Here is a 72,089-nt window from a genome sequence, read left to right as displayed (position 1 = left end):
GATGTGGAACCCTAGTATTTTATAAATTGATATCTAAAACTCTTTTCTTTTGTCATATCAGTTTTTAATTAAAATTCGTTTTTAATATTACCCAATTTCAAAATCTCTTTTCTCAATTTTTAATTCTAAGCATTTAATTAGGAATTGTTTCTACATGAATTATTAAAATAGTCCTTGAGGAGAACAACCTTGCATGAGCATCTATACTACAACATCCTTGTATTCTTGCAAGTATTTCATATGTTTTTATCCCTACTTTTGTAGGTGGTAAAAATCCTATCAGCCGCCGGAATGCCGAACTCTAAAATGTACTTGTGAATATCCATTCATAAAATAAAACTCGATTTTCAATGTGCCGAGCCTAGTAACTTGGTAACACCTCACTTCGCGCGAGAAGGCTGATGAGATGACCTCTACCAACAAGGACTCGGAAATCCTTGTTGACCGAGACATGGATAAATAACCAATTGGCCTCGAAGCAGTGTTGTTTATTCAAACTGAAGGTGCTCCTCGGTCGGCTAATTCTATGGCTCCAGTGCTGTATATCCAAACAGAAGATGTCGTCGGTTGCCTTCACAGTGCTGTCTATCCAAACTAAAGATGTGTTAGTGGCAAGAAAGGGGAAAAGGAAAAAATCTTAAGGTTGTTGAGAAGCTTTGCACAGGGCAATTTGTGTGTTAATTTAGAGGGGCCCTGAATGATGTACTCCCTTCTCTATTTATAGCAGTGAACCCCCCGTCGTGGCCAAACTAGAAATGTACTCAAATTAGAATTCCTCAACCCAATCTGATTAGGTTTCGGCCAATCTTAACCCCTATAGGACTTTGAACCAAGCTCCTTAACGAACCAGATTCATCCCCTAATTCTAAGCATCTTCAGCTTTATGACTCCTTGTTGCACTAGGGTTCAACTACCTCACCCTATCTAAACCAATCCTCCTAGCAACAGAATTCGCCCGACCTTGACTGGACAACCCATGACAGGATTCTAGATGAATGTTACGGGCCCAAACAGTCCCACAACTAATACTTATTTTTTGAAAATAATGAAGATCCCTTTTCTTAAAGGGCCTATATAAATCTTATCTGTGTGTGTAGAAATCTCTGATTTTAGAACCCTAAATGACACTTAGCCCACGGTAATGTTTGATAGCTATTTAGATTTTAAATGTGTTGGACATGATAAATTTTAAAAGAGAAAAACGGAAAGAAGAATACTAGTGAGAAAGAGAAAACAATAAAGAAGAATGTATAAAAAAAAAATCTTTTAATTTTACTCAAAAAAAAAAAAAACAATCATTAATATGAAAACAAAACAACTTAGCCCTAATTTGGTACTGAGGTAATTTTGAAAAAAGTAGCTATCAAAAAAAGTTGAGAACTTTTTTATGTTTGGTAAACATTCAGCTTCAGCTTTTTTTCGTAGTTTTGGGTGAAAAAAAAAGCCAAAAACATAAAGTTGCAAAACCCAACTTTGAAAAACTAGTTTTTTTTTTTTTTTTTTACATCTGTTTTACATAAAAATTTATCAAACACTATAATACTGTTTTTTTTTCAAAAGCACTTTTACAAAAAAGTTTATCAAACACTCTGCTGCTTTATTTCGCAACTGCTTATTCTCACAGCACAACAGAAGCAGTTTTTTTTCAAAGCACAGCAATACTAAACCAGCCCCTAATATATAATTTGCTTTCGATAAAGAAAAGTTTGAAATATATTTGGTTTTTCTTTTTCTGTCTGTGCACACTTCTACAATTTTCTACATCTTACCAAACATCTTTTATGTACTCCTCCATTTCACTTTTAACCATATTTTTTCCGAATATTATCAATTGGTTGCTCCATTCTATCTAGTCCTCTTATTTATCTACTTCTCTTTATTACTTCACTATATATAGTTTTTTTGTCAATTCGTAAAAATTCATATGAAAAACACTTCAAAATTTGGCTACTAACCTCATAATCTCTCATTTGATAATTGATAAATTGTGTGTCAGAATTTCATTTTATTTCTAAAATGAGAAACAATCCCACTAGAACCGATCCCTCTAGAATCGCACGCCTAATATGTGGTGGAAATTTCTCCCAACAAAACGGAGACGTCATTACTTTTCACTTCTCAGAGGTAAAGTAGAGTTGCCATCCCAGCCAATGAAATGAAGTTTGCAATATGTACGAAAACGACACTACGATTTTCGATTTGCTCAGCCAGTACGTCAGGGTACGACACTATGATTTTTGACTTGCTCAGCCAGTACGTCGGGCCAGCCCAATCGTCACCGTACCATCCTCACCGCTTCTCTCTATATATACACCTCCCTTCAATTGCCCCTCCCTCACCATCGCTCTAGTATTCTATTGTCTCATATATTCAGTGGATTCAGTTTTAGTTGGTTTTTGTTACTTCGAGAAAAATAAGATGGTGTTAACTCCAGAGCAAGAGCACCCAAATAAGGCATTTGGATGGGCTGCTAGAGATTCATCTGGCGTTCTCTCTCCTTTGAAATTCTCAAGAAGGTTATTCTTTATAGCTCTCCCATTTATTTTTTTTTCGTTTGATTTTATTTCTCTCAAATTTGTTTAAGTGTGCGTCTTAAACATCATAAACAAATTTTATTTCCCCTATTTTCTGATGTTGCACACCTTAATCTGGCGTCGCTCTTTTGATAGAATAAATCTTAAAAAAAAAAAAAAAAAAATCATAGTAAACAGGTTGTGCAAAAGGAGTATAACCACGTGGGGAAATGTTTGTTGGATTTATATATGAATCAATACCGTTCGATTAGGTTGTTTTTATCTTAGTAAACTTTGGCATTTAGGTTGTTTTTATCTTAGTAAACTTTGGCATTTAGGTTGTTTTTATCTTAGTTAACTTTGGCATTTAGGTTGTAAGTAAAATTTTGCTACTGTAACACCACGGAACGTGTCACATAAAAGATGAAAAGGCCACATATCCAATAAGTACCAAAGAAGTTAATAGTTATAATTTTTGGGTAGTATTACTTTTACGAGATCTGAGTTTTCATTTATGTCTAAATTGAACTAATTTCGTTGCAGGAAAACTGGAGAGAAAGATGTTCGTTTCAAAGTTCTGTACTGCGGAATATGTCATTCGGACCTGCACATGGTCAAGAACGAATGGGGTTCCTCTGTATATCCTCTGATTCCCGGGTACTTATTTCTTCTCAACTTTTTAATTCAGTGGCATGACTTTGAGTTTGATTAGTCAAATATATGTTTTCTTTTCTTCGGATATATCGGAGATAGAAAGAACTATTAGACAACCAACAAAAAATTGGAAGTGCTATTTAAAATTTCATACAATTAATTCGATAGGATATGTAATTAGTTTAGAGTGATGCTAGCATTTTCCATTTGTTTATGTTGGCGGAATTCATAGAAACAGAACCCATGAGTACGATGCATACAGCATGCTATAAAGATTTGTTTATATTATTTTTTGTTTAAGAAATAAACTAGGGTAGGGTTTAGACTCTGAAATTAATCCCTGTTACAACTGAAATCAATACCTTAAAATACAAGTATTTTTAGCAATGGAGGAAATAGCTCTAACCCATAAATAAAGACCATTGGTAAAATGACCTAAATCCATAATAACATTCGTAAAGAAGTTCGCCTCTCTATCGACATCTATTTAAAATGGTATTTTCATATAAATATTGAATACACACACACACACACACACACACACACATACACACTAGGCAATAGGCGTTCACACGCTCACATCCATCTTTATTGTTGATCACTTGATTTTTGAATTGAAAAACTTAAATAAAAACAAAGGATAAGATCAAATGAGAATGTTTATAAGGAAAGAAAAAAATGTGTTTATTTATCCTTTTAATGCCTTCGCCAATATAGTCCGCACTTTTAGTAAATATTATTGCTGAATACAGACGAAAGTGACTATAGACGCATACTGCACAGTGCTAAATTAACTATACAGTCATTGAGCCAAAGTAATTATTTGATGGCCATAAAAATCCATGTGGCAACCATTTAAGGTGGAACAACCATGATAAAGGATGGTAGACCAAGTGACATCAGGACTTTATTTGATTGCTAACAAGTGACAACAACTGATTTAAAAGCATCTTCAAAGAAGTTAGTGGAGGAAAAAGATGGTAGACCAATCTGAAAGTTTTTACTCATCATCCTTTTTTTTTTTTTTTTTTTTTTTTTTTTTTTTTTTTTGACGCAATGGGGTTTGGATAAAATAAAAATTACCCCTCGATTTAACTTGCTGGAATTATCAAAGTTTTACCATTAGTCCTAATGAGTTCTTCTAATAAGAAAATGATATCAGTTTAACTAAGTATGACCATAAATGGGAAATGCAGGCATGAAATAGTTGGTGTAGTGACAGAGGTGGGAAGCAAAGTACAAAAATTCAAAGTTGGAGACAAAGTGGGTGTTGGATGCATGGTGGGTTCTTGCCGCTCTTGCGACAGTTGTAACAACCACCTCGAGAATTACTGCCCCAAAATGATACTCACTTATGGTACTAGGAACCTTGACGGCACCATAACATATGGAGGTTACTCCGACATCATGGTGGCGGATGAGCATTTCATAGTCCGCATTCCAGACAACCTACCTCTGGATGGTGCTGCTCCTCTCCTGTGTGCTGGGATTACAACTTACAGTCCCTTGAGATATTTCGGACTTGACAAACCAGGCATGCATGTGGGCGTGGTGGGTCTAGGTGGTCTAGGGCACCTCGCGGTAAAATTTGCCAAGGCTATGGGGGTTAAGGTCACAGTGATCAGTACCTCCCCTAATAAGAAGGAAGAAGCTATTGAACATCTTCATGCTGATTCATTTTTGGTTAGCCGCGATCAAGATCAAATGCAGGTGATTATTTGAAGGATTTGCTTTTGTACTTTAAATTGATTACGTTTGCGTGTGTGTATAGAACAAGGTAATCTTATATGTCGTCATGTAAATCTTGTAGGCTGCGATGGGGACATTGGATGGTATCATTGATACGGTTTCTGCACTCCACCCTCTCGTGCCTTTGATTGGTTTGTTAAAGTCTCATGGAAAGCTTGTGATGGTTGGTGCACCCGAGAAACCACTTGAGCTTCCAGTTTTTCCTTTGATCATGGGTAAGCATATCACTGTTTTCATAGTTTATCTCTTAGTCACCTACGTCTAGTTGTACATTTTTACAACCGGTGATAGGTCATATTTTCTAAGTTTGCTTTCGATGTTAACCTTGTAATTGTGCATTATAACTGGTGTATTATGTTATTAACAAACGTTTATTTTCTAAATATAGGAAGGAAGATAGTGGGCGGTAGTTGCATTGGAGGTATGAAGGAGACACAAGAGATGATTGATTTTTCAGCCAAGCACAAAATAACCGCTGATATTGAGGTTATCCCAATTGATTACTTGAACACTGCCATGGAGCGCCTTGTCAAAGCGGATGTTAGATACCGATTTGTTATCGACATTGGAAACACGTTGATATCTAGCTCTTAAATTTTGCCTCATCTGTTGTTGGATATTGCGGCCGGGTTGAAGGAAGAAATTGGGTTTAATTAAGTTGTCTCAATTTTGTTGTCTAGTAAACTTCTCGTGTGAAAATTATACATTACGAAGCCAACTTGGTCCGGATGTTGGATTCTAAATAAAATGGCAAGTTTGCTTTTATTTGGAAATAATTTTTTTTTTTAATCTAATTACAAACAATAATACTACTATAAGGTTACACTAAAAGGAAGAATAAGGGTTTAAACCCGGGAAATTACGAGTTGGAACAAATTTTTTTAATCATCATGATAATCCCTCGCTTGTTATGGGAGAATGAGGTTAAAGATTTGTTTTTTGTTTTTGTTTTTTTTTTTTTTTTTGTTATCATTGTGTACACGTAAGTTTCATTATTTCAACAACAAAAAATTGCGATAATAGATGTTAGCAAACTCGACACAATTTTAATTGTGACAGGAACACAAGTGGTACATCATGTGTTTTAATAGGAAAAGTGGGAAATTTTATTTTTTAAGTTATTAACTTTTTAAGCAAACATATCTCATTATTTGTATAATGATACGTGATGTACCACTCCGTGTACCGATCACACTGAAAAATCTCTCCACCTTGTGACTGTGGTTGGTTTAGGTATGCCCATGTAGATGTAAATTAGTTTGCGAACGTGGGGCATAAGATCACAGTAAAAATTGTGACAATACATCTTCATTTCCCTTTGTTTCCCTCTATGTTTTTTTTTTTGTTTTTTTTTTGGGTGTGTGGAAAGCAACGACATATTCGTTGAAAAAGGCCACAACAGTACATCCAATACAACAAGCAGGGTTGAGGCAATGAATAGCTCACTCAACCGTTACATTTCTTCACCAAAAGGTCAACAATAAGATCAAGAGGTTTTTCAAACCAAGAACGAAAACCATCAACCTGAAGGGCATGGTGAGCTAAACGATGGACAATTCCCTTAGCATGTACGTGAGTGTGGGCAAGAACAACTCCAGTGACTCTGGACAACAGCACTTTCGCATCCTCCACAATGTGTCCAATGAGAGACACATTGGTGAGAGGCTACTATAATGTTGTGATCTGGAGAGAATCACACTCTTAATTTTTTATAACCTCTTTCTGCAAACAACGCACCCCTTCTCTCTATGTTAATAATCAGGATTTGATTGATTTGAACAAGTTACCATGTTTAATTTAGGTGCTTTTCTTTCTACGACCTAATTACTGACGTTTGTTGACCCGTTTGGAACTGCTTAACTAGAAAGGTCCTTATACTACTCTAAGCCCTTTTATTAAAAGCCGTCGATTTAATTTTTTTTTTTTTTTTGTTTTGAATTTAAGAGGTGTCCTGATAGGAGCATATTTATGCGCCTTGGTTAGCTAGTTCTTATGCATTTTTGTTATGTTTTATTCGTTAAAGTAGTCTTTTAAGCTACTTTCATGTGTTTTCAGGTTTAAAGGACATATTACATGAAATGATGCAATTGGGAGCTTTTGGAGCAAAACTGAGCTGGAATGTGGTGTATGCAAATGGAGCACGAGGAATGAACGAGGTTGAAGGTCAAAGGAGCTTAAGAAATGAAGAAATGAAAGTGAAGAGCAAGGAAGTCGGAATTGGTAACCAAAGTTTCTAAAGTTGGAAGTTTCTATTTTTGGAGGTTTCCATTGTCGTGAGTTTCTATTCTTGGCTTTGGGCTTTTAGATGACCTAAACCCTAACTCTTTGTGGACCCTAAGCCTATGCCGCACCTAAACCCTAACCTTAGCCCATTTTAGAGCCATTGCCGTGGGCTTTAGCCCAAGTCCTTTCCCTTGCCATGCAAGGGGGGGCATTTTAGGCCCAAATCCATGCATTAAGCCCTTCACCCTAATTGGCCCAAATCCATGCATTAAGCCCTTCACCCTAATTCTTCCTCCTAATTAGTGCATCCCACCATTCCATTCCATAATTTCCATTAGTGCATCCCACCATTCCATTCACACTTAAATGCCCATTATCCCATTTTTTTTTAGCTTTTAATTCCACACCATCCCATTATCCTTTACATCCACTAAACCATGCATCCACATTCACCTAAATAAACCCTAAATTACATCCACTAAACCATCCATCCACCATAATTCCCACCATCCACACATTTTCCCATCCACCAAATACCTTAAACAAACATCCATTAACACCCATTCTCTTCCTATATATACCCATTCATTCCATTCACCAAATCATCTCATTTTCCATTGTAATACACAAACACTTCCCCTTCTCCATCTTCTCCATTTCCACTCCATTCCACACTTCCATCCCCCCAACCAACCTATCCTTAAACCTTGTGCTACAACAACGAGGAAGAGAAGAGTGCCTAAACGTTCATACAATTCAAGTTTGAGTTGTTGGAATGTTTAGGTGTTTCTTTGATTTCAAAGTTTCATTTTAATTCTCTTTGTTTTGTACGTATAAGGAATGGAAGAGAAGAGTGCTTAAACGTTCATACAATTCAAGTTTTGAGTTGTTGGAATGTTTAGGTGTTTCTTTGATTTCAAAGGTATGAGGAACTAATCCCCCTTTAGCTAGGAGGTGATTCGAAACTATGTTTATATTTGCAATATGAATTGATTAACTTTCGTTGGAATTTCATAAGTTGTGGATTCAATTTGTTTAACCGTTTGATTGATAACTTATTTATGAATGTTTATTAAGAATGCGCGCTTAATTTTCATGCATAAATATGACGCTAGAATATAAGTGATTTTCACCTAATCGTTATGAACTTATATTCACAAGTAGTGGAGGTTGCTTATAAACAATCGCGTTAAATGAATTCTTGGCACGAGTTTCATGCTCATCATAGTAACGAATGCCTCGTCAACACTTATAGTTTTCATAATACTTAATGATCTTTGATTGTATCTTTATTGTGCTGTTCACGTAAAGGACTTTTGGAGAATGTTGTGAATTGCGTTGCGCAAACTCATCCAATTCATTAACTTAAGGAAAACTTGACGGTTAATTTAAGCGGACCTAATTAATCCGGAGTGTTGAGTTTCATAATTTATCGAAAGACCAACTGAGAATCAATCTTGTATGCAAGTATAACATGTGTGGAGAAGAACCCCTTTGCTAGCCTTCATTCCATTCATTCCATCACAAATTCATATTTACATTCCGCTTAGTTTATTAACTTGTTTTGTTATTTCAATTTTTGTCAAATCAAAACTTTCCCCCCCCCCTTTACTTTCTTGTTCTTTAGTGCTTAGAATCTGTTTAGTTTATGTTTTAAAGTATTTTGAATCAAGCCATAATCTTAAATTCGTCCAAAATTAGTTTTCAGTCTTTTGGTTTGTCTTAATGTTTTAAATTTTAGTTTTGCATTCTTTGAGTCTAGTTTAGTGTTTTATATTGTTTTTACGTTCTTAAGTCAATTTAGAAGGTTTTAGCAAACCCTCCTAATCCCCGGTCTAGAACGATCCCTCACTTATCCATTCTACTACAATTGTCAAACGAGGGTTTAATTTGAGTGTCAAGTAATTATCGCATCATGTCCCACCACACGTAATGAAAGACTAATCATCCATTGATGTAGCTCTGATACTACACGAGGGAACATAATACTTTTGATATTCGAGTCAAACAATATGCCAAAACAATCACCACAAAACTAGCATTTTTTTATTATACAAAAATTAGTTCTTAAATTCTAAAGGACATATAAATGCTCTTTTGATCCATCAAGTAATCAACCAAAAAATTAGGGAACATTATAATCAAACACCACTCTACTTTCGCGGGAAAGATGTCTGGTCAGCCAAAAAAATTTCATTTCCAACTAAAGAGAAGCCAAGAAAGTTGATTATGTGAAAGGATGCTTGACTTTCCAACAGAAAAACCTCCCTTAAGACTAGCACTACGTCATTGGTAGCTAGTTCTCTCTCTCTCTCTCTCTCTCTCTCTCTCTCTCTCTCTCAATTCTATATATTATACTACGTTACATATTCATATTTTAGAAGTTGTTTGTATAACTTTTTTATACTTACGAGATAGAAAATGGGGAAATCTCCAGAACAAGAACACCCGAAGAAGGCCTTTGGATGGGCGGCTAGAGATTCGTCTGGTGTTCTCTCTCCCTTCAAGTTCTCAAGAAGGTATCCGTCAAATTCTTAATTGACTATTTGCGGTCTTAAATCTTAGTTTTGTCTTTTGTTGGTTCTAAAATCAAATCGAATTGCTTTTGATATCAGGGAAACTGGCGAGAAGGACGTGACATTCAAAGTATTGTACTGTGGTATATGCCATTCGGACCTTCACACAATCAAGAGTGAGTGGGGGATTACTACCTATCCTCTAGTTCCCGGGTACGTCTTCACAAATCAACGTGCATCAACTCTTTTTCATGTAGCCTAGAGTCGTAAGCTCCATCATTTGAATATTATCAGACTGTATGCTTCCTAACTACGTCATATTCCATTATTCTTCCTTGAATTTGGTGATGCAGGCATGAGATTGTTGGTACGGTGACAGAAGTGGGAAACAAAGTACAAAAATTTAAAGTTGGAGATAAAGTAGGTGTTGGATGCTTGGTGGGTTCTTGCCAATCTTGTGATAATTGTTCCAAAAATTTGGAGAACTACTGCCCCAAAATGATACAAACCTATGGTTCCAAGTACCACGACGGAACCATGACACATGGGGGTTATTCTGACATCATGGTGGCTGATGAAAACTTCATTGTCCGTATTCCTGACAAACTACCTCTTGATGGTGCTGCTCCTCTCCTTTGCGCTGGGATCACAACTTACAGCCCCTTGAGACTTCATGGCCTTGACAAACCCGGTATGCATATTGGTGTGGTTGGTCTAGGTGGTCTAGGACATGCAGCCGTGAAGTTTGCCAAGGCTTTTGGGGTTAAGGTCACAGTGATTAGTACCTCCCCCAACAAGAAGGAAGAAGCGATTAATCGTCTCAAAGCTGATTCATTTTTGGTTAGCCGTGAACAAGATCAAATGCAGGTAAATATTTAAACATTAATTTGCATTTGGATGAATTGAACAAGGTTTTGGTCACTGTGTTTATAGATAATTAAGGTGACCTAACTATATTGTCATTTCACTTTTGTAGGCTGCCATGGGCACAATGGATGGTATTATTGACACGGTTTCTGCAGTCCACGCTCTCTTGCCTTTACTTGGTTTGTTGAAGTCTAATGGGAAACTTGTAATGGTTGGTTTACCAGAAAAGCCTTTTGAGCTTCCAATTTTTCCACTGGTCGCGGGTAATTTTATGACGTGACATATATTGTAATCGACTTGAATATAGGAAAACTAATATTGTTTATTAAAAGAAGTATTGCTTGAAAAGTTGCTTGTACATACTTTCTGGATGAAAACTAAAGTGGATAATTGTTTTAATAACAACCCTTTCTTCTGCAATTACAGGAGGGAAGATAGTAGCTGGTAGTTGCATTGGAGGTTTAAAGGAAACGCAAGAGATGATTGATTTTGCAGGCAAGCACAACATAACAGCTGACATCGAAGTTATTCCAATTGATTATTTGAATACAGCGATGGAGCGTCTTGCCAAAGCCGATGTTAGATACCGATTTGTCATCGACATTGGAAACACATTGAAGTCTGCCGCTTAAAATTTTCACATTCTAAACTCAAACAGTGGTGAGAGGAAAATAGATTGTGTTTTATTTGGTGGTCTACGTTGTTATTGTATACTTTCTTTTATAAACGTCTCTTCTAATGACGACCCATAGTACAATGTGATAGGCTATGTGGGTGTTTACTTATTAATTAAGGAATGAATGGATTCATTTTAATTACATTTTACTGAAAAATATGTCTTCTGGCCATGCATGGAACAACAATGGGGTTTATACTGCAAAGAGTGAATATCATTGGATTTTCCAACACAGAAAAACCACGGTGACCACCACCGCTTCCTCCCATTTTATTACGAAAAATATCTGGAAGATTTTATGGGGAATCAAAGCTTATTCCGAAGTCTTGAATTTTATTTGGCGTGCTATTAACAATGCTCTTCCTAGCAGTCTTAATCTTTTTCTTAGAGACCTAATTGCAAGCACTACTACATTGAACAGTTCTCACGACAAAGAAACGTTTGTCGCAATGACGTTTTTGTCCCTTAAACATTAATGCAATGAAAACTTTGTCGCAAAGATGTCATCGCGCAAAGCTTGTGAAAAAATTGTTTGCCCGACGAACAAAATATAGTTCGTCATGCAAAACTGCTTGTGCGACAAAGGACATATTCATCGCATAAAATATTGGGGAATCGAAACATGTCATCACACAAACTTACGGCAACAATATTACATCATTAGGTAATATTACGCGTGACAATGGCCTTTGTGAGTAAACGTTTTCCAACAAAAGTCAATTAATTTTAATATTATTTAGTTGTGAACATTTTGTAGTTTAGGAATCTACTAGAGATTTATGCCCGCACGTTGCACGGGATTGGAAATTGTATCAAATGGTCTAGATTAAAACAATCAATTCAATCAAGATCCATATTCTCAACAAACTGAAACGGAGAACATGATCAAGGATTTGATCACAATGCACAACAGAATCAACAACTAATACTCAACACTACACAATCTAAAACAGTAATGATATTAAGTTATTTTTTTAAATCTGATTGTACTAAGCGATTCTTTCAATAATATGATAAATTAAATAAAAGATCACTACCAATAGTTTAGATTAAAACAATCAATTCAATCAAGATTCATACTCCAACAGTTAGACAACTAAAAGCAAAGAGTTGAGAGAAGAAACAATACAAATGACTGGTTCCCCGAAAACCATTTAAGTAGAGTTAAAAAAAGGGAGTTTTAATGAAAAGGGCCTAGCACTATTCATTCTTAATCAAAATAACATTTTGTGTATGAAAAGCTCATAATGGGTCAAGTCCTTTTATTTATTTACTCTTATGCCATTAAAAGTGGTCCACAATGATGTTGACATTTCTGTCTGGAAATACATTATTTTACGTGATGTTATTCAACTTATGCTAATTTGTTGTCAGTTCTTCATGCTTCCATCATATTGTCAATGTTATGTAGCTCTTCTTTTGTCAAATTATTCCAGTACTGTTCATCGTCTTCTACTAGCTCTACATCTCTTTCTCTATCTTCTTTCACCTTATAATACATATCTTCTATTTCTCCTTTGAAATTTTGAGGCTTCCAGTATGGCTGATGATGAGCTTTTGACTTGCTGTAAATATGCATTTCTTTTTCTTCAGCTACCAATATCATATCATACCTAAAATCTTCAAATTCATCTAAGGCAAACATTTGGATCCCTCAAAATTTTAGAATATTATTGTATGAAGGAGTCCACCTATGTGAAGAGATAGGGGATGGTCTAAAGGACTCTTCATTAATCATGGTTGTATGCCTGCCTTTCTCCTTATGCATATGTACATACAAATCTGGAGAACTACTAATAAAACTTATGCAAATTTCGTTCCACTTTTTCTGATAATCTTCTACTACTTTCATAAGTTTTTCAAGAAATGATTATAGTTGGGAAATATGATTAATGAATATTTTATCAAGATAGTCAAACTCTAATAGTAAGGCAGGGGTAACTTCTACCAAATTATGCCTTTTTTGATGCTCATAACTAAAATGTCATGGTCTAAAATCTCTCATGTTAATTCTAGCCACAGCTATGCTAACCTCTAGTTTACAAATACAATTCTTTGTACTATCACAAAGACATAGTGGATACATTTTTGTAATAATATTCATCCCTAGTTTTGGATCAAAGATTGACTGATACAAAGCACATTGTAATTGTAATTGTAATTGTAATTTTTTTATGGACTGTGATGCACTACTCAGGATTTCATTCTGCATGTTTGGTGACATTATTCTTAATTTTGCTTTTGAAATTTCTTCTAATAAAATATCATCTAATATTAAATCTAAAGGCAAATTCCTAAGAAAATTTTCATATTTTTCTTGTTTTTCGTTGTCACTCAGATGTTGATGCTGTTCATTATTTTGATGATGCTCCATTTCAATATCTTCTTCTAAAAGTTCAATCTTAATTTCTTTCATGGGCTCATTAGCCTCTTGTCTTATGGGTTCAATAACCTCTTTTTCTTTATTCTTATGTTGATCAGTTGTTTCCAAACCTATTTTCAATTCTCTTTTTAGGGCGTCACTTACCTTTTGCTGCATTATAAGAGATTGGAGTTCTTGGTTCATTTTGGTAAACTTACTAAGTAATGACTCATGGTCTCTAGAAATGACCTAAAGGTTGTGCTCAAGGGAATGAATATGATGCTAGTTTTGACGGAAATTGAAATTAAAACTATCAAACTCCTGTTCTAAGGCTCTAATTAGTTTTTCATGACCTAACCTCATGCTTGACTGTTTGATTTGGATGTTCCAAAAATTATCTAAGAGAATATGTTGCTTATCAGAGAGTTTTGATACCCTTGTCCTATACCTCAGAGTTGGATTTTTTATTCCTTCAATAATATTGCCATTAAAATTGAAAGTGGATACTGGTGGGGATGTTGGTTTACTTATGCTATTTTGGAATCCATTTAATGGTGGAGGTCCATGGTGCATCATTATGCTATTGAAAGGTGCTCTTCTGCTTTGTGATCTTGTGCTATTTGAGGATGATGATCCACGATATTCCATTCCTGTTCAAAGAATTAATCTTGATAAGATATCAGCTAATGTATTGTCATTACCTTTTATATGTTCAAAAATTGATTTAAAACCATTTCCTGTAATTGAATCAACAAAATTAACCCATCTTCGGGCTGCCTGTTTATTACCATGTATTTTGTTATAATGAGAAACTATATTTTGACAATCTGTTCTAATTGTAAATACTTCATTATGTAAAAATAAAGAGAATGCTTCAAATGAGTTAATTATTCCTAAAATTTCTAAGTCTGTTGATGGTAATATTGACTGTACATCACTAAATTTTCCTGATGAATACCTACAAATTTGTTCGTCAGACTTTAGTGAATCCTTATGCTTTTTCTGGTATAGTATACTTGCTCATCCTAATGATGAAGCATTTGTTTCAACTATTTTGTAACTATCATCTAACGGTAATATTAATGGCTTGAGTTGACTAATTTTTTTCTTTATAATTTGAACTAATTTAATATCTTCACTATTAAAATATTTTTGTTCTGTTTTGCTAGTTTTACTATGTAATACTGCTATTTTTCTTCCTAAATTAGGAATAAAATTTCTTGCATAATTTAACAATCCTAAAAATGCTTGGAACTGTTTTTTATCTTCTAATTTATCTGGAAATTCTAAGACCTTTTTAGCTATATGATCTTGTAATTGTATTATACCTGACTTGATATACATTCCTAGAAATTCTATATCTTGCTTTTCTAATGCTATTTTATTTTTGCTAATCACAATTCCATTATTGATAAATTCTTGTAAAACTATCTCTAAGTGCTTCCTATATTCATTTCTATTTTTACTGTGTACCAAAATATCATCTACATAAACACTACAAAATTTATCATATTTCTTGAAAATTTGGTCCATCTTTTTTTGAAAGATTGATGGAGCATTTTTAAGTCCAAATGGCATAACAAGCCGCTCAAAATGTCCTTCTGGACAAGTAAAAGTTTTCCGCTCAATTGATTCTTCTGCTAATCATATTTGCCAAAACTCTGATTTACAATCAAATTTACTAAAATATTTACTCTTTTGAATTTTATTTATGAGTTCATCCTTATTTGATAACTTATAACTATCTTCATATGTATTATCGTTTAATTTCTTATAATTATAAACTATTCTAGCATTATCTCTCTTTAATTCTGAATGTTTTCTCACAATAAATGTTGCTGATCTATGTCTAGACTTGGAAGGTCTAATTACTTTTAAATTTAACAACTCTTTTATTTGCTGCTCAAACTCTTGTTTATCTAATAAGGTACAAGGCATATCAGCTGTTTTAATGGTTAAATCTGGATTGGTTATATCTAATTTTGCTAATATTTTATTTTTATTCCAATGCAACTGAGGGTCTTCTTCTATAATTCTAGTTTGTTCTGCTAATTGTAATAATTCTTTTAAACTCTTTGGCCTATCTAACTGTAATATTTCTATACGGGTTTTTTCTTCTAAAATCGGATATTCATGTTCAAATATTTCTTCATCAAACTCTTCTATATTATTATGCTCATCCATCTTCTTATGAGTTTTCTAAATAATAACCATCTTGACTATTAGATTCTTCTATACTTATGATTTTATATGCTTCTACAATATTACTTTGGTCAGTTATTGTAATACCTCTTTTGAAAAATGTTATGCTAGGATTAATAAAAATGTTATTAATACAATGTGTTAAGTAAACTGGTCTCTCATCAAATTGTGTTATTCTCACTGGTTTTGCTAATTTATGTCTATATTTTTCTAGTACTAATTCTTCTCTTATGAAACTTTTTGTACTCCTTGTATCTATCATAGTTGTTGTTTATAGCTTATGTTCTTTTGCTAATTCTATTTCACAATTTATGGTAATTAAGGAACTATTTTTTGGCTATTCTATACTATAAACAATGTTTCCTAATATTTCAGTATTTTCTTGTTATTTTGCTGAATTAACTTCTAATAACTTATTTTTATAACACTTTTCGCACAATATTGAATATGTATTATAGTATTTATTTGCAACCGATTTACTACACTTATGATATTTTTCTGACCAACCTAAATTAATGTATTTATATTCTTCTTCATGTTGTTCTTCTATGAATGCACACATATACTCTTCTAAATCACTATTTGTGCTACTTGAATCTTCTGAGTCTGAATCTATCATATTTATACTTTCTATACTATAAATACTCTCATTACCACTTAAATCATCTAAACTATATATTGACTATATGTCTTCATCTTCTTCTAACTTAAACAACTCCATTAAATGTATTTTTTCTCTCAACTGTTTACCTAATTTTGGACATTTAGGTCTAATGTGTCCAGCTTCTCCACATGAATATCATTTACAGCTACTCTTATCATTTGGTGCTTTATATTTTCTAATCCAAGGTCTACCACTCCTTTTCCTAAATTGTTTTGGAATATATTTTCTCTTCCTATATGTTCTTGAAGGTCTTATGCTAAAATTCTTATGTTGTTTGTATGGTTTGTATGATTTATATTTCTTTTTGTATGTTTTCTTATGACAACCATACTGTTGTGGTAAATCTATATTTTTACAACTCATGTAAAATTGTTTCCTATTTTGCCTCTTAGCTTTTATTTGACTACACTCTTGTCTAAGTATATCATATACATGTTGAATTCTAGGTCCTATTGCAATATCATTTTTCTTTGGGTGCTTTGCCATTGATTCCAAATCTTTTCACCTATTGGTCCTTTTATTTTTTCATATAAGTATCTAATAACTTAATATCACTAATTCTACCTGTTCTTCCTAAATATTTAAAGAAATCTGTGATATATTCAGCTATATACTGTAAATCACAAACTTGTAATTGTTCTAAATTTCTAATTGCTTTTTTTGTTCTTGTTCACTTCTGTCATCTAACCTATTATGATTTAAAAACTCTTGCTTAATCAAAATAACAAAATCATCAATATTAAAATGTGTTTTAACTGCCTAATGCTGTTCTGGATTTTGGACTTTCCATGACTGGAAATAATCAAAAACTAAACCATCTAAAGTATACTCAAAATAATCTAATATATTTTGTGAATTACTAAAATCTAACATTAATGCTGCATGTACGCAACCTTTTTCCCATATCTCAATCGTTATTTCCCAATCTTGTGAATTTACGCTATCTAAGTTTAATATATTACCTGCTATATTAATTTGTTCTAAATCTCTCAAATATGGAATCCTATTTTTTCTAGGTTTTATTATGCTTTCTTCTATGCGGTCTACTTGTGCTCCTTCATTATCGTGTTCATTTGTTGGTCTCAAAAATTGTTGGCCAGTTCTACTTGCGTGTCCTGAATTTGGATTTTCTACTCCTGATGTACTACTTTCTTCTGTTGGATTACATTCTACTTTGCATTCTGCTCTCAATTCTAATTAATTATTATATTCTTTTGATGCTAAAATATGTTCTACTCCTATTTCTAAAATTAAACTTTTCATCTCTTCATCCGAAATTCTATGTAGTCCTAAATCATATATCTTATATTTTTCTAAGTATTGTTCTTCATCTAAATGATCAATATCTTCTATGAGCTTATCTACAATATGATCAAAAAATTTCTCAACTAAATTAATATCTAAATCATCAAAAGCCATATAAATACTCTCATTTTCGATCTCATTTTCATCCTCTTCTATTTTTTTCTAGTTGCTTGTAATTACTAAACATAATTGTTGCTTGACCTGTACTAGTTTCATATATTTGTACTTTATCTGGTTGTCTATTTTTTTTCTACTTGTAAATTAGATAATGCCCACTGAGTTCCTTCTAAAAAGCTATTATTTACGGGTTTTGCTTCTATCATATTTACATGTTTACTACCAAATGTTTGAACTAAATTTTGAAATTCTAAATTAAACTTATGATTATATCTATCAGACACTTTACCAATATTCATTAAGCTAATACACAAATTTTTATAGTCACCTTTCATATTATAATTTTTTGTTCTTATGCTCACTTTAATATATTTACTAAATTCAATAATTGTCATAACATAATTTGGAATACAACCTATGACTGCTAAGTTTGAACTTAAGTCTATTTGAGCTTTTGCTATTACTACTTGTTGGTGATTATCCCATCTATCATCATATATGTATACTAAAGCTTTTGTGCCTATTTGTGCTCTAGTTAATCTTATATTGTTCCTATATGAATTTGACTGAAATGTGATTTTCTCAAATGAGTAACTGCTTCTTTACTAATTAAATTAAGTGTAACTTCTTTATCAATACATCTAACTTCATGTTGACTGATGCTACTTACAATTCTGCTTCTATTTTCAAATAAACCTAATTGATACAAATTATATTTATTTTTCTATGTTCTCTCAAAACATCTTCTAATAAATTCTTGTGCTTCTTCTTCATTTGGATAAATATCTTCAGCTCTAATTACTTCTTTTCCCTTTTTCCTAAGAGTTCCATTTTCTGTTATCAAAAGGATTTAGCTTAGGTCTTCTATTATTATTTGCACTTAAAGTTAAATTTTCTAATTTATCTAGCAAAAATGGTGGAAGTGATGAAGATGCGTTATGTAAAACTTGGTTTATTTCTGCTATTTGTTCTTCAACTTGATCTAATTTTTTAGTCAAACTTAAAACTAATTGAATAATTCAATTATTTTGCCTAATGAGAATATTACTACTAGCTACTTGTATTGAATAATCTGTTAAACCTACTGGTTCTTTGTCTAGCTTACTAATTTCTTTCAAAACTTGGATATATTTTCTGCTAGTTTTAGAATCGATCATTAAACTAATAATTTATCTATTTTATTATGCAACTTATCTACTTGTTTACTTAACTCTTTTTGCACTAATTGAATTTTTTGAACTTCTAATTTTAACTGCTGAACTATTTCTAATGATCTAAGTTCTACTTGCTTAGGTTTGCTATTTATGAGGTCAATAAGCTCTTTTATCTCTCTTTTGCTATGAAACCTTTGAATATTTTTATTATTATCTTCTAACTAGGATGTAATATAATCTAAATTTGGTCTAATTGTTTTTATGGAATTTTTCTGAAAATGCTCTAACAACTGGTTTAACAAACAATTATGCTTATGATTTTCTAATTATATATTTTCTGCTTGACTAATAATAAGGTTTACAATACTATTGGCTTGTGAATTTTCTTCACTATGCAAAATATGATTATGCTTTCTCAATGGAAAATAAGAAACTAAACTATGTTGGTCTAAGGTTATTTTTCTTTTTTGAGGTTCACTAATTTCTAAATTAAGGTAATCTATCATAAACTATAGTCTACCTTTCTCTAAAGTTACTGCTAACTGGTTTCTTAGAAACTCTCTTTCTTCTCTCAAGGTCTCTAAAGTTTGATTTGTTGCTCTTTTTGCTTCTAAAACTTTATGATGTACTTCTGTGTTATTATATTTACGAATAAATGAAGGATGTTGAAGATAACCAAGATAAAACTTTTGCTTCTTCAAAGTTCTGCTAATTCTTTTGGATATGTATGCTAATCTTCTGTTTATACTAGTTATAGCTGGATGTCTGGGACAATAAATACCTAGTGGTTGTGGTTGACAAGGTCTACAAGGACAATAATATCTGTTGTTCATGCAAAATAAACAAGTGTGATATCAGTTGTATCAATAACTTTCGTCCTCAAGGTACTTTACTATTATAATTATACTATTAAAATGCTAAACTTAGCTCTGATACCAGATTCGCAAAGCAGGGCCGGTTAAATAGTCGGATGGCCATTATAACAACTAGACATAAAACCATGCACATGGAACTCGACATGTTTCAGCATGACGGCCACTCACAATGTAGGTATAAGGCCTTAACGGCTGAACTCAGAGGTACCTCGATTAATGTCCAGTTATTTGAATGGCAAGCATTCAACTATAACAAAGTGCTCTAACAAAGTATGATCTTCAGTTTAGCAAGTTAATAATATAACTACAATAATGTTTCCCTGTTTTGGACTAAAAGTCTAATTAAACAAACACACTAAAGAAAGAAAAGAAAGCTTACTTAAGACTTGAAGATTGCTTGAATATTTACACTTGAACTTTTATTGATATAAAATGTTTACAAAGAGAATTGTTTCCAAGGAAGTGTTTACAAAAGGATGGTAGAAAGGGTACAGATGCTTTGGTTTAAGAAGTATGGTATGTGAGTATCTGGTGTTGAAGGGTTTTTAGATGTTGAGTGTGGTGTTTCAGATGTTGAGCTTGAGGTGTGTTCTGCATGGGAGAAAAAGCTCCCTTACATACAAGATCTAATTCTTAAAAAACAAAATAACATTTCAACTATTTACAACTTTTTTGAGTAATGACAACACACTGTTTCTGAAAACTGACAAACTTGTCTTTACTTTGAAGGAGGTCATTTGAGTCTATGTTGTCTTGGCTGCTGAAATGTTTGCCACCTTTTCTTTTTATCCCAATGTTTTCTGCAGTTATCAGTCTTTCTTGTCTTATTTTGCTGAAACCACATGAATTTTGCAGAATATTGAGCCATCTTATACAAATGCTTAAGTGGCATGACTGGTATTTTTGAAAACTTATGTTCTGATGATTAAAAGGAAAGTTTTTTGGGGTTTTTGGTTAGTTTTCCCTTAAAAGAAAGGGGTTAGTCATGACCAAATTTAAGAAGTCACTAAAACCAAAGCTCAATTGCAAACCTCCTTGTATTCCATGCATGCAATGACTGCAAGTTTGCTAATGTGTTAACAATCATGTTGACCTGTATAAAGAAAAACTCATTTAGTTCATAGCGAATTGTGAATCATTTTGAATATAAAAACTTCCTTTTTCAATCACCCATCTAAATAAAAGAATCAACTCCAAAATTGATGATCAGAAGTATAATGAAATGGGAAAACAGTTCCAGAACCTGCCACTGTCAATTACTTTGAATTTGTGGGATTAAAATTTGTTTGAAAGATTGTGTCATAGAATATTACTAAAATTTACATTGAAAACGTTAGAAAAAATTTTACATACAATATACCAAACTAGTATTTACTACGACTCATCAAGAAAGCAAGAGCTCTAGCATTTAATAACTCAGGGCATAAACCGAGGTACTACAATTGGATTCCATCCAAAGGTTCTAGCAAAAGGAATCCTATTTCCAATTTAAATTACTAAAATTCTATTATTATATGAAAGATATACAACCCCTTTTTCCCCTAAACTATCGGTAATTGAAAACACTTCGCTATTTGATTTTTTAAACTCCATCCAATTTTCTGATTCACTACCTTTATGGAGTGGTTAATCATATTATTAATATACTTGCTACTAAGGTAAATAGTGATGGAGAAAAAAATTTAGGGCCTACTTGGTTACTCTCTCAGGTTCAATTTTTTGTTTCTTAAGCAAATGAGTATTAAGTAATTTAACTACATTAATCAGTTTTGAAATCGACGAAGGATACCAAAGACGCCCTTAGGATTCTGGGTCTAGTGATACAACCATGTAGAGACCGTTTTGGGCAAGAATAACTGCCAGCTAACGACATAAGTAAAATCTAAAGGGGCATAAGTAAAATCTAAAGGGACATACGTTGTTCATGAATCAACATGGTGAGTTTACATTATTATTTTAGTGACGGCCAGCACATCTCCACCCTTAGTTAGATTGTTAACTAGGTTAGGGTGTGTCTGTTTGGTATCATTGCATGGTTAGTAGGTATACAATAACATCAAATGATTTCAGTTATTATGCTAATATCTTAATGTCTACTTGACAAAATTATGCTTTCTAGGCGTGAACGTATTGCCATACCTAGTTTACAACAGTTAATTAAGACACTAGCCCAACTAATCCAAACTGGAAATAGAGGTCATACTTAGGCCGAAATTGCCGTCAGTCATGAAGCCTATTCCATTGATGGTTATGGGCTAGGTGAAGAAGTCGAGGCTTGGCTTGGGCACATGAGTGATATCTTAGAAGTAATGAGGTGTCTGAAGGAAAAGAAAGTGAATACTGGGACATTCTTTTTGGTCGAAAGTGCTAAGAATTGGAAGAAAGCAGAAAGAAAGATTACGCCTACAACTACAATTGTAACTCGGGAACTTTTCAAGGAAAAGTTTAAGAATAATTTTCTGAGTCATGATTTCAAACGTTGAAGAGGTAAGAGTTTCAATCACTTAAGCAAGGTGACATGTCAGCAGCAAACTATGAGCAGGAATTTTGGAGATTGATTAAGTATTTGTCCTGGATTTAGAGATAATGAATAACAAAAGAAGAAACAGTTTATTACGGGACGTAACCCAAAATTGTGTACCTATGCCGTGGTGAATGATGAGGCAACATATGAGTTTACTTTCCGCATTGCCCAAAGAGTTGAGCAAGAAGCAAAGGGTATACAAGCAATTAGTAGTGGTAGCCAGTTCAGTGGACTTTGGAATAAGTTTAAGTAAAGAATATTAAGTATGCATTGTTTATTGGAAGCATGAACCAGAATTCAAGAACAAGGGTTAGCTTTTTGGGCCTACTAATGGTGGATCTAATGTAACTACTTCTTGGGTGAGTAAAGGTTCGGCTAGAAATGCTCATTCTTCTAGTAACGGATCAAAAGGTTCTTTCAAGAAGGATCCCATTCCTTTGTGCACTACATGTGTTTACATATCATGATGGTTCAATTATGGTCAGCTAGGCATTATCAGAGAAATTGTCCTAACTTAAGCAGAACACTGATGTCCATTGGTATGACATAGAAATTGGACTTTGATTCTACCAATTTGCCATACTAGCCCACCTACCAGCGATATCAATCGAGTTACTAGCAAAGGCAACAGTTTTATAAGGTTAGTTAACCCATGTACCCACAGGCCCCAGCGACTTATCAATTTATTCAGTATACTTTTCCCCAAGCTCAAGGGACTTTTCAACAAAGGAAACCTAGTAGTGAAGCCTCGGGCAGTCGTGGTCAGGGTAGCAGACAGGCTAGAGGAGGTCAAGATCAGCGTTCTCGTGATGGTCGCAGTTCGATATAAGCTAGTAGTTCTTAAGGTGCAGCTAAGGGTCAAGTGTTTGCTATGACCCAACAATAGACTAATGATGATTATGAGGTTTAGATTTATTTGTTTGGCTTTCCTTGTCAAAAGTTTTAAATGATATTACATATGCTCTTAGATAGTCTTTGAATTTACAACTCTGTTATGTATTTATCTTGCTGGATTTTACGTCCAAGGGCGTTGGTTGAGGACAATCATCCTCACAAAAGGTTTGTCTATTCATGTGCATTCATGCATAAACCTGAGTTCATTCTGACTAGTGACTTTGTCTCGTCAATATTACGCGTTGACTTCTAGTTGTTTGGGCACACAAATTAAGATAGCCCATATGGGCTGACAAACACCTTTTGCTGGTGGTCAGTTTCTAGCCCTTGATCTACTCAGATTGTCTAATGGGTTGACAATTGGCTTTTGTCCTTGTTAGATGTGCAAAAATAAGATTTCTCTATATAACCTTAGCTAGGGTTTTCATTCTCTTTGATTGAGAGAGATTAACTTTAGAGAAAGACATTGTATTTCAAATCCATCTCAAAACCCTTAGGAGCATCAAGCATATATGATGGGTAACGTTCTTCCTCGAATGTTTCTAAATCTATCTTTGAAATTGCTTGCTTAAATTTGTTTTATATGCTCATTTGCTTTGGCTAATGGTTTTACATTTTTAGCAAAGAGTTGATTTTAGCTTTGAGCAAACTTTTGTGTTCTTCATTGAAATCCTAGCCACAAAACCATGTTCATGCATCAAACACCTAATCACTGCATATTAAGGTAGCACTGTCTTCATGGTTTTGTTTTAATTTTGTGGTCAAGTTCTTCAAATTCCAAATCTTTAAACTGACCCGTTTTGGATTCTCATCAATTTTTTCCTTCAAGTATTTGTCTGGAGAAACTGACAAGTTATTGAATCCAGATTTTTCATAACCATCATTGTCATATCATTTGAATTGGTTGTGTTGTGATATCGGTGCCATAAGGTGAAGAGCTTAGGAGGAGCTGCCACTTTGTGAAGGCCGAAGGACTTTATCTCATGTAAGGCAAGGTTTCACAAAGGTAAAGCTGCTCCGTAGATAAGGATATAGGAATTGAGCTTGTGTGATCTTTGTATGAACCTTGTTTACACTAGTGGATTGGACTCAATGGAGAGTCCCCAGTTTTTAACGCAGAGGTGGGTTTCTCTGGCCAAAAACTTCTTGCACTCTTTGTCTCTTAAACTTGTCCACATATCTTACTTACTTGCATATGTTTCGTACATCTTATAAGTTGTTCTTTGATATGTATTAGCAACCAAGTTTACACTGCATATTATGAGCAATGAACTGAATTGTTGTTGACTAAGATAGCTTCTAGTGAACTAAGTTTGATTCGTGGATTTGCATTTGATAAACTGACGAATTTGCACTTAGTTGACTGTTGAGCTTGACTAGTCAATCTAGCATACTTTGTTTCAAAATTCTTTGTCATTATTGCTTGTATAATGAACTGATATGTAAATGTGTTCAAGTTTATGAATTATTATTGTGAAACTAATCTGGGCAGACTCTGATTAGTTGGACATATTGGTCAATTAGGATTTGTTATTACAATTGCTCTTTATATCACTGACTAATTTGTAACTAGTTGACTAGCTCATTTGACTAGTCTACTGTGCAAAGTTAAATTTTTATTTGCAAGATATTCCATCTGGTGCCCAATTTCAATTGGTATCAGAGCCTTGCTCTAGATATACATAGAGTGATCTTTGGGGGTTATTGGTATTAAGTGGAATCTCACCATGGATCGTGACTAATTTGCTGGTTTTTCTAACTTTCCTCTCTTGTTCCATGTAATGGATTATATTGCTTGGAGTGAGAAGTTTCAAATTATTGAATGCTCACAGTTTGATTGCCCTTGATTCTCTTACTCTTGATATGGAAGATGTAGACTTGAAAAAGGGAAAAGATGTTGCTTTCCAAGGGGTCCAAGAAGCTAAAACTACTGTGAGATCAAAAGATCTATCTCCTGAAGAGGATTTGGCTGTGTATGTCAATCAATTCAGAAAGACTCTCAAGAACAAAGAAAGAGATGCCAAAATGATTGGAGACTTTTCCAAAGACCCACAGTTTCAATCACAAGAAAAGAAGTCTTTTGACAAGAAGCAAGCAAAACTTTCAATCTTAGAGATACATCATTTTCGAGTGAGCCTAGACCGTGATTCACTTATGATGGTATTAGTCATTATTTTACTGAGTGTGCAAACAAATTATGATGTCTTCTGGGAGTGAAAGAAATTGTTAAGAATCTGATTGTTCTGAAAGGTCATCAAATGATGAGGAGAAAGCTATTGTTTTTGTCGCTTCAGTGGATGAAGAGCACCTCAGTGTTGATGAACATGAGTTGGATGATCCTGATGTGTTGACTTATGATTAATGGTTTCTCAAGTCTGACTCCCTCTTAGATGAGACTTGTAATGTCAAAGATAACAATATTGAGCTCAACAAAAAGCTTACTACTCTCAAGAAAAAAAATGAGTTTTTCCATCTAGACAAAAACGAACTGGTTGAAAATGTTGTCTTTCTCGAACGTCATGTCAAAACTGTCACATCCTGGCCCGGAGGGACCACTTCCCAGGCCCGCTCCACTATCGTAGCACGATATTGTCCACTTTGGGCCCCGACTACGCCCTCACGATTTTGTTTCTAGGAACTCACATGAGAACTTCTTAATGGGTCACCCATCATAGAAGTGTTATCGCACGCTACTCGCCTAACTTCGGAGTTCCGATGGAACCCAAAGCCAGTGAGCTCCCAAAAGGCCTCGTGCTAGGTAGGGATGGGGAATATACATATAAGGATCACTCCCCTGGGCGATGTGGGATGTCATAATCCACCCCCCTTAGGGGCCCAACCTCCTTGTTAGCACACACGCGACCAGGGTTAGGCTCTGATACCAAATTGTCACAATGCGGCCCGGGAGGACCACTTCCCGGGCCCGCTCCACCACTATAGCACGATATTGTCAGCTTTAGGCCCCGAATATGCCCTCACGGTTTTGTTTCTAGGAACTCACACGAGAACTTCTCAGTGGGTCACCCATCATGGAAGTGCTCTCGCGCGCTACTCGCTTAACTTCAGAGTTCCGATGGAACCCGAAACCAGTGAGCTCCCAAAAGGCCTCGTGCTAAGTAGGGATGGGAATATACATATAAGGATCACTCTCCTGGGCGATGTGGGATGTCACAAAAACACTAAGAGTATCTGGGTCTGTTTGTGATGATAGAGAAGAAAATGATGATGCTGCTGCTACTTTTAAAGCACAAGTTCTGGACTTAAAGAAATCTCACGAAAACTTGTCAAATTAAGTTCAGGTGTAAAAGGCAAACAATGTTATGTATCATAAGGCAAACTTGAAGCAGTTGTCATGTTGATTAAGGCAATCAACAAGTTCATTAGTCTTACTAGTGTTGCATAAAAACGTTAGACAAAAAATTGAGTTCTAGGAAGGTATATGGCGACAAAAGTGTTTTTGATTTTGTTGAAAGTGGTTTAAGCTCTATGGCTACCAAGACAAAGGTTGTGAAGGAATCAAAACTTGTGGTTTCTATTGTCAATCCTAGTTTAGAAAACAAGTTCTTTCCCACATTGCCAGATTATCGATAAAATTGAAAAGAATATGCTTGTCTTTCCAAGGTCCAATGACAAGTGCTACATTTTTAATGCTTCTAAAATAGGTGAATTTTCAAAGTTTGACCAAGCAATTGATGAAATGAATGTGTTTTTTCATAGATGACTTGGTCATGTGAACATCAAGGATTTACAAAGATTACCCAAGAAAGAGGCTATTAGGGAGCTGCCACATCATTTTATCTCAAACTCATGTGTTTGTAGATCATGGTTTTTGGGGAAACAAACTAAGGTGGCCCTCAAGGAATTTTCTAACATTGGAACATCCATGCCTCTTCAAGTAATACACATGAATCTTATTGGTCTAATTCTGCCTTTATCTTTCAATGGGAACAATTTTCAGTCTGCTATTGTGGATGACTACTCTATGTTTACCTGGGTGTACATTTTGAAAGAAAAAATTGACACTTCACATCGATTTCTCATTAAGTACAAAGTTACACTAAATGAATCTATTTGGTCTTCCTACTTTAGTTAGAATCAGGACTGATCATGTGTGGTTTGTTTCTCAGTGTGAGCTAAAGTACATCAAAGATGCATTGACTAATAAGAAATAGATCTTAGCTGTGAAGCAAAATCCAAATCAACTTAAAAGAAATGTTCTCTGGTGCATTGTTGTTCGCCCCATCAATCATCAATATTACTGCCACTAAATAGATATACATGAACAAGTCTGTTAGGTTAGGAAATGTAATCAGAAATATGGCCAGACTTGTTATTCAAGGCTACTTTCAACTTGAAGGTGTTGACATTGATGATATCTTCACTCATGTTGCTTGACTTGAATCTGCCAATGCATACCATTTGAAGGTCAAATTGTTTCAAATGGTTGACAAAATTGCTTTACGTATTAGGTATCTCTCTATCTACTCTCTTTATTTTTCTTTTGTGCCTCGTGAGTTAAATTGACATTTCAAAGAACCTTGTCCAACACTCAAGAACCAAACTTATTGACATGCGACATCACTTCATTAGAGATCTCATGAAAGGTAAAATTCTTACTTTAATCTTTGTGCTAATTGAAAAACAGCTAGTTGTCTTTGTACTAAATTAAATAGGTTGAATAGCTAAGCTTCCATATTTTTCTAGTATGTCCAATTTATGTGCATGCTTCTGCCTTGTCAATTGACTCATTAGATAATTGTATTTTTCTTTTTGTATGTATCTCGTAATTGTCATACATTGTTAGTATTTTGTGGATTAACCTTGGATACTTTTTCCACTATGATGTCAAGGGTTTTCCCTATTACTTCAAATAGCCTTTGAAAAATTATTTTTCTTACCTCATAAAAGTTTGGCTTGATTTGAGGGTTATGTTCACTTTGGTCTTCATTAAGTTGTAGTGACTTTACTTACCCTATAACCTAGACCATGTGTCATTTCCCTTCTTCTTTTTTGTCCCTTCTCCATATCAAAACAAAAATTAAAGTGGGAAAGTGTTGTACGATAGGGTGTTTTTAAAAGGAAATTTTATATCATTCAAAATGGGAAAATCTCATCAATTTGACCTTCCATGCAACGTCATGAAGTTATGCTTCAAGATCTCCTCTACAAGTCATGGTTTCGAATTTCTAAAAATCAAATGGTGTCTCTTAAATATTCACCTTCATTCCATTGACCTTGGCATATCTCAAATTGGTGTCTCATTCAAATTTCAAGCCAAAGTTAACTTTCTTTTAAGGTTCGTGTCATGTTCTTTGCGAGTTTTGTCCGTTGTTCATATTATGAAGGAAGTGTTGTTTCTTAATCTTAATAGATATGAGTTTGGTTAGCCTTTGAATTAACCTAGGGCCTAGTGACATGCAGCTATGATTTCAAGAAGGCTATCACATGCCCCTCTTCCTATACCTTGACACATCATTATTGCATTATGATCTGGTGTTAATCTATGCTTTACTCTCCATGCATACCTTTAAAGATTTGTCATTTGAGAGTTGCATTGCATATCTATTTCTCAAGTTCTAGAATTGCTAATCATACTTTGGAAGTACAGATATTCAAACTACTTCATGTTTCAATTCCCTTGTGGTTTGTCTCGTTAGCTGTAGTTTATTAGTGCTTAGATTATGCATATCTTCCTTGATCTCAATTTTTTGTTGTGTGTTGTCCAAATTGTTTAGGTACATTGTTATGTACTCTTGCACAAAAGCATTTTTAAATGGACATGTTTTCTAATCTAACAAGTAACTAGTTCTTGTCAGAAGAGTGAATAATTTTAGGGTTACTTAGGTCATTTAGGATTGTCAATTTGCGCTCCTTGTCTATTAAACTTGTCCACATATCTTACTTGCATATGTTTCATGCATCTTATGAGTTGTTCTTTGATATGTATTAGCGACCAAGTTTACACTGGATATTATAAGCAATGAACTGAATTGTTGTTGAGTAGGATAACTTGTAGTGAACTACGTTTGATTCGTAGATTTGCATTTGATTAACTGACGAATCTATACTTAGTTGACTGGTGAGCTTGACTAGTCAATCTGGCATACTTTGTTTCACAATTGCTTTGTCATTGTTGTTTGCGTAATGAACTAATATGTAAATGTGTTCAAGTTTATGAATTATTGTTGTGAAACTAATCTGGCCAAACTCTGATTAGTTGGACGTATTGGTCAATTAGGACTTCTTATTGCAACTACTCTTTATGTCATTGACTAACTTGTAACTAGTTGACTAACTCATTTGACTAGTCTATTGTTAACTAGTTTACTGTGCAAAGTTAAATTTTTTACTTGGAGGATATTCCACCTGGTACCTAATTTCAATGATCATACTATCATAACGGGTACGTCAAATACTTTTGGTTACTTGGCTCGTGTTTTAACTGTGGAGCTACACTCCTATATTTTTCCACAATTTGCATGAATGGAAAATGTTTATCTGTCACCACTTGACCAAGAATTTGGATTATTTATTCCTACTGGTGAAGTGTTTAGCATCCATTAGATTAGAAATTAGAATTGTCCAATCTTTGTGGGTGTTGAACTCTTGGAAGCCGATCTTCTTTCACTTAATCTTGTAGGTTTCAATAATATCTTAAGAATGAATTGGCTTTCCAAGCATCATGCCTGTATTGATTGTTATGGGAAGATTGTGACTTTTTGTCCACCTGGGAGACCAAAAATGGAATTTCAAAGTGAGCCAAAAAGTCTACCTTATAGCCTAATCTCATCTATTCGGGCTAAAAGATTCATTTCTAAGGGTTGTGTAGGATATCTTGCTCTGTTATTGTTAAGGATAAGAGTACTACTCATGTTGAAGATGTCCCATTATGAATGAGTATCCTGATGTGTTCCCTAAAGATTTGCATGGATTTCCACCAAAACACAAGATTGAATCCATCATTGATCTCATACCAAGAACATATCTTATATCTCTCACACCTTACCAAGTGGCAACAACTGAGTTGAGAGAATTGAAAGTCCAATTACAAAAGTTAATAGATAAGGGTTTTATACAACTAAGTACTTCTCTTTGGGAAGCTCCAATTTTTTTTTGTGAGGAAGAAGGATGGTAGTATACGACTGTGCATTGACTATCATTGGTTGAATAAGTTAACGATCAAGAATTGATCTCCTCGTCTTAGGATTGATGATTTATTTGATCAATTGAAGAGAGCTCAAGTTTTCTTCAAAATTGATTTAAGGTCAGGATATCATCACATAGAGATTCATGCTAAGGATGTTCCAAAAATTGTCTTCAGAACATGGTATAGACACTATGAGTTTCTTGTCATGCCTTTTAGTTGACTAATGCCCTTGTAACTTTCATGGATTTAATGAATAGGGTTTTCAACCTTATATAGATAAACTCGTGATAGTCTTTATCGATGACATACTCGTCTATTCTAAAAGTAAGCAAGAACATGTTAGGCACTTGAGACTTGTGCTAAAAAGGTTAAAGAGAAGAAAGCTCTATGCTAAGTTTAGTAAATGTCAGTTTTGCTTTAATAACATTGGTTTCTTAGGTCATATCATTTCGGTTAAAGGAATCTTTGATCCACATAGGACTTCTGCAATTGTTAACTAGGAACAACCTAAGAATGTGACTGAAGTTAAGAGTTTCTTAGGATTGGCAATTATTACTAAGTTAAATAAAAAGAAGGTAACTTTTGAGCTGAATGAAGACTATGAACGTAGTTTCCAAGAATTGAAGTATTACCTCACTCGTGCTCCAGTAATTGCTCTTCCTAACGAGAGTGGGGAATATGAAGTGTATACGGATTCTTCACACCCAGGATTAGGTTGTGTTTTAATGCAACATGGGATGTTTTTCAACAATTGAAACGTCATGGGCAAACTATCATACTGGTGATTTGCAACTGACAGCAATAGTATTTGTAATAAAGTTGTGGCGCCATTACCGATATAGGAAAAGATTATAATATATTTTCTATGCAAACTCCTTCATACAAGAGATAGTCATAATGACATATGGGTCATTGTTCATCATCTCACTAAGTCAGCACACTTCCTCGTTGTTGGTGAAATGTATTATATTGTCAAATTGGCTAAGCTTTTTGGAGTGCAAGTGTCACAATTATTTCTGATTGGGATGGCCGATTCACTTCCAAGTTTTGGAATGCCTTTTAGGAAGTTATAGGTATTCATTTACTTTACAGTACTGTTTTCATCATCAAGCCGATAGATAGTCCGAGAGAACTATTTAAACGTTGAAGGATATGTTGAGAGTTACTGTAATGCAGTTTGATGAAAGTTGGGACGTCATCTGCCTTTAATGGAATTTGCTTATAACAACAGTTTCTTGGTATGTCACCTTTGGAGGCATTGTATGGTAAGTCTTGCAAAACTTCTTTGTGTTAAAATGAAGTTAGAGAACAAACTATTTTGGGTCTGAAACTTGTGGATGGTGTTAAGAAAAGATGAAGATGATCAGCTGGAACTTCAAAATTGCATAAGATAGATAGAACATTATTATTGATGGTCATGCAAGGAATAAAGATTATAATGTGGGTAGTCATGTATTCTTGAAATTATCACCATGGAAAAGTGTGGTGAGGTTCGGAAAGTGGGCTCAGTTATCGATACATCAGTGTTTGCCATATCACCAAAAGAGTTAAAGCTGCTGCGTATAATTTTGATTTGCCTCCTAAATTATGGCGTGGTAATATTGTGTTTCATGTCTCAATGCGTCAAAGTTATGTGCCAGACAAGTGGCATATATTGTTATCACCACAAGTGGAATTGTAGAAGGATTTGACTTATGAAGATGAACTAGTTACTATACTGGATCAAAAAGAAAACGTTCTTCAAAATAAGGTGATTCTGTTGGTGAAAGTTCTGTGGAGAAACCACAAAGTTGAATAACCCACTTGGGAGACAGAGGAAAGCATAAGAGCTCAGTCTCCATATCTTTTCTACTAGTTTGTTGTAGAAATTTCAAGGATGAAATTTTCTTAAAGGGGTAGCCTGTTGTAACTTGTACCTTAAAATAATGTAATTCATCACAAAGAATTGCAAATTGACTAGAATACCCTTAGTGACTGCTGAGTTTAATTTTAGTTTCTCATGTTTTCCTATTTCATTAAATTAGTTTTCACACTTAAGAGTGAGTAGAGGGAAGCATAATCAAATTCGGAGGTACAAGAGTCTTAGTTAAATTTAAATTGTTAAAGGGAAGTTTGGTAATTTACATGTGGGAAGTTTTTTTAGTGGAATTGCACCCAACGAGTTTATTGGAGCAGTACAACTGCGTTATTCTTTGCGAATCATGTTCATGTTTTCCACTGCACATCATTGGGCTATTACCTTATCCTCTTTAATTTCATTTACTCCTCCAAGGACAGGGTAACAGAGTATTAGTGGTAGGATGAGGGACTGCCCTCATATGGTGGAGCTAGTTCCAACCTAGTATGGCATTATGAGGTCATGCAATCCATGACGTGGAAGGCCACTAAGTAGTTGTATGGTTCCACTTAAACCACAAGCTTCACTGATTCGAGCGATCAGAAATGAGTACATTTGAAGGTATGTAAGGTGGTTTTACCCTTACTAATGTTGTAGAATTCTTATACTCTCAAATGCGTCTTTGAATAAAATGTTGACTTTAGAGCCATTGTCCGCCAAAACATGACTAACTACAGCGTCAAAGATCCGTATCTTAATGACCAATGCATCATCGTGGGGGGTTTGTACATCCTCCAAATCCCCACCAAAGAACACCAAGATGTTGAGTTGATTAAAAGGGGTTTGATGATGGAAACTATTATCCTAAGCTTCTTGTAAGCCGCCATTATTTCCCTTCTAGTGTTACCTCGATACTTTTATTCTCCATATATGCAGTTGGCATGGAGAACTGGTTTTTCCGTTAGACTTTGGCTTCCAAAAAATCCATGGGATTTCTTGGATCTTTTGTGAGCGCTCTGGGAGTGGGGTGACGACACTTCACACAAGTTTTCAGATCACAGTTCTTATTGGGGTTTAAATGGGTGTTGCCTTATTTGGTGGCTCTTCAAAACTATAAATGATGTCTTTAAGGGCCTTTCCACGCCTTTCAAGGTCAATAAGCTTCGACTGTTCTTTCATGCGTGAGGCCTTTCGAAGTTTGTTGGCTAAAGCGTTGATCTTCATCAATGTATTCTAGATTTGATCCATGGTGGGGACATCTTTGCCTCCAAAGTATATGAGTTCACTCTTAATGAAAGCACCAATTGTTGGAACCAAATTTGTGCACCGTTGTGTGTTAAGGAGATGCACAAACTTGCTACTAGGGATGAACCCCTGGATGGGTGTATTTATACCAGTCGAGATAGAGATCTTTTAGGATATGGAATCCGTATTAAACCAGGAGAATCCTAGAGGGTGTCTAGAAGTAGAGATGCTCTTTGGAGTACAATTACTTACGATGACCGCTAATCCTTAGATTGTAAAGATTGCAAGAATATAAGAAACCTAACTGGTTCCTTACTGAATCAGGCTTCCATGTCTTGCCGAACAAGTATGGTCAATCTTAACGAAGTCATCGGATTTCGCGCATTAATCCAGAACAGGATAATAGTGGCATCACTGCTTCATCTGTGCAGCTCCGCAACTGAAGCTATTGAGTCCATGACTGGTGTTGAGCAAAAATTATACACAATATGTAAACCAATAATTCACTCAACACAATTTCACCCCCATTCATTTTTGAAGAGGGTTTTATTAAATTGAGTTCGACCCATTCTAGGCTACACGCCTATTAATTACAACCCTTCTTTTGGGAAAGGAATACCCTTTGATTCTAATATGAATAAATCGTAACTTGGGGATTTGGGTGTTTATTTGATTCTGTGACTGCATCTAGGTGGAGCCCTAGATTGCCTACGTACCCTCGTTAAGGGATCAAGTCACTCGTAGTTCCTTGGTATTTGGTACTTGTTTGGATTTGATGCCTTGTGTAGTTTTAGCTCGTGCAGGCGAGGACTTTGAGCCATTGGAGCATTTGATGCCTCATGCGGCGCGAGGACTTTAAGCCATTGGAGCCTTTAAATGCCTTGTGCAGTTTTAGCTTGTGCAGGCGAGGACTTTAAGTTATTGGAGCATTTAATGCCTTGTGCAGTTTTAGCGCATGGAGCGTTTAATGCCTTGTGTAGTTTTAGCTCATGTAGGCGAGGACTTTAAGTCATTGGAGCATTTAATGCCTTGTGTAGTTTTAATTCATGCGGGTGAGGACTTTAAGCCATTAGAGCGTTTTTTTTCGGCTTTATGCTATTTGAGACTTTTCGCGGCTTGGTGCCATTTGAAACATGATGCGGCTTCGTGCCATTTGAAACTTACTGCGGCTTCATGCCATTTGAAATTTTGATGTGGAATAGGTCGACTAGATGACAAATCCGTCGAGTTTTGTGCTTTGAGATGGTTTGCATCACGGTATTTGAAGTGATGCCTATCCACCAATTTGATGCCGACATTGCCCTCACAATGTTGACATTGTCTTCATATTTCTTTTCGTTTTAATACGCACCGTCCCCTCGCCATTCAATACTTGGTCCAAATTCAAATTCATAGGGTCAGTCATTTACAGAGCCAATATAAATTTGGATGGGGAGTTATAGCTTTCTTTAGATTGCCACGTGAGTGACTTTCCTGTTGTCAAGGAAAGAAGACCACATCAACATTTTTAAATTTTACTTTTTGATGTGACAAAAGTTTCTTTTGTGTTTTTTTTTTTTTTGGCTGGGACTCTTCTTCTCTTCCTTCTGAATTTTAAACTCTTTTTCTTTTTGTCCTTTGTCTCCAACTTTGAGTTTAACTTTTTGATAATAGTTTGTTCATCTTTGAGGTGCCACGTGCTATATGAAAAAATGCACTTTCTTTTGAGGCCACTACTTCCCGCATGGATTTGTCCTTGCAGGGATAAAACCAGTCTTCGACTAAAGTCACGAAAACTTTTTTGCTTGCTGGAGATCTGTTTTTCTTCCAATTCCTAATTTAAACAGGATTTCGAATGAAACTTGGTCAGCGACAACCAGCGCCCATTCTTCTTTGGTTGTGCTTTCTTCGGATTTCTGTCGCAAGGAAGAACACCAAGGGCTTTTGAGGATAACCATGATCAATAGGTAATTTCTGCAAGCAATTTTCTTTTCTGTCGAATCTCGAACCACGGATGCACTTTGTCCTACTTCAGTAACCAATGGTCTTCTTCTCTGCGGAACAGAGGCACAGTCTTTTAGTTTATGACAATAAATATGACGAGTCATATTTAAAATTACTTTCTTGATCTCTGCATTCTTTCGACAGCAGCATAGCTTTTGTGCAGAGACTTGGACTTTTGCATGTCACATGCAGACTTAGCCGGAGATTTGTGCCTTTGCAGAGGATAAGAAGGAATTTTTATTCCTCTTCGTTTCTCCAGTGCTCTGAGAAGATATTGTGCGTTTCTTTTATGCACCGTTTTTCTCCGTCAATGACTCAAGCGATCTTCTTTTCCGCTGGAGACTTGGGCCAAAACCTGCATTATTTTTTATATGCACTTTATGCGTGAGCGCAGCTTTCTTTTTTTTTTTTTTAACGCCGACCTTAACTTCAGTTTCTTCTGGACTCCGAGACGACGACGATGGGGATGCTTCCTTTAGTCTTCCGTTGTAGGTTTATCACTTGCTTCATCTTTTTTCTTGTTCACCATCTTCGGAATTTCTTAAATAGGCAAGGACCTTTTTTTTGTTCTCCCATGCCGAACTGCTACAATCACCGGTAGAGACCTTGATGATCTGATTTTGGAGAGCGTTAGTTGAGGGGCTGCTGCATATGTGAGCACGGACAACGGGGACCAGTTGCTTCCTTTGTTTTCATCCGCTGTAGGTTCAGATTTGTTGCTGCTGCAAATGGTGGTGATCGGCGGCTGCAGTTGCAGTGATCATTTAGACTTGGTTGGAACTTCACGGGGTGGTTTACGTTGAATGGTAATCTTGTCTTCGGCCCATGACAAGTGATCCAACCCAAAGCCTATTGTGCAAATGCTAGAAAATTCTAGCAATCAATGTCGGTGTTAGTAGCTGGAAAATTCCAGCAATGGAAGTCAGTGGGAGTATTATGCAAGCCAATGTCGGTGTGCATTCAAGAAAGATCTAGAGGCAGCAAATCATGTGGTCATTGCTGCAATGCCCAAGTCGGTGGGCAGAGTAAGTCGGCAAAATGCATGCCTATAAATTTAGGTGTGTGTGTGTGTGTTGCTATGTAGCAAGAAGAAGTGAGAGCAAGAAAGAGAGCAAGAAGTGAGAAAAAGAGTGAAGTGTGAGTGTGTTTGAGTGTTTCCTCTTGTATTAATTAAGATTGTGTGAGAATAAAAATTTTTGTATAACACTTTGAGTGTTTTTTTTCTTTCTCTTGCCTATCAAATTCCACTGCATTACATTCTCCTTTGTGAGATAAACATCTCCAAAGTAGTGAAGCATTTTTAAATCCCAACAAAGTGGTACCAGAGCTATGGCTAGCAATGCTATGGCAGCCTTCCAAGTTCCAGTGCTCGACAACAACAACTTCGATAATTGGAGTATCAAAATGAAGGCCCTTTTGGGTGCACACGATGTCTGGGAAGTCGTGGAGAAAGGCTACACTGAGCCAGAAGATGAAGCTACTCTGTCTCAACCCCAGAAGGAGAGTTTGAAAGATTCAAGAAAGAGAGACAAGAAGGCTCTCTACCTTATCTACCAAGCATTAGATGACAATGGCTTTGAGAAGGTCTCGAGTGCAACCTCTGCCAAGCAAGCATGGGAGAAGCTTCAAACCTCTTACAAAGGAGCCGAACAAGTGAAAAAGGTTCGTCTTCAAGTATTAAGAGGTGAGTTCGAATCTCTATAAATGAAAGGGTCTGAATCAATCTCTGATTATTTCTCAAGAGTCTTAGCCATTTCCAATCAATTAAAAAGAAACGGAGAAAAGTTAGAAGATGTTAGAATTATGGAGAAGATACCACGCTCGTTGGACCCCAAGTTCGAGCACATTGTCGTGACGATTGAAGAAACTAAAAACTTGGAAGAAATTAGTATAGAGCAATTAATGGGTTCGCTACAAGCATATGAAGAGAAACATAAGAAGAGGCAAGGGAATGATGAGCAGCTCCTTAAGACGCATGTTCAGCCAAAGAAGAAAGAAGAAAGCTTCGACAACGAGAGAAGCCGATACGGAAGAAGTCGTGGTCGAGGTCGCGGACGTGGACATGGGCGTGGATGTGGTTGGAACTTAAACAACCATAGCAACTACGAAAGAGGAGAAAGCTCAACAAAAGGTCGCGGAAGAGGACGCTCAAACTCAAGGTATGAAAAATCTCAAGTTCAATGCTATAATTGTCAAAAGTTTGGGCATTATGCTTGGGAATGTAGAGCTCCAAACAGCAGACTTGATGAGAAGGTCAATTATGTGAAAGAAGAGAAAGAAGAGAATGGTGTTGTGCTACTAGCATGCAAGAACAATGATGGAGACCAAGACTATACATGGTACCTTGACACCGGCGCTAGCAACCACATGTGCGGAAGAAGAAGCATCTTCGTAGAGCTCAATGAATCAGTGAGTGGCAACGTTTCTTTTGGAGATGAATCCAAAATACCCGTAAAAGGAAAAGGTAACATCCTTATTCCCTTGGAAAATGGCGGTCACCAATTAATTTCAAATGTCTACTACGTGCCCAATATGAAAAGCAACATTTTGAGTTTGGGTCAACTCTTAGAAAAAGGTTATGATTTTCATACGAAAAATTATATCCTTTTTCTTAGAGATGACAAAGGAAGATTAATTGCCAAGGCGAAAATGTCAAAGAATAGGATGTTTCCCATGAACATTCAAAACGATGTTGCAAAGTGTCTCAAGATATGTTACAAAGACATATCTTGGCTTTGGCATCTTCGTTTTGGGCATCTTAACTTTGGGGGATTGGAGTTATTATCTAAGAAGGAGATGGTGCGAGGCTTACCGTGCATCAGCCACCCTGATCAAGTTTGTGAAGGATGTTTACTTGGGAAACAGTTCAGGAAAAGCTTTCCAAAGAAGTCGACCACAAGAGCCCAGAAGCCACTCGAGCTCATTCACACCGATGTGTGCGGTCCAATAAAACCAAGCTCTTTGGGTAAAAATAATTATTTCCTTCTCTTCATTGATGATTTTTCAAGAAAAACCTGGGTGTATTTCTTGAAGCAGAAATCAGAAGTCTTTGGAGCATTCAAGAAGTTCAAAGCCGCTGTAGAAAAGGAGAGTGGTTGCAAGATCAAAGCCATGAGATCTGATTGAGGAGGAGAATTCACTTCGAAGGAATTTCAAGAGTTTTGTGAAGCAAATGGAATTCGTCGACCTTTGACAGTTCCAAGATCCCCTCAACAAAATGGAGTGGCGGAAAGAAAAAATCGAACCATCCTTGACATGGCTCGAAGCATGCTCAAAAGCAAGAAATTGCCTAAGGAATTGTGGGCAGAAGCTGTAGCATGTGCTGTCTACCTATCTAATCGGTCTCCAACAAGGAGTGTGTGGGGAAAAACTCCGCAAGAAGCATGGAGTGGAAGAAAACCAGGTATTTCTCAGCTAAGAGTTTTTGGAAGCATAGCCCATGTACACGTACCAGACGAGAGGAGAACCAAACTCGACGACAAAAGTGAGAAGTTCATCTTCATCGGCTATGACACCAATTCAAAAGGCTATAAGCTGTATAATCCAAACAATGGGAAGACGGTAATCAGTCGAGACATGATGTTCGATGAAGAAGAAGAATGGGATTTTGGCCCGCATGCAGGTGATCTTCACTTCTTTCCTTAATTTGAAGAAGAGAATGAACAAGGGATGATGGAGCAAGCAAGAGAGGTTCAACAAGAATCCACTACTCTACCTGCTTCACCAACATCAACTAATCATGGTAATTCATCAGCATCAGCATTGTCAAGTGGGAGTCTGAATGAAAGAGAAGTACCACGCACAAGAAGTATACGAGATCTTTATGAGGTAGCTGAAAGACTTGATAATCCTACACTTTTCTGTCTCTTTGCTGATTGTGAACCAGTCGACTTCCAAGAAGCAGTGCAAGATACTAAGTGGAGGAAAGCAATGGATGAAGAAATTGAAGCAATCCAGAAGAATGATACATGGGAACTCGCTATTCTTCCGAAAGGACAAAAAGTCATCGGAGTCAAGTGGGTGTACAAGACAAAGAAGAATACCAATGGAGAGGTCGAAAGATACAAGGCAAGACTAGTGGCGAAAGGCTATAGTCAAAGAGCCGGAATCGACTATGATGAGGTATTCGCACCTGTTGCTCGGTTGGAAACTATATGATTACTAATTTCTTTGGCAGCTCAAAATAGTTGGAAGATTCAACAAATGGATGTGAAGTCTGCCTTCCTAAATGGAGTCCTTGAAGAAGAAGTCTACATTCAGCAACCGTCAGGCTATGAGATCAAAGGGCATGAAGACAAAGTTCTGAAGCTGAAAAAAGCCCTCTATGGGTTAAAACAAGCGCCACGAGCATGGAATAGTCGCATCGACAAGTACTTTTAAGAAAACAATTTCATCAAGTGCCCTCATGAACATGCTCTCTACGTCAAAGTCAAAGATGGAGAAATTTTGATTGTGTGCTTATATGTGGATGATCTAATCTTCACCGGGAGTAATCCAAGCATGTTTGAAGAGTTCAAGAGAGTGATGACCAAAGAATTTGAGATGACCGACATCGGGTTGATGGCATATTACCTAGGCATTGAAGTCAAGCAGAACGAAGAAGGAATTTTCATTTCCCAAGAAAGCTACACAAAGGAGATACTGAAAAAGTTCAAAATGGACGACTGCAAGCCCGTGAGCACGCCAATGGAGTGCGGAGTCAAACTAACCAAGTATGACAAAGGAGAAAGCGTAGATCCAACATTTTTCAAAAGCCTAGTTGGAAGCTTGCGCTACTTGACTTGCACAAGACCAGATATTCTCTATGCTGTCGGATTAATCAGTCTCCATATGGAGAATCCCACAACTACACATTTGAAAACGGCCAAAAGAATTCTTCGATACCTCAAAGGTACTGTTAACTTTGGCTTGTTTTATTCAAGTTCTGATAACTACAAACTTGTTGGATATAGCGACAGTGATTGGGCAGGAGATTCCGACGATAGAAAAAGCACTACTGGATTTGTATTCTTCATGGGAGACACTGCATTCACATGGATGCCGAAGAAGCAACCGATTGTCACTCTCTCTACCTGCGAAGCTGAATATGTAGCTGCTACTTCATGTGTCTGTCATGCAATCTGGCTGAGAAACTTGCTGAAAGAATTAAGAATGCGACAAGAAGAGCCAACAAAGATCTATGTCGACAACAAGTCTGCAATAGCTCTAGCAAAGAATCCAGTATTCCATAACAGGAGCAAACATATAGATACCCGTTATCACTACATAAGAGAGTGCATTGCAAGAAAGGATGTGCAAGTGGAATACGTGAAGTCTCAAGACCAAATCGCAGACATATTCACCAAGCCCCTCAAACAAGAAGACTTTGTCAGACTAAGAAACTCAATCGGCGTCACAAAACAAGATTAAGGGGGGATGTTGAATGGTAATCTTGTCTTCGGCCCATGACAAGTGATCCAACCCAAAGCCTATTGTGCAAATGCTAGAAAATTCTAGCAATCAATGTCGGTGTTAGTAGCTGGAAAATTCCAGCAATGGAAGTCAGTGGGAGTATTATGCAAGCCAATGTCGGTGTGCATTCAAGAAAGATCTAGAGGCAGCAAATCATGTGGTCATTGCTGCAATGCCCAAGTCGGTGGGCAGAGTAAGTCGGCAAAATGCATGCCTATAAATTTAGGTGTGTGTGTGTGTGTTGCTATGTAGCAAGAAGAAGTGAGAGCAAGAAAGAGAGCAAGAAGTGAGAAAAAGAGTGAAGTGTGAGTGTGTTTGAGTGTTTCCTCTTGTATTAAGATTGTGTGAGAATAAAAATTTTTGTATAACACTTTGAGTGTTTTTTTTCTTTCTCTTGCCTATCAAATTCCGCTGCATTACATTCTCCTTTGTGAGATAAACATCTCCAAAGTAGTGAAGCATTTTTAAACCCCAACAGTTTAGACCACCCCGAAGAAATTCATGGGATTGACGGCAGCGGCGGGGAGCGGAGCTCTTGGATTTGATTGGAACTTCACGGGGTGGTTTAGACCACCCCGAAGAAGTTCATGGGATTGACTGCAGCGGCGGGGAGCGGAGCTCTTGCATTTGATTGGAATTTCACGGGGTGGTTTAGACCACCCCGAAGAAATTCATGGGATTGACTGCAGAGGTGGGGAGCGAAGAGCATTGAAGAAGCAAATTGCTTCTTTTTCTTTTTCCTGCAAAGCCGAGAGAAACCAAACAAAGAAAGATCTAGAAGGATGGATTTGTACCTTTGAATGCTTCGTTGCTTTCCTTTGCCGTGTATCCTCCTCTCTGTTTGCCTTTGTCTCCTTGAATTTCCGCAGCACTTTATTTCTTTGATCTCTCTTTAACTTTCTGAAGATTTCTGCCGTCTGTTCTTCCCTGTTGTCTCTCAATTTCTGCAGCGTTTTTTTATGTCTCTCCCCCCGTATGCTTTTGCCGTCCCCTCCTTTTATAGAGAGTAGACGTGGAGCAATTGCTTGCCATTTTCACGAAGTGGAGCGGTTTGGAAGAGCCACTACGTTGCTGTAATTGAAGACGTGGGACAATGGGCCTGTAGCAAACCACTTCTTGAAGTTTCAGAACGTGATTACGGTGATTTTATCCCATTTTTATTTTTATTTATTTTTATATATTTAGTGATAAAACGACAACTTCCATATTGTTTTCACCCCTTAAAAATAGGCACTTACAATCCCCACACTTCTCCACGTCTACTCCACTTCTCTTATATTTTTGTTTATTATTTTTTTTAGTGAAAATATACGGTTCAACAACTAGACTTTAGTAGTATTCGTATTCCAATCTACCTTACTCAAACTTTGGAAAATCGTGATCCCACATTTACTAACATTAAGTAATGATGTTTCTAACATTAAATGATGAGTTGGATAAATACTAAAGTTAGTTTTCACTAATCATCATCTTTGGAGCTCTAATCACCCAAATCGACCCCTTTTAGCCAAATTAAACCGTAGATTTGCTTAGCTAAAATAGGTTGATTTGGAGACTGAAAACTCCATAAATGACTTGAGTTAAAACATACGTTCATATTTGTTCATGACATCACTTAACACTAGTGAATCTAATAGATGTTCATTTTTCAGAACTTTATGTAATTATTTAGAATGTTTTAAAAAGTGGACCAATTTGATATTACTCATAATGATTGCGTAGTTAACCGAACTTAATCCTATATTAATTTAGTGAAGTTTAATTAGTAAAATCTGAATAAGGCAATGCGAATTTAATTCCACCCTTTTTTATGTGATTGGAGAAAATTTTCAACCTATATTATGACATGTACGCACTTGGAAAAATATCTCCATGAGATTGTGACTTTTCTCACCATCTAAAACGTGCTATATATCATATACTAACCAGAAAAAGAGTCATCCAATTGGTTTGGTCAATGTTCTTTATTCTTTTGCCTTGGGGAAGGGTGAATAGGCGAGGGAGATTTTAGAAATGTCCACTTTGGAAAATATCTCCATGAGATTGTAAATTTTCTCACCATAAAAAACGTGCTGTATATCATATACTAACCAGAAAAAGAGTTGTCCAATTGATTTGGTCAATGTTCTTTATTCTTTGGCTTGGGGAAGGGTGAATCGGCGAGGGAGATTTTAGAAATGTCCACGAACGTGAATTATCCGTCACTGATGACTCTAACAATTTCAGAAAGATGTATTTGGTCGTACTCTTACATTTCTTGCATGTTACCCAACCATATAGTATATATATGTACGTAAACCCCCAACAAAATGCACAACAAACCCTCAACGCAATAAAACAGAACAGACTCTTTGCGATTTCAATATTTTCAATCACTCGATCTCTTTTGAAATTAGCTATCAAACACAGATATACAATATCTTGCAAAATGTCTCAAGAAATATCAGTTGCAGAAGAGGAAGTAGTGAAAGCCTATGGATGGGCCGCTAGAGATTCCTCGGGGGTTCTCTCTCCGTTCCACTTCACTAGGAGGTACTCAATTATTTCTTCGTATCAGCGCTACATTGATGATCAAATTTTATTCAACAAACAATATCGTAGTTTTTCATCTTTACCGTTCATTTATGGAATATGTAGTCACATATCATTTGGTGACAAATTTAGCGACTCTAAGCTATTGATGTATAAGTAAGATATAGGTTTCATTAGTAGTAACAAGTTGGTGTTATGTGTGTTTCTTTTTTACTTGCAGAGCCACTGGTAATAATGATATCCGCATCAAGATACTCTATTGTGGCATTTGCCACTCCGACCTTCACCTTGCTAAGGACGAAGTTGGAATGACAATCTATCCCATCGTCCCAGGGTACGTACCTACTTCCATTATTCAATGTATTATCTCTAATAATTAAGCTGATTTTGAGTAATTCTTTTTTGGTTGTCAGTTTTTACATCATAAATTTTTTTTGTAGTCATGAGATTGTAGGCGAAGTGACAAAGGTTGGGTGCAATGTCACAAAATTCAAAGTAGGAGACATTGCTGGAGTTGGGTGCATGGTGGGTTCATGTCGCTCATGCAATAACTGCACGCAGGACTTAGAAAATTACTGCCCCAAAATGGTGTGGACATACAACAAACACCACGAAGACGGATCAAGAACATTTGGTGGATACTCAGACAAACTAGTAGTCGATGAACACTTTGCTGTCCAAATCCCAGATAACTTGTTGTTACAAGGTACTGCACCTATGCTGTGTGCTGGGATCACAGTGTACAGTCCAATGAGATACTTTGGACTTATGGAGCCTGGTAAGCACTTGGGTGTTGTTGGACTTGGTGGCCTTGGCCATATGGCAGTGAAGTTTGCAAAAGCTGTAGGAGCAAAAGTGACTGTAATCAGTACTTCCCCGAATAAGAAGAAGGAAGCAGTGGAGCAACTTGGTGTTGATGAATTTCTGATTAGTCATGACCAGGAGCAATTGCAGGTATATTTATAACATTTGACATTTTCCATTAAACCAGCAGAATTCACTTCCTTTTTGGGTTAAATGAACATTTGAAGACAAAGTCCAAATAAGGCGGTTGTGGACCTGCACCAGTGAGATCTTTGTAACAAGAATTCACTAATTTGATTAACAGTATCTAATTAAAGTCCAACAACGGAACACGTCAAACTGTTGAGCAAAATTTTTTTTCTCGTTGTGACCTTTTCATTTGAAGTTTGTGTTTATTACATACTTAGATGTGATTACATGCAATTAGGTTGCCATGGGTACAATGGACGGTATCATCGATACAGTTTCGGCCCCTCACCCTCTCTTGCCATTGACTGAGTTGTTGAAGACCAATGGAAAACTAATTCTGGTGGGTGCTCCAATCCAACCTCCCGAACTACCAGTTTTCCCGTTAATCTTGGGTAAGTTCATTTTTTTCCCTAGCGGCTAGTTCTGCCTACATTTTTTGTTTTAAGATTGACTGAAACTCTATAAATCTCTAATAGGGAGGAAGCTTATTGCTGGTAGTGCGATTGGGGGAATGAAGGAGACACAAGAGATGATAGATTTTGCAGCAAAGCATAATATCACAGCGGACGTCGAAGTTATTCCGATGGATTACGTCCACACCGCCTTTGAAAGAATTGCCAAGGCTGATGTTAAGTACCGCTTTGTCATTGATGTGGCAAACACCTTGAATTCGCCGTATTGAACAATGCATGGACAGAAAATTGGAGTTGCTTGAACCCTCGTAGCCATCCATCATGTGATGAGGGAATTGGAAGAGAGTTGCTAGAATCGTTCATGCGCATTGCGGCAGTTGTTTTAATTTAGTCATGTTATAGTTGATAGATGAAGAATGTGTTCAAGGTGTGTGAGTTCTATTGGAAATAAAAACAGAATGATTTCTTAGAAGCAAAATAATTATCTCTGAAAATAATTTCAACGTTTTACTCAGTATTCTTTGATATGAGAGGACCACACTGGTAGTGGTACTATCTATAAGAACACTACTACGCAGTGCTCTCTTGATTGAGATCTGGTAAGGTGATATAAAAACACTAGCACGCAGTGCTTTCTTGATTGGGATCTGGTAAGGTGTGCAGAGATGTTTATAAGGTTGGATTCAATCTGTCAATCTTAATCTGCTGCAATTGCAGCAGGGTTTTATATACAGCTTTAATACATACGCATGCTAATAAACAAAGCCACTGGAAGTGGCATCCTTTACAGCTTTACCACATACGCATGCTAATAAACAAAGCACATACGCATGCTAATAAACAAAGCCACTGGAAGTGGCATCCTTTACAGCTTTACTACATACCCATGCTAATAAACAAAGCCACTGGAAGTGGCATCCTTGCTGTCCACTATGCATAATCATACATTCTTAACGTGGGAATATGCCTCCAATCTGTAAAGCACAGTGGATGATGGCAGGTACATACACCCATGCTTGTGACTGGGATTCTGCACTGCATGTGGAGCATCAGATCATGGATTGGATGAAACGGCAGATTGACTTGGGTTAACAGCCCCCCGCAAGCGAACAGGTGGGGGAACAACTGGAAGCTTGGAGACAAGAAACTTAAATCGTGAAGAAGAGAGGCCTTTAGTAAAAATGTCAGCAAGCTGGTCTTGAGAACACACATAACTTACTACGAGCTGTTTGCGAACCACCTTTTCACGAACATAATGGTAGTCGACCTCCAGATGCTTAGTGCGTGAGTGGAAGACTGGATTGGACGCCAGGGCAATTGAGGAGATGTTGTCACACCAAATGGTTGGTGGAACCAAAGTTAAATGAAGATCTTTGTAGAGAGACCTTAACCATGATAATTCTGCAGCAGTATAAGCTAACTGGCGATACTCCGCTTCTGCACTCGAACGTGAAACGGTCTTCTGCTTCTTTGAACTCCAGGAGACAAGATTAGAACCCAAATAAACACAGAAACCACCTGTAGAATGACGAGTATCAGGGTTGCCAGCGTAATCTGCATCCGAATAAGCTATCAACGTAGCAGTTCCAGTAAGCCATGATTATATGTAGCCTTTAGATACCGAAGAATTCTCTTGACTGCCATCCAGTGTGTGTTTTTCGGGGAATGCATAAACTGGCACACTTGATTCACAGCGTAGGACAGATCAGGTCGTGTGATGGTGAGGTACTGGAGCGCCCCCACAACACTGCGATACATATCTGGTTTGCCGTAAGGATCGCCAATATGAGCACTCAGTTTCTGACCAGACGACACAGGAGTAGAAATAGGTTTGGCATCTGTGAATTTTGTGCGAGTGAGGAGATCCAGTGCATATTTAGACTGACACAGATGCATGGCATCACTATTATACTTTACTTCAATGCCTAAGAAATAACTGAGCGGTCCCAAATCTTTCATTTGAAACAAACTACCAAGTTTCTGAATCAAATGAGCCACCTGGCGTGGATTGTTCCCTGTTATAAGAATGTCATCGACATAAATTAACAGAATAATATATACACCCTGCCTGTCAAACACAAAAAGGCTGTAATCACACGTAGATTCCTCAAACCCTAGTTGAAACAAGAAATCAGAGAACCGTTGAAACCAAGCCCTAGGCGCTTGTTTGAGACCATAAAGAGATCGATGTAGCTTACATACATGATGAGGAAACTGGTTGTCAATGAAGCCTGATGGTTGTCTCATGTAAACATGTTCATTTAAATATCCATGCAAAAACGCATTTTGCACATCAAGTTGGCGTACAGGCCACTTCTTTGACACAGCAAGACTCAACACGAGTCGAATGGTGCTATGCTTTACCACAGGGCTGAAAGTTTCGGTGTAATCCACACCAGCTTTCTGATGAAAAGCATTGGCAACTAATCGAGCTTTATGACGCTCTAGAGTGCCATCAGCGTGACATTTAATTTTAAACACCCATTTGTTGGGTAGCACATTCATTGTAGAATTGTACGGAACTAAGCTCCAAGTTCCATTTCTTTGTAGTGCATTAAACTCCTGCGCCATAGCTTCTCTCCACGCCTGATGTTTGACTGCCTGACTGAAACAGGTAGGCTCAATAAGAGAGTTATCAAGTGCAACATGCATAGCATATTTTGGATTTGGTTTGAGAACCCCTAATTTAGACCGTGTAGTCATAGAATGTCCAATATCACTAGGGACAGTGGGTTGCACACGATGTTCAGTTACTAAAACTTGCTCATTTGATGATAGTGAGGGTCCTATAGAAAGGTTAGGGTCTAAAGGTGGGTTGAGCTGGGATACAGGTTCAACCATGAATGGTGGAGTAGTGGGTAATGGAAAGTTAGTTAAGATATGAGGGAAAAAATTGTTACCTTGTTTGTCGACACTGCCAGAAGGAGATGTGAGTCCCTTAAAAGGGAATGAGTCCTCGTCGAATAGAACATGGCGAGACAAATAAACTCGTCTTGTGGTCATGTCTAAGCATCTGTATCCTTGATGGTTCAAAGAATATCCAAGAAAAACACAGGACTTTGATTTTGGTTGTAACTTGTTTTGCGTGTATGGTGTTAGCCATGGAAAGCAACGGCAACCAAACACCTTCAAAAACTCATAATTGGGTTTTCTTTGAAATAATTTCTCAAACGGAGATGTATCAAATAATACACGAGTAGGTAATCTATTTATTAGATATGTGGCAGTTGAGCATGCATCAAACCAAAACGAAGTTGACATGAAAGACTGAGCAAGCATAACCATGGCAGTTTCGACAATATGTCGATGTTTTCGTTCAGCTAAACCATTTTGTTCAGGATGTTTAGGGCAAGAAAAACGTTGAGAAATACCATGAATATCAAGAAACCTTTGAAAAGAATGATTCTTATATTCACCACCTTCATCACATTGAAGAGTTTTTATGGATTGGTTAAACATATTTTCAACTTTGGCTTTAAACTTCACAAATATCGCAAAAACTTCAGATTTTTGTTTCATGGGAAAAATCCATGAATATCGCGAATAATCATCCACAAACAACAAATAATAACGAAAACCTTCGTTAGAAGGAATTGGAGAACACCACACATCTGAATGAATAAGTTGCAAAGGAAAATGAGACCTAGACTCTGACGATTGGAAAGGTAATTTAGTACTTTTACCTAGAGGACATGACTCACAAAAGCGTACATCAGAGGTACCATGAATTGGTACCAATTTATTTGAAATTAAAAACTTGATTATTGGTTTTGCAGGATGGCCAAGACGTGCATGCCACTTTTGAACCGACACTCGAACTCCCACACATGTAGTAACAGAATTCTTACGACAACCACTGCCATTTGGAAATGGGTACAACCCATTCTCACATCTCCCTCGGAAAAGCGTCTTCCGTGTCTTGAGGTCCTTTACAAGGAAAACATGGGGAAAAATAAGTAAGTAACAATCATTATCTAGGGTAAACTGCTGAGCAGAAAGGATATTAGTGGAGGCAGTTGGGCAATGAAGAATGTCACGTAAAACAAATGAGCAAGATTTAGTTTGAAGTTTACTGGAACCATAATGTGCAATTGAGATGCCTGTGTGATTACCTACACCTCCTACTCCTTCATTCCCGTGATACTCTTTTGGATTGGCGAGATTCTGAATGTCAGGAGTAATGTGTGCATTGGCTCCTGTGTCTAGGAGCCAAGAACCATTCTGCTGTTTGTTAAGAGTAATTGGTGAAGAAGTCATGGCCGAGAGTCGTTTGGCCGGAATTCGTCCTTCAAAGGCAGTGTTTATGCGCTGGTAGCAATCCAACGCAGGATGACCTGGTTTACCACATATTTGACACACAATTCTATCACCACAAGAAACAAACCTTTCGCCAGTACCTTGATTATTCTGTGAAGCATTGTAATGGCGAGGATTGGGACCTCGTTGAGCACCACCACGATGTGAGTAGTTCCCGCGTCCACCACCACGGGAACGACCACCCCCACGTCCTCGAGAAGCCATGAAGGCATTAACAGTGGCTCCTTCAACCAACGGAACATTGTGTTCCACCATTCTCCTTTCTGTTGTCAGCAACAAGGATTCAAGGGCAGGATAAGTGATAGGGTTGTCACGAGCTTGTGCTGCGCTCACAGTCATCTCATACGCTGGTCCAAGATTATTCAACACAATCTGGACCAGATCATCATCACTCACAGGTTGCCCAGCAAGAGCAAGATTGTCAGCAATCACATTTATGCGATCAAGGTAATCCGCCACAGAGAGATCACCTTTTTTGGTCTGCAACAATTCATTCCGTAGAAACAAAATACGATTCTGAGACGTGGATGCATACCTTTGCTCCAGAGCTTCCCAAGTAGCTCGAGCAGTTCTTTTGCTTGCCACCACAGACAAGACAGACGCATTCAGAGATCCATTAATCCAGCTAAGGATCATTTGATCCTGTTGCACCCACGTTGTGTACGCAGGATTCACGGTTGTCAAACCAGCAACATGTTTTGGGGGACACACCAAGGTGCCATCAACATACCCCATCAAGTCCCGGCTTTTTAAAATAGGGAGAATTTGAGCCAACCACAGTGGGTAGTTGGTTCTATCAAGTTTGATATTGACGATAATGGAAAAAGGTTGAAAGATGGTGGTTTGGGGGTTAGGGTTGATAGCAGTGACATTGTTTCCAGCCATGGAAGCGATGATGGACAGAATAACAGGTTAGGATATTTTGTCGTTTAGACAAAAAAAGCTCTAGATACCATATAAGAACACTAGTACGCAGTGCTCTCTTGATTGAGATCTGGTAAGGTGATATAAAAACACTAGCACGCAGTGCTTTCTTGATTGGGATTTGGTAAGGTGTGCAGAGATGTTTATAAGGTTGGATTCAATCTGTCAATCTTAATCTGCTGCAATTGCAGCAGGGTTTTATATACAGCTTTAATACATATGCATGCTAATAAACAAAGCCACTGGAAGTGGCATCCTTTACAGCTTTACTACATACGCATGCTAATAAACAAAGCACATACGCATGCTAATAAACAAAGCCACTGGAAGTGGCATCCTTTACAGCTTTACTACATACCCATGCTAATAAACAAAGCCACTGGAAGTGGCATCCTTGCTGTCCACTATGCATAATCATACATTCTTAACGTGGGAATATGCTTCCAATCTGTAAAGCACAGTGGATGATGGCAGGTACATACACCCATGCTTGTGACTGGGATTCTGCACTGCATGTGGAGCATCATATCATGGATTGGATGAAACGGCAGATTGACTTGGGTTAACACTATCATCTTCCTTTAAAATCATGCTTCTTTTTATATTAACTTATTGAGTCGAGTCCCATGCCCGCTGAGATGTCAGGGTTAGAAATGTTAGAGTTAGTTAAGCTATTGCTTAATGACAAAAGCATCCCTAAGATAAGCTGTAAAACCATTAAAATTCTATATTAAAAAGTCAAATTCAAAAAATAATCATCTTCAAGAGACTCAATAAAATTTGGCGAGAATGATTTCTTTTTTGTTTCACACTAGAAAATTCACAACAAGGTGAATAAACTGAATATTACTCTATTTAAGCTTTTTGCTTGTGTAATTTATTTATTTTATTTTGTGCAAGATATGAAACTAAGTTTGGCTTGCTTCTTATACGAGTCAAGCTCAATTAAAAAATTTGAGTTGTTTCGAGCTATTTATATAACTTGGTTCGCTCTGGAACAAAAATGGCAACTTTGTTAGCATATTTTAGTGATATTTTATCTATATTAAAACTTGGTAGCTTCTCGGCGTTGTAGTGAGGCGTGTGATTTTACATGGATCGATAGACCCCATCCTCCCTTATTCATGTTTTGTGTAATAACGGATTTCCTGTCCACATTAATTGTGTTGGTAGTGTGAGGAGGGACACGGTAGTACTTGGTGCAGTGTCTTAGTTCTAGTTACCTCCTTGCACTTCCCTCTCGCTGTATTGGTTATTTGCCTTCTTGTAGGCTTTCTTGTATCCTTTTGACATCTTTGCCGGTTGATATATAATTCTGTCTTCCAAAAAAAAAAAAAAAAAACGTGACTACTGTTCATTAACAGTGCCCACCCGGTTCTGCCCCTCACTCTTCATGTTTTTTGGGCTTTAGTGGTGTCGGCTGGTGAATTGGCCATTTTGTCACTCTCATTTTTGTTCCGTCCGTGTTGTATGTTTCAGGAGCATCTTCCACTTTTTAACCTTACTCTTCTTTTCTTCTCTCTGTCTTCCCGTTTCTCTCTATTTCTCCGTCTGTCTTTCGGTTTTGATTCTGATCGGACCGTGTGGAAGAGTGTCACGCTGCTTTAGGTGTGTTTGTTCATGCGTTGTTTTATTTTCTTTTTTGTTAGGAAGAAATTTTTTTAATTGATTGTTGTAAAGTTTGGCTCTTCGCCTATTTTGCTCAACGATTTCTTTATTTCTTCGTGTTTTGCATTTGGTTCTTTCCTCTGATTTCGTTTTTTGGTTGCAGGAAACTTTGGTCTTCCAATTTTAGGGTATTACTGCGACCTTAAATTGATTGTTGTAAAGTTTGGCTCTTCACCTATTTTGCTCAATGTTTTCTTTATTTTTTCGTGTTTTGCATCTGGTTCTTTCGTCTGATTTCGTTTTTTGGTTGCAGGGAACTTTGTTCTTCCAATTTTAGGGTTTTACTGCGACTTTGCAAGCCCTTTTGAGGTGAGGTATATAATTTATCTCTTTGCTCTTAAATTTATATTTTATTAGGGTTTTTTTTATTGTTTGTGGTTCAATTTTTGCCTGAAAATACCACGATTTGTCCCTCAAAATTCAAAAAAAAAAAAAAAAAAAGGAATGGACATGATTAGTTTTTGGGTTTTGCCTTGATATTTACGTTTTTGGCTGTGGGTGAACAATTTTTTTTTTTTTTTTTTTTAGTGTTTTAATTAAAAGCCCTGAGTTTTGTGAGGAATAGATACGGATAGCCATGATTAATTTTTGAGTTTACTTTGACTGTTTCCGTTTTTATATGGGTGAACCCAATTTTTTTTTATTTTTTATTTTTGCTTAAAAGCCCAAAGATTAGCGAGGAATGGATATGCCTAGGACAGTAGTTGATCCAATGTGTTTGTCAGTGTGGTGGAAGTTGCGTTAGCTTCATTTCATTGCTTCAGGACCATGGCTTTATATGTTATTCAAAAAGCTAAAAAAATGGATGATTTGATAAATATAAATACAGGAAAAATGAGAACAGTTTTTAATTTGGAGGGTTCTGTTTATGTGTTTGGATCCTAGGTGTAACTGGATGAGTTGGTTTTCTTTTCATTTCGAGGAAATAGCAGTTTAGTGGTGCTTCGTTTCAATCTGTTTTCAAATATATTGTTTTGTGAAGTGATGAGGCAATCAGATTTCTGGACCTGATGAAATTGTTTGATGTGATGCTCTTTGTTTGTTTGTATTAATTGAGTTTATAATGTATTTAAAGCCTGGATTATAGATTTGTTTTCCGTATTGAATGTCAAATTATTGGTGTATAGATACAAAAAATGATTCGGTGTATGTATTTTTATGTATGTTTGTGGAGTCTTTGAAAGGTTTAAGACATTGATAAATTTTTGGTTTGTCGTTCTGGGGTGCGAGGGCTACCGTCGCATATAAGAGATTGAATGGTTTTAATGAATTTGATAATTAAGAATGGACAGTTGGTAATCTACATAAGAAAATTGTTAATAAATAGGTTAATGAGTTCTCCATTTCATTTTATTATTGGCTGTCATGTTTTTGTTTGGCTTTTGTGTATGGTATGATTGGTATGTGAGATTGCGTTTTCTGAATTTATTTTATTTTATTTCTGTATGGTGCAAGAAAATTATGAACTAAGAAACTCTAATCTTTTGGTTTTAAATTTTCCTTCTGTGAAGACAAAAATATAAGTGCAGGTGTATAAACTCAATTTATTCACATGAAGAATTTTCTACAGTGCAAATAGTTAGTGCTATGAACAAGAAGAAATCGTAAGTATGGTATAATAATTTCTATTAAAAAACTACAAATGACAAATTGTCACAAGACTATAGTAAAGTATGATGACTTCGTTCCCAGTTTAATGTTCATTTTATGCGTTGCCCTTGCTTTCATAAATTGATAGTTTATTGTTGATAAAACTGATTTGGCTTTGCAGATCAGAATTTTTAACGGACAAAATTAAGCTGCAAATTCAATTGAGGTATGAATGCTTCCACTTATTTAGGTTATTCAATTGATGTTTTCGTTCACTGGATTTTATTTTTGAATGTTGTTTGATAAAACTAATTTGGTTTTGTAGATTAAGATTTTTAAGCAAGAAAGTCAAGTTGAAAATTCAATTGAGGTATGAATGTTTCCATTCATTTAGGTTGTTCAATTCATCTTTACCTTTACTGGATTTTGCTTTTAAATGTTGCTTGGTGCATTGTTGTTTAATTTAATTGTAATTTTATCAATTTTAAGTGGTTATTTGGATTTTGAGCAGTGAGAAGGATGTGGTAGGTTTTGAGGACAATAAGATAAGTTTAGGATTTTTGCTGCTTCTCTGTGCATGGTTCTACCTGCTCTTTGTATATGTTTCTTTGTTGTTTGCATTTATTTTTTTCTTTCGTTTTTACTCAGTTTTTTGGACTTTTTCCACATGTTTTGCTTCATCTGTATGTTTTCCAATTGTTTGAATTTACTTTTTCTTTTCAGTTTGACTCAATTTGTTCGCTTTTTGTGCATTCGTTAATCTGTTTGTTATATGTGATGGTTAAAGCTTTGGTTTCTTTTTTATCTTTTTCTTTTTTTATCGATTTTGTCTCTTCAAGGTGGATTAATATTGTGGTTTACCAGTATTAGTTAATTTATGTGACAAGTTATTTTGCTAACATTTACACTGTTATTTGTTATAATTAGACCATCAGTTTGTTTCTTTTTTACTTTTATAAATCCTATGTGTTAAGTGTTTAAATTAGATTTATGCTAATGTGTATAAATTTGACAGTCATGTTGATAAAAGCTTCATTTTTGTTCTCCTCTTATGCAAATTGGCCAGCAAATATTTTAAGTTAGTCTTATCTTTGTTTGAAAACTAATTATTTTTGTGTTTGAAATCATCTGCAGATTAATTTTGGTTTGAAAAAAAATTTGTTGTGTCAGAGTTCCCGTTGAAATTTTAGCTGTCAAGCTAGCTTTCAGCTGTCAAGTTTATCAACAATTGAGTGTGTTTGTAAGTGCTTTTCACTTTGCTAATATTCTGTGAAAGATTATATTTCTGTTTTTTTCTTCGTCAACTATCTCATTGCTGTGAATGATGTGGGTCTAAATTGTATATGGAATTTAGATGGTGTATTGTGGTATCGTTTTTAGTAACACTGAATATCGTGGTCTAAATTATATATCAAACGGTTTTTTACGAACTCAGCTTATAAGTTTATAGTTATATACTCTGATACCAGAAAAGTTGAATGTTTGGTTTACTGTGAATATTACAGGGTAACATTGCAGTTTTCTATTGTGATAATAATTTTTCTTTCAGTTAATGGATATATATTTTTAAACATATGCATTTGTTAAATGCATGTCACCTATTAATTAGGTTTTTTTTAATAATCCAGCCTTCACTTTATGTGTTATAAATCAGATGTGTTGTTAAAAGAAATTAATTGATTAGTTTTTTTTCTTTTTTTTTTTCTCTTAAATTGTGTTTCGTTCAAAATAAACATTGTGGATAATGTTGATTTTTGCAGTTTGCACTCAGTGTTCATAGGACAACTTATTTGCAAAATAAATTTTTCTTCTGTGGTTGCATAGATTTTTTATATTATTGATCGTTCACTTTTTTTGAAGCCCAAATGATTCAAGTTCAAATTTGTATAAGTTGATAAGTGCTATTGTCTTATTGCAAAAAAAATTGATATGCTGCTAAACTATCATACAACATCCTAACTATCATTGTACAATTATAATTTGATTCAATTGTGTTTTTTCCATGAGAATAGTTGTATGCTGTAACAGAACAATTGTCCAAAGTTTCTTAAACCTATGATTGGTGAAATTCAAACTTGGCAACAAGATAACTCTTTCATTATATACATACCAAATAGTAATAAGCTAGAAGAAAAGATAGGATCCAAGTCCTATTAATTCTCAATTCTTTGATCAGAATTCCCCTTAATCTCAGTTTCTCAATTTTTACTAAGCTTTCTCTACAGGGGAATTAGCTATTACTAATATATATACAAACTATCTTCTTTTCAAACTAAGACAATGAATACACGTTATCCAAATTCTCTACCCAGGTATGTATCCAATTTCACTTACTCTTTATTTCTCAATGCATTTGTTTGTATAAATTAATAGAACGTTAGTCAAAACTCAAAAACTTAGAAATTATGCTGAATCTATTTTTATTAATTTTTTAGTTGTTATTACCTACGAACTTTCTTATCCCGCAGTAACGCAAGGGCACCACTTTCTAGTGAATTACTATATACTAACACCCAGCAAAAAACATTGTTCACCGATAGTGTTTTAACTGTTTTGCCCCTGCTTCAGTGTGTTTTTTTTTTTTTTTAAATTGAACAGCTACATAACTAAAATGCCCTTTGGTAATATGTTTCATTTTGTTCTGTTCCCTTCCCTTTTCCTTTTCCTTTCTTTCTCCTTCTTCTCTCTCCTAACTTCCTCTCTCATTGCAACTCACTCTGGTTTTTCAGACTAATTTCTGTTGAATTTAGGCACAACGTGGCTCGAGATCACCACCAAACGATTTCTATTGAACAAAGGTACATGTAGAACAATTACATGTGAATTTTTGTCTCGATTTTTGTGTTGATTCCAACAAAACCTTAACGACTTCGTTTTCCGACGAGTTGTAGGGGTTTGGCAAAGCTTTTCCGACCAAATCTTTGGATTGCAGTTGGGTATGTTTGCTTTCACCCTTATACCTTCCGCCTCTACATAATATTTAAGTTGTCTAGGTTTTATTGCTTTCCCCCTTTCTTATTTAGTCGTCTGGGTATTATTGATTTGATTGTATTTCGTAAAATTAGGGGGGTTTTGTATATTTTTTGGGTGTCATTTGGTTGATTTGTAAATTTGGTGGGTTCAATTTTCTCAAATTCCATTGACTTCTCTGTTGGCTTTCACTACTTGCTTTAAATTTTAATTATGTTCACAGGATTATAAGTACATAGTTGGAGATCACATGTTTTCTTGGCTTCCAAATTGAAGGAAAAGAAATTACTTACCACCTGTGAGAGGAGATTCACCGGGATTTCTTGTTAATTACAAGTAAATACTAGTATTATTATTGGTTGTTCTGGTATGATTTCTGAATTGATGATTTTGAATCAGATTTCGTTTAATTATATATTATAGTAGATACTAGTATGTAGTTTTGAACTATATATGGTTGGTCATGGAGAAGCAATTACAAGCCTTGGTTTTCGAAGGGGATGCGTTACTTGTGATGGTAGCTCTTCAACATGATGGTCAACGGGATCACTCGCTGTTCGAAAATATTCTAAATGATACTCGCTCGATGATTTAGGCGTTGCCCCAATGGAAAGTTGGTTTTAGCGGTAGGGAGACAAATAAAGTGGTGCATAGATTAGCACGAATGAGTTTGAGTTGTGATAATCCTATTCCTTGGTTTAAAGAACCTCTTGATGTAATTGTGGATCTTCTCTTTGAGGGTAGTAATTCCTGGTTTGTTTGGTGCGGGACATTCTTTTTCCTTTTGATCGAGTTGAAATTCCTGGCAAGGTTTTATTGAGGCCCACTGTATGCATCCTATCCTCATTGATTGCATGTATTTCTATCGTTATTGAATATCGTACATTTTCTCAAAAAAACTGTATATGGTTTCTAAAAGGGAGATTAATATTTTCAAATGATTTTGACCAGATAAATGACTATGATCCACTCGCACTTTGTTTTTGGCCGCTCAGAACCTAGTGAGCACAAGGCAACGTTTAGAGCGACTCAAATTTGCTTGGCAGTAGTGCGGACTTCCTACCGTGTAGAGCGACTCAAATTTGCTTTGTTTATCTTCTTGTAATAATGCATGATCGAGCTGTTGATTATGCGTTGGGATTGTCAGTAAACACTAATTGTATCTCTAAAATATGCACATCCAATCAGTCAAGTTTCTCGGCAGCATCTAAAAGCTTCAAAATGTGATCCCTAATTGAGCCATTACCCCTCACACTTTATGTTGTCAAGAGTGTCGTATGATGCTCAATTTCAGCTTATGTGGTTTCTGGAATTTCTCCTCAATAGCCTTGAAGTAATCAAAAGCAAATTCATGTTGTTTGATACCTCCTCTAACATGATAAGTGATGCCAGCCTCCAAGATTGACAATGCCAATTATTTGATCTCCACCACCTCTCAGGCTCTGTTGTATGAACTGTTATCAGTTAGTGATGAGGGTTGTGGATTGTTGATTGCAGTATCAAATTCATTGAGTGTGAGCAACATCTTGATCTCACGTCCCCACTTCTTAAAGTTACTGCCACCAATAAGAATTGGAACACTTGCCAAATTCAAGGTTTTCAGTGAAACTGCAGCAGATCATAATGAAATCAGTAGACTTGAACTATTTCTCTACTACTAGTTAAACTTTACATAACAAAATTTGAACCAATTTGACCATATATGTAGTTTCAATGATAAATGTACACATGGACCAAACAATTCAAAAGTTGTCGAGTTCTCGAATCATGTATCAATAGATAGTTCAGCACTCATCACACATAATTCCTTTTGAATAACAGATTACATGATCTTCAAAAAAAACAAAATATACAGTCTATAACGCGCATTCATTCTTGACATTGAACTGTAGAGTGTTGTTTCTGAATCTCATACAACATTCATTAGAAGGCACTCAAATTCAAATTCATGAAGCAAATCATCAAATAACATAGTATTTCAATTTCACATAGAGATTGGAATAATAGAAATCATAATACATACCAATGAGAATCCAGAGTGAAAACGAGTTAGTACAGGGAAAGCAATTTTCAATTTATAAATAGGGACTGTTTTTTACGAATCATAGTGATAAGAAAAAGAAAAAGAAAAAAAAATCCATATTGTTGTAGGCCTTATTTACTGAATCATTTTAAAGGATAGAGAGAGGGGATGCAGCAGCAGTAGAGAGAAAGAGAGAGATGTGTAATTGTGATGTGTGTGTTATCTCATCCCATTGTGTCTTTATTTATAATAGTTGGGAAGGTAATTCCTTACCTCAATTGGATTACAACTCTAATAGGATAATATCTAGTCTAAGAGATTTGGTAGAATCCCATAAGGATATCCCAAATATGATAGGATTCACACAATCACATTCCTTATTTAATAGGGTTACAACACTCACTCTTGAGTGTGTAAATACTCAAGTAAATAGCGCCTTAGGTCTTTAGCGATGAAGATAGTTCAGTTGATGAATTCGTCGGCACAATGAGCGAATGCAAGCCTCAGATCAACAGAAGAATGCATAAAAGGTAAAACTGACAAAACCTCGCTATGGTAAAACCCACAGTGGGATAAAAACCCATAGACTAAGGAGAAAAGTGAGAAGTTGGATTAAGTCAAAACTATATGTCTTCTGGACGTAAGTAGAAGAGCTCACAAGGGTATGATTAGCCTAGGATGGGTACCTCATCAAAACCTAGTTAGGTAGCAAAAACCTAATGGGAAAAATGCTTCTAATTGTAGGAAAAAATAGTACATTAAGATCGAGTGAGTATACTTTTGGATACTCTCCCTGAGTTTGACAGAACTTCCAAATGAGAACTATAAGCATTGCATATGAATAGTTAGGTATACCAATTCCTCGGATAAGCTTCTGGAATGTTGACTTCGGTAGTGACGTTGTGTAAAAGTCGGCAAGGTTATATGGGATCGGTTTGCATGACTTTAAACTCCTGATGCTTTGTTGATGTGATGTAGACACAATATGATCGTTGATGTATCATGTCTTAGTCGGGTGGATACATATAGCATAGTCTTCATAGACCATTGTTAAGACTCAACGATGGATGAATACAGCAAATACTTCGAATATGCTCAACAAGAGCTCTCAACCATGTCTCACATGTGGCGTAGCGAAGTGAGGCGATATCCCTAACAAAAAAACATAACCATTCGGGGAGGTGCTTTGTGTGGGTTTGATAAGTGACCTTGTAAACACGAGAAATTCCTGAAACAAGCGACAAGAATACGTGTACAAAATATATTTTTTGTATTAATGATTTTGGGGTTACAATCTCTTTGTAATTTGGTCCTCTGATTCTATCTTCGTAGGGTGTAGGTTTGTGGATGAGTTGTTGATCCAAAGGGCCGTCGGGGCTTGATCTAAGGATGAACAGTTGATGAATGGATCTTCAAGGGGCGTTGGGCTTGATCTTGAAGAATGGGTGTATGAGTTTGTTGAGGTTGTTGATCCAAAGGGGCCGTTGGGGCTTGATCTTAGGATGAACGGATGATGAATGATGAACACTTTCTTCAAGGGCCGTCGGGGCTTGATCTTGAGTTGGTGGGAGTTCTTCAAGGGCCGTTGGGGCTTGATCTTGAAGGTTGATGGATGAGCGGATCTTCAAGGGCTTCTGGGCTTAATCTTGAAGGTTGATTGGATGTGTGGATTTGTTGAGGTTGTTGATCCAAAGGGCCGTTGGGGCTTGATCTTAGAATGAACGGATGATGAATGATGAACACTTTCCTCAAGGGCCGTCGGGGCTTGATCTTGAGTTGGTGGAAGTTCTTCAAGGGTCGTCGGGGCTTGATCTTGAAGGTGGATTTGACGAAGAACGAAGATTGCTTTCTTGATGCTTCGGGATTTGCTTGAGAGCTTTAGAGTTTCAAGGCTTCTTTCTTTCTTCCTTCCTTCTTTTCTTCTTTTCCTTCCTCCTTTCCTTCTTCCTTCCTCTTTTTTCTCCCCCAAAATGAATGCCTTGGCTTCCTATTTATAGAATTCCAAAACTTGATTTTTGGATTTAAATAATCAGATGAAATAAATCATTTCTGCCAGGTATTGACACGTGTCATATTTGATGACTTTTCCAATTTATTTCGATTTTTCGTTGAGTCACATGCTACATGTAAAATTTATGTGACACGTGAGCGTTGAAATTTTAATTATTGGTCAACATTCATTTCACCGAAATTTTGATGTCTACAAATGCCCCCACTTCAAGGCGCGTCGTAGACATGTGCTTGTCACGTGTAGAAGATGCGTTTTGAAGTCTCTTAATGTAGATGTCAACCCAAGGGCCGTCGAGGCTTGATCTTGAATTGGGCTGGAAATTTCTTCAAGGGCCATCGAGGCTTGATCTTGAGTTCGACCGGAAGATTTTCTGGTTTCCTCCAATCGTTGATTTTCCGCAGGCTTAATCTTGAACTGGGATGAAGGATTCTTTTGGTCTCCTCCGAAGGTCTGAACTTACTCCTTTTATCTGGAGTTGAATTTGATTCAAGGGTGGTGAACACTTGATTTTGAATCGGACTTGTGCTTTCTTCAAGGGCCATCGAGGCTTGATCTTGAGTTCGACTGGAAGATTTTCTGGTTTTCTCCAATCGTTGATTTTCTGCAGGCTTAATCTTGAACTGGGTGCAGGGTTCTTTTGGTCTCCTCCACTCGTTGATTTTCCTTTGTGCTACTCTTGAACTGGGCAGCAGGATTCTTTTGGTCTTCCCCGAAGGTCTGAGCTTACTCCTTTTTTTTTCTGTTTCTTTGTTCAATCTCTCCAATTCGTATTGAAGAGGGTTAGAGGATAGCTCAGCATATGCAGTTGTAGCTTGTCTCCACATGCTTCAATGTATCATTTTCACTTGCCTTACTTGCTCCCCTTTGCAGAAGTGGTATTTCCTTATGCAGGTTTAGCATCTTCTCTTGTAGTATTTGTTCCTGATGCAGGAGTTGAATGCAAACCTTGCATTTGAATGGACCATCACTTCTTGGTGGCAGCGCAAGTTTGAGTGGAGGTTCCGACATATTGCTTTCTCTGTCCTTGTCCTGGCAGGTGAGAACAAGGGCAAAGGAAAAGATAAGGGAAAAGCATGATATGAGATACCTTTGCTTTCGCCCTTGATGATATGAGATACTTTTGCCTTGGTGTCATTTGTTTGCAAGGGCATTCCCGGAGAGGAAGAAAACTGAGCATTTTGAGATGCTTTGCTGGGAGTGTACTCTCAGAGGTGAGGAAGAGTTGGGCATTATCTTCAGGTCTGCCTTGCCATAAAAGATGAAGGTCGACATATATAGGGATTTCCCAATAGCAAGTGGTGGTACTGTTCTTTTACCCTTGTCGACAAACGTTTTGATCCCGCAAATCCGGCTTTTTGAAATAGTGACGACTCTTCGATCTTTGAATACGCCTCTTTGATTTCTGAACGACGCCTCTTCGATTTCTGAACGAGTGCTTCTTTTGACAAAGCTGCACGCGTTTTCTGAAAAGCAGAGAAAGCGTCGCCGAACTTTGCGCTTGTCAGCTAAAGATGTGTAGCTGCTATGATGACCTCCACGTGATCTTTTGACAAAGTAGCACCCGTGCTCTGAAAAGCCGCGAAAGCGTTGCCAGCCTCCACGTGTTTTCAACTTTGTCGGAGATCTTTTGACAAAGTTGAAAGCGTTTTCTGGAAAGCCGAGAAAGCGTCGCCTAACTTACGCCGGAAAATCCAGCTTTTGAGATTTGCAGAGCGATGTCTCTTCACTTTTGAACAAGCGACCCTTCGATTTCTGAGCAAGCGCCTCTTCGTTTTTATAGAGGTATTGATCACCTCTAACATGCACACTTCGAAGGTTGCTCATTCCTGAAAATCATCTCCGGCCTTTTGAGTTTTAACTTCATCCACCCATCTCTTTTAACACCTTTGAAAAATGGCTAACCCATCGAACCTTAGCTTAGAATTGAGTCTCAGCAGTGATCCGGTTGCGCCGCGTCAAGGTAATGTATGGTGCCCGTCTTTCTTATCTTCTAACGGTCCTCTTACAGGTGAAGACTCAGTGATGCAGGACGCCACAACAGCTACAATAGTAGCTAAGAACCTCCTCACACCAAAAGATAGTAGGCTGCTGTCAGGACGGTCCGATGAGTTGGCCGTTCAAGAGTCCCTCGCTCTTAGTGTTCAGTGTGCGGGCTCTGTGTCCAACATGGGCCAACGCCTGCTTGCTCGGTCTCGTCAGGTGGAATCATTGATGGCAGAGGTGGAAGATCTTAAGCAGGAGATTAAACAGCTTAAGTACGAGAATAGAAGTTTGCATGTGCTTGCAAATAACTATTCGTCGGGCATGAAGAGGAAGCTTGATGAGATGCAAGAATCTCAAGGTCGCATTCAAAGTGACCGTCAAAGGCTTGCGTCTTTCTTCCAGAGGCACATTTTTCCGGCGTCATCAAGCGTTCCACCAAGTATTGGGGCCTCAGATGATCTATCTTCGGTACCTCCCGCTCCTGGAGTTTGGTCAAGTAGTGGGGCTTCACGTGAACGACCTTTGTGAAGGCTCCATCTTCCTCTTTCTTTGTTAGATACATTTTTTTTTTTCGCACTTGTAATTGCTCTCGGTGTGCCTGGCACCGTGTGAGTTTCAAACTCTACAAAATTACAACTTGTATATAACAAATATGTCCACACATGAATGATGACCTTCATTACTTTCTTTACTTTTAATTCCAAAACTTGTATACACACACGCATATAGGCCACTGCATGGCCACTGCATTTTGCTCACTGCCTTGCATCTTCCAATTTTGCTAATTTAAACAATTGGCAGCTGATGCTGCCTTTGAAAGATGCTTCCCAATATCATCATTGCTATCTTTTTTTTTTATTATTATTCTTTTTTAAAGATGTTTCCCAACATCATCATTGCCACCTTTTTTTTTCTTTTGCCTTCACGCCTGAAGCCTTTATAATTATATATATATATATATATATATATATATATATATATATATATATTTCAGATGGTGCCAGAAGCATCATCATTGTTTTTTTCTTTATTATTCTTTTGAAAGATGCTTCCCAGCATCATCATTGCTACTTTTTACTTTTTTATTTTTTTATTTTTTTATTTTTTATTATTCTTTTGAAAGATGCTTCCCCGCATCATCATTTTTTTTCTTTATATGGCCATCTGCAAGGCTGAGTTCGTGGGTGAAAACCCAGGCCGAGTCCAAGAGAAGACGGAGGAGATCTTTGGGTGTGAGTTGACAAACTTTGATTTTGTCGATCACATTCAAAGGCAGCAGCAGAGGCAAGCAGACGGATGAGATCTTTGGGTGTGAGTTGACGAACTTTGATTTTGTTGATCACATTCAAAGGCAGCAGCCATGGCGGAGGTGCAGAAGCAGCCAGAGGCAGAGCGTAAGGCGTCGAGTTTGAAGACCGGCTAGTCGTTTGACAGCGGTCAATGAAGCTCTTCGTTGATTTTGATCATGGTGCCCAGAATGACGAGCTCGAGGTAGTGCAAGGCGTCAAGCCTGAAGTGGAGGAATTGTTGCGGCTATGGTGAGATCTTCGTTTTTTTTTTTTTTTTTTTTTTTTTTTTGTAGTGCTGCAAATGTCTCAATCGGTGAAGATGAAGAAGGAACACTCCGCGGGAGGAGTTGACATCGGCAAAGACGGCAAGGATGGTTGCTGCTGCAATTGGTGGAGGCGTTGACGGGCAGCGAACAAGCTACTGTTGGAGTTTGAGCTCGTGGATGCTGCTGGCAGATCTATAGTTGCTAGCTTTCAACGAATTGCCGTACTAGAGAAACTTGTCGACGTCAACAGCAGAGACGAAGAAGACGGAGTTGTTGAAGTAGAGGATCAGCGAGCAGGGGAATGAGTGCTTGGAGAGAAATCTTAACGGCAAGAAAGAGAAAGTTCGATCGAAGATGAAGCCCATTTTGATCATGGTGGAGACTTCCCTCGATTTCAGCGTGTCTTTGGAAGTCATTGGAGATCCGAGAGCTCGATATCAGATTCAATTATCTCATTCTTCGACATGGACTTGATCAAATCTGATTTTCAGATTAGCGGAAGAGGCTGCTCTGTCGTATTCCTCCTGCGCCACCGGGTCAAGCTCCGCCATTTCGGACACCAATCTCACCATGCACACCTGAACCTTCATTGGTGAATCACCCAAAGCCGAAACAACAACGTTAATTCCCAACAAATCAATTATAATTCGGACCCTTTCTTGATCAGTGGCGATGTGAAACAGAGCATTAGCAGCCGCGATTTGGGCGTCCGGAGAAGAAACTTCTTTCAGAAGCTTTAGCAGCGGCGTCACGCCTCCTTCGTCGACGATTATCTTCTTGTTCCGGTCGTTGTCCCGTTCTGATTCTGGTTGTAGTTCTGATCGAACTCAATCTCTGCCGAATCAAACCCTCCACGCTCGCAGCTCGCCCTCTTCTCGTCGTGCTTTCGACAAAAGTGCTTCTTAATCCCTGTCAGGTCGCCTAGCGCCCGGGTCGGGTTGTGGTGCACGCAGGAGGTCTCGGGGCAGACGTAGACCTGCTTCCGTACTTCTTTGCTCCCCCGCTGCTTCAGCTTCCATGGCAGGTTGTGGCCCCGCCGGTGGAGCTGCAGGTTCTGGTCCCGCTGGAAGCCTTTGCTGCAGATCTCGCACACGAAACGGTTCGTAGCAAGCAGAGTCGTCGGCGATAGCGCGATCACATCCGCTTCGGGATCTGGCATTCCGGGAAACATGTGGAAACCTATGCAAGGAGAGAGACTCTCCAAAAAGGAACAACCTTGGCGAGATCGATGCTGGCGTCTTTGGATTGAGGACGAGGATTTAGATGCACAGCTTTCTCTCTGTTGATTTTATATGTCTGAATTTTAGAGCAGTCAAGATGCTTCTGAATTTCTTGAAGGCGAACGACATCATGATAAACGTATTTGCATATCTGAAGCTTTGTGTGAAAGCAATGAGATGTCATACAATGCCTGCAGAGGAGGAGGCTGCAGTCTATGCAGAAGACATTCTTCTCGTTTTTTCGAAGATCTTGATGAACACCGCAGGAACCGAAGAATTTACTAAGCAAAAGGGTGTTAAGCCAATTATCTGTACTGTTTTTTATGCAAACCTTGCAGCCTACCATTTCTTCAATTTGTATGGACAGAAATTGAATTTTCTGTAATTGCAGGAGTCGATACTTGAAAAAATGAGTGAGAAAAACATGAAAAATTTTGCAAAAATTGCAAACAAGTCCACCTCCACAAGGTTTGTGAGCAAGCAATTGAGAGAGGAGAAGTGAATGAGACTCTGTCGTGTTTCCATCACTGCTGCCGTGACTGGGAGCTGGAGCGAAAGATGTCCATTTTGCAATGACTATGCAGGTATTGGCAGGCGTAGCAGACTCAAAACGTGAAAACGCACCAGGCTGTGGAAGTTTCTTGGAAGTCAAACACACCACAAATGGAACTGCGTCCAAAGAGGAGAATGACAGAGAGAGGGGCAGCTGCAAATTTTCTTCGGGCTTTCAGATAGAGATGGAGAGAAGAAAATGGTGACTTGGGCCGAGGAGCTGCAGTTGGTGTAGACGGCGGAAAACGAAGCAATCGAAACAGGACCGTTGCAAAGGAGTTGTGGGTTTTGTTGGGTAGGACCCAAGTCGTCGCCTTTGATGATGTTTTGGCAGCTGAGCTTGATTTGCTGCTCATTGCAGTGAGATCCGAGAGCTCTGCTACTTTGAGGAAAAAACAAAAATGGAAGATGATGACTGATGACCTAACAATTCTTAAGGCCTAGAACTTTCTCTCTCTCTCTCTCTCTCTCTCTCTCTCTCTCTCCTGCCATAATTTCAAACTCTTTATTTATTTATTTTATTTTTTTTTTTCTTCTGAGAGAGCTGGGGATGATGATGGCATTGGGCCTGGATTTGGGCTGCTCCTTTTTGTGGACTTCAACTTCTATTTCTTTGAGTTGGCATGGGTTTTAAATGTAGGCAAACCCACTTTAACATGTATAATTTTTTTTTTTTTTTTAAGTAGAGAATATATATATATATATATATATTTTTTTTATTTTTTTTTAATACATAGTAACATATGTATATTTTTTTTCTTTTCTTTTGTAATAAAATTGACTTTCTTTAATGAAACATTTATTTATTTATTTTGATGTGACTGTACTTGAAGTTTTGAAGTTTCGAGTTGCCTACGTACTCTTCCAAAGAAGAGATCAAGTCATAACGTAGTTCAAAATGAGTGATGGTTTTGATGATGATTTTGCCGTACACAGTTTATGCTCTTGCGGGCCAGGAGTGTTTGGTTGTCGTTTGCAGTTTCAGCTCGTGCAAACAAGGAGCTTTGGTTGTCGCCTTTTAGGCTCGTGCGAACGAGGAGCTTTTTTTTTTTTTTAATTTGTCAAACAATCTTAGAGGAGCATTCCTTGCAATCTTTATAGCAAGGAGTCTTGACTGAGTGATTGAAGAAGTCTTTGGGGAAGAAATCGCGCATCGTGATGGCAACGGACGATCTTTGTGTCATAACTTCATCATCCTCAACACTTTCATGCAGCTTTGAAGGTTGACGATAGCTGCTTTGCCCCTTTTCCGATTGGTGAACTTGTGGAGGAGACCTATGTTTCTTGTGCATTTTCTTTGGAGTGACATAAGTCCATCCTTCAACTTCACTTGACTTGACTGACATGGTTTTGGAGCATGCCCCCAGCGGTTGAGGTGAAGATTTTGAGTTCAAAGAGCCAGAAGTGACGGTGGTATAGTTTGTCTTTACCACATCATTAAGATCTAGCTCGATGATCCCTTTCTGAGCCAACTTCATGATGAGATCTTTTAGCACAAAGCACTTTTCCGTCGGATGACTAATGAAGCGGTGGAATTTGCAGTACCTTGGACTGTCAGTACGGTTCATCTCTTCTGGCCGTTTGCACTCAGGTAGGTCGATCACCTTTTTGTCAAGCAAGTCTTTCAACATGGCAACCACGTCAGAGTCGGGGAATGGATAAGTGTTCTCCTCAAGCTCCTTCAAAGTGCGTCTACGTATCTCTTGATCACGAAAAGCTTCGGTTTGAATCGCCTTGCTTCGTGTAGGGATTTTGACTGGAGTTGTGTTGACCGTCATTGCTTTCTTGGTGGGTTTCCACGTAGCCTTATCCACCTTTGGCCCCAAAACTTTGTCATTCTTGTAGTCGGCGATCTGTTCTTTCTTCCCATGACGGGTGATGCTTAACTCCATATCATGGGCGCGGGTGGCTAACTCCTCAAATGTTCGTGGTTTGATGCCTTGAAGGATGTAATGTAGTCCCCACTGCATGCCTTGAACGCACATCTCAATGGCAGAGGTTTCAGAAAGCCGATCTTTGCAATCCAGACTTAAAGAACGCCATCTATTTATGTAGTCGACGACAGGTTCATCTTTCCACTGTTTCGTGCTTGTCAATTCTAGCATGCTTACAGTACGACGAGTGCTGTAGAAGCGGTTAAGGAATTCCCTTTCTAGCTGGTCCCAACTGTTGATAGACTCAAGTTCGAGGTCAGTGTACCAGTCAAAAGCGTTACTTTTTAGCGAACGCACGAACTGTTTGACGAGGTAGTCTCCCTCTGTCCCAGCATTGTTGCAAGTTTCAATGAAATGGGCGACATGTTGCTTCGGGTTGCCTTTTCCATCGAACTGCATGAATTTTGGGGGCTGATAACCCCTTGGCATCTTCAAAGCATCAATCTTCTTGGAGTAAGGCTTTGAGTACAGTACGGAGTCATGCGAGCTTCCTTCGTACTGTGTCTTGATAGTGCTTGCAATCATTTCCTATAGCTGCTGGATAGAGAGAGATCCCATGGATGCCGTTGCTTGGTCTAGCTTCGGCTTCTCTTCGACTTTCTCCGCTGGTGGCTCCTCTTCTTCGTCGCCTTCTTTCTTTAATAGGCCAACAATTGGGTCGACTTTCACGTCGGGCAGCGCATCTAGTTGGTTGACAAGTGCGGCAATCTGCAAGTCCTTCTCTTCCACAGTCCGTGTGAGCTTTGCGATTGCTTCATTCATCTGAGCTAGCTGCTCCTCGATTGAAGTTGCTCCAGTGGTCATGACTTGCATGGTTGTACTGCTGCTCGAATCAGCGTCGGAGAGTAGGGACTCTGAGTATTTCCTTGGGCTCTCCCCTTTTGATGCCTTTAGCGAGGCTAGGGTGATCACAGGCTCGTACCTCAGGTGCTCTTGTTCCCTTGACAGAGTTAATGCAGGAGCGGAAGCCGCGACAAAAAGATCTCTTGCCTTACTTCGGGTTATGATGCCCGAAATATCACCACTTGCGGCGATGATGTTCTTGTTCTTTGCTTTGATTGCAGGAACAGCTTGATCCTTTCTTGATGCCATTTGCGTTTTTTGATGATTTGAGGATAGAGATGAGAGGTAGAGATGGTCCCACTGGGCGTGCCAAATTTGTAAACACGAGAAATTCCTGAGACAAGCGACAAGAATACGTGTACAAAATATATTTTTTGTATTAATGATTTTGGGGTTACAATCTCTTTGTAATTTGGTCCTCTGATTCTATCTTCGTAGGGTGTAGGTTTGTGGATGAGTTGTTGATCCAAAGGGCCGTCGGGGCTTGATCTAAGGATGAACAGTTGATGAATGGATCTTCAAGGGGCGTTGGGCTTGATCTTGAAGAATGGGTGTATGAGTTTGTTGAGGTTGTTGATCCAAAGGGGCCGTTGGGGCTTGATCTTAGGATGAACGGATGATGAATGATGAACACTTTCTTCAAGGGCCGTCGGGGCTTTTTCTTGAGTTGGTGGGAGTTCTTCAAGGGCCGTTGGGGCTTGATCTTGAAGGTTGATGGATGAGCGGATCTTCAAGGGCTTCTGGGCTTAATCTTGAAGGTTGATTGGATGTGTGGATTTGTTGAGGTTGTTGATCCAAAGGGCCGTTGGGGCTTGATCTTAGAATGAACGGATGATGAATGATGAACACTTTCCTCAAGGGCCGTCGGGGCTTGATCTTGAGTTGGTGGAAGTTCTTCAAGGGCCGTCGGGGCTTGATCTTGAAGGTGGATTTGACGAAGAACGAAGATTGCTTTCTTGATCCTTCGGGATTTGCTTGAGAGCTTTAGAGTTTCAAGGTTTCTTTCTTTCTTCCTTCCTTCTTTTCTTCTTTTCCTTCCTCCTTTCCTTCTTCCTTCCTCTTTTTTCTCCCCCAAAATGAATGCCTTGGCTTCCTATTTATAGAATTCCAAAACTTGATTTTTGGATTTAAATAATCAGATGAAATAAATCATTTCTGTCAGGTATTGATACGTGTCATATTTGATGACTTTTCCAATTTATTTCGATTTTTCGTTGAGTCACACGCTACATGTAAAATTTATGTGACACGTGAGCGTTGAAATTTTAATTATTGGTCAACATTCATTTCACCGAAATTTTGATGTCTACAGACCTATGTAAGCATAACAAACAAGGCAAGTATCATTTCAAGGATCAGGAGGGTTGGATCTACTTGAGATGCGTTGGAATTAGCCCAAAACCATAATACATTCAGGGTAGTGGAAAAAGGTCTTTAATACCAATTCATTAGTGGGGTGTAGGCACGGTGCTGCATCTTTACTAATAGATCAATAGCGAAGGAGATATCCTGTCTAGCTCAATAAGCTAAGTACAACAAAGCACAAAGTTGAACTCAGATATGGAACTTCGGATTCCACAACCTCTTCAAGGGTCTCACTTGCATATAGCGTATGGAAGATCATAGGTATACTCAAAGGTAACACCTTCAGGGTGTAGTTCAACTAGTAGACCAAAGTATTATCAGAACAACTCTTCAACTTTAGGTCAAGGCAAAACGATTTTTTCCAAGATCCTTTATCTCAAATTCCATCTTTAGATGCAAGGCAGTTTTCTCAAACTCTTCTAGAGTCTTAGTGAAATTCATGTCATGGACATAAACTGTAACTCTAGCAATTCATATCCCTAACTGATCAAATAATCACTTGGACATGTATACCACATCCGTCGAATGGCTTCAATCCACAAGTGAATGCCTTAAAACGAGTTAAGAGAGTGTTCTATGATTTGGAACTATTTGAACTAGTTCGTGTAACTCTTCAGGAATTTACATGTAAATCTCCGTATTAATAGCCCCATGGAGAAACACTAACCATATTACATAATCTTGCAATAAATCATAGGGCATTTGAGAGAAATCTTGCGATCTAAGGCGTGCATTATGCTTTATTTTCCTCTCGTAATACAACAAGGTTACCTTAGGCAGTGTAGAAACGAAATGTCCAAAGCATACTTTGGTAAGGAATTTAACCTGGATTCTAATTTCAATTGTCCAATCAGTTTTACATTGTCACTAATCAACATAACACAGTTCGATATCGTTACTTTTTATCTAAGTCGGTAGCTACCATATAAGTGAAAACATCGTCAATGATAATCTCATTCCAATTCCATTCCAAACTAATATACTGAACCAAGAACTTCAAGTCTCGGGAGTAATTCAGATTAATCTCATGAGATGGAAATGATTGAGACAATGATCGAGTATGGATTCATGTTGTGTCGTGATCTTCCTCTTTTGGGGAAGTGAATCCTATGAACTGAGTGATATGTCTTTCTTTTCGTCGAGACAGATTGATTGGCCATCCTTAAGTGTACCGAACTATCCAACAAGGATGTCCAAGATGTTCTCTAGGGGCAGCATGATGCGAGAATTATACGCACACAAATTAAACCCTCTTTTTGTCAATTGTAGTATAAGTATAAGTAGGGATCGTTCTGGACCGGGGATTAGGAGGGATTGTTAACCACTTGGATTTGACTTCAAAAACGTAAAAACAAGTTTAAAACACTATACTAAACTCGAAGAATGCAAAACTAAAAGTAAGAAAGATTAAGACTAAAACTTAAACAAAATATGGGGGGGGGGGATTTAGGTTTGGACGAGATTAAACTAAAGTGGATAGATTGCAAAGAAAACAAATTGTAAATACGAAATTGACGGAAATGAATGGATGGGAAAGCTAGCTAAGGGGTTCATCTCCACACATGTTATACTTGCATACAAACCGATTTCTAATTGCTTTTCAATAAACCATGAATTCTCAACGCCCCGGGTTAATTAGGTCCGCTTAAATTAACCGTCAAGTTTTCCTTAAGTTAATGAATTGGATGATTGCATACGACAATCCAAAGCATTCCTCACAAGTTCCCTACATGAATTGCATAATAGAGATACAAGCAAGAATCATTAAGCATCATGAAAACTATAAGTGTTGACGAGGCATTCGTTACTATGATTGCATGAAACTTATGCCAAGAATATGTTTAACGCGATTGTTTATAAGCAACCTCCACTACTTGTGAATATAAGTTCATAACTATTACGTGAAACTCACTTATATTCTAGCGTCAAATTCATGCATGAAAATTAAGCGTTCATTCTTAATAAACATACATAAATAGGTTATCAATCAAACAGTTAAACAAATTGAATTCATAACTTATGAAACGTAATTAAAAGTAATCAAATCATATTACAAACATAAACATATTTTCGAATCACCCCCTAGCTAAAGGGGGTTTAGTTCCTCATAACTTTGAAATCAAAGAAACACCTAAACATTCCAACAACTCAAAACTTGAATTGTATGAACGTTTAAGCACTCTTTTCTTCCATTTCTCATACGTACAAAACAAAGAGAATTAAAATGAAACTTTGAAA

General features: G+C 37.2%; 3 protein-coding genes across 5 annotated transcripts; all 3 read left to right on the top strand.

The window, feature by feature from the left end:
• The first annotated feature begins 2,248 nt into the window (after positions 1-2,248).
• LOC103954695 (probable mannitol dehydrogenase) lies at positions 2,249-5,681 on the top strand. Its single transcript, XM_009366520.2, has 5 exons — positions 2,249-2,516; positions 3,057-3,170; positions 4,364-4,877; positions 4,978-5,131; positions 5,305-5,681. Exons 1-5 carry the CDS (start codon positions 2,419-2,421, stop codon positions 5,508-5,510), a joined length of 1,086 nt encoding a protein of 361 aa, XP_009364795.2. The 5' UTR covers positions 2,249-2,418; the 3' UTR covers positions 5,511-5,681.
• A 3,844-nt stretch (positions 5,682-9,525) lies between these two features.
• Positions 9,526-11,289, top strand: LOC103954696 (probable mannitol dehydrogenase). The gene is made up of 5 exons (XM_009366521.3): positions 9,526-9,658; positions 9,755-9,868; positions 10,009-10,522; positions 10,632-10,785; positions 10,949-11,289. Exons 1-5 carry the CDS (start codon positions 9,561-9,563, stop codon positions 11,152-11,154), a joined length of 1,086 nt encoding a protein of 361 aa, XP_009364796.2. The 5' UTR covers positions 9,526-9,560; the 3' UTR covers positions 11,155-11,289.
• A 23,686-nt stretch (positions 11,290-34,975) lies between these two features.
• LOC103954697 (probable mannitol dehydrogenase) lies at positions 34,976-45,410 on the top strand. 3 transcript variants are annotated; one of them, XM_048582002.1, is made up of 7 exons: positions 34,976-36,305; positions 41,442-42,098; positions 43,368-43,490; positions 43,711-43,824; positions 43,931-44,444; positions 44,722-44,875; positions 44,960-45,410. In XM_048582002.1, exons 3-7 carry the CDS (start codon positions 43,387-43,389, stop codon positions 45,163-45,165), a joined length of 1,092 nt encoding a protein of 363 aa, XP_048437959.1. In that variant the 5' UTR covers positions 34,976-36,305; positions 41,442-42,098; positions 43,368-43,386; the 3' UTR covers positions 45,166-45,410. The 3 variants fall into 3 exon arrangements, with proteins under 3 accessions (XP_048437959.1, XP_048437958.1, XP_048437957.1); XM_048582001.1 differs by having other exon boundaries at positions 34,978-36,305; positions 41,442-41,783; positions 41,865-43,490; XM_048582000.1 differs by having other exon boundaries at positions 34,978-36,305; positions 41,442-43,490.
• Positions 45,411-72,089: the final 26,679 nt, after the last annotated feature.

This window comes from the organism of the source record quoted next, unplaced genomic scaffold (genome assembly GCF_019419815.1).
Source record: "Pyrus x bretschneideri cultivar Hongxiangsu unplaced genomic scaffold, Pyrus_bretschneideri_v1 Contig18, whole genome shotgun sequence".
NCBI classification, from domain to species: domain Eukaryota; kingdom Viridiplantae; phylum Streptophyta; class Magnoliopsida; order Rosales; family Rosaceae; genus Pyrus; species Pyrus x bretschneideri.
Note: the sequence above shows the minus strand (reverse complement) of the source record. Positions and strands in the feature narration are given on the sequence as shown.

Coding starts and splice junctions, on each gene's coding strand:
- LOC103954695 (XM_009366520.2), top strand. CDS start 2,419: ATGGTGTTAACTCCAGAGCAAGAGCACCCAAATAAGGCATTTGGATGG. Junction 3,171..4,363: donor GTATATCCTCTGATTCCCGG/GTACTTATTTCT, acceptor TGGGAAATGCAG/GCATGAAATAGTTGGTGTAG. Junction 4,878..4,977: donor GCGATCAAGATCAAATGCAG/GTGATTATTTGA, acceptor TAAATCTTGTAG/GCTGCGATGGGGACATTGGA.
- LOC103954696 (XM_009366521.3), top strand. CDS start 9,561: ATGGGGAAATCTCCAGAACAAGAACACCCGAAGAAGGCCTTTGGATGG. Junction 9,869..10,008: donor ACCTATCCTCTAGTTCCCGG/GTACGTCTTCAC, acceptor TTGGTGATGCAG/GCATGAGATTGTTGGTACGG. Junction 10,786..10,948: donor AATTTTTCCACTGGTCGCGG/GTAATTTTATGA, acceptor CTGCAATTACAG/GAGGGAAGATAGTAGCTGGT.
- LOC103954697 (XM_048582001.1), top strand. CDS start 43,189: ATGTATTTGGTCGTACTCTTACATTTCTTGCATGTTACCCAACCATAT. Junction 44,445..44,721: donor ATGACCAGGAGCAATTGCAG/GTATATTTATAA, acceptor ACATGCAATTAG/GTTGCCATGGGTACAATGGA. Junction 44,876..44,959: donor AGTTTTCCCGTTAATCTTGG/GTAAGTTCATTT, acceptor AATCTCTAATAG/GGAGGAAGCTTATTGCTGGT.